The sequence below is a fragment of the Coptis chinensis genome, chromosome 8 (assembly GCF_015680905.1).
Source record: "Coptis chinensis isolate HL-2020 chromosome 8, ASM1568090v1, whole genome shotgun sequence".
NCBI lineage: Eukaryota > Viridiplantae > Streptophyta > Magnoliopsida > Ranunculales > Ranunculaceae > Coptis > Coptis chinensis.
In genome coordinates, this window is record NC_141463.1 from 67,870,842 (window position 1) to 67,942,930 (window position 72,089).

Genomic DNA, 72,089 nt, shown 5'->3' on the forward strand with positions numbered 1-72,089 from the left:
ACATGGTTTTGCTGTTGTTGAGGTTGATGCCCTTGTTGCTGTTGCTGAGGTTGATGCCCTTGCTGCTAAGGTTGATGCCCATGTTGACGCCCTTGCTGTTGACCATGGCTCTCTTGCTCCATTTCTTTGGCAGAGCCACCCAATATATATATAATAGTAGGGAAGACATTAAAGCAAAGCAAAACAAATATAAAAATTTATAAACAAGTCAACTGAAACATAATAAAGCCAACATTTTTATTAATATACAAAGACCCTAAACAAAGACAAAGACAGAAGCATAGACCATAAACAAAGACAAAGACAAACACATAAACACAAAGACAACAACAAACACAAAAGTTTGCTTATATATTCTTATTTTTCTTTTTGTTATCCTTTGTCTTATTCTTCAGAGAAATCTGCAAAGCCTTAAAGCTCTCAGCACACATTAGTGCTTGCACTACCTCTCTAGTTTGTGCTTGAGTTAAACTGTTACTTCCCTCCCCAGTTTATGCTTCAGTTGAATTGTCAAAACCTCCCAGTTAAGTTCACAATGGAATCATCACTTTCTTCCCCAGCATGAGTTGAAGAACCTCCAACACCCCTTTCTATAAGATACCTCCATTCTTGCAAATATTCTATACATTCAGCATAACTTGCATTACTATGTTGATCAAAACAGGCCATGACAACCTCCCTTTCTTTTTTAGAAAAATTATTATATCCCTTTCGCACTAAACTCCAGATATGTCTAGGATATATAATACCCCTCCCCATTTAATTTGACTGAAGAAATAAGTGTAAAAAAAATATGAATGCAGAGATATGTCTGTTGTGTGGGAGATTAGTGCAGAGATGTGTTGCTTTTATAGCAAAAACATGCAGATAAGAAATTAATAGGGGTGTTGTGCCATTTAAAGCATGACTGAATCACAGTCCAAATATTTAATAATTGAGTTGAAAACACATTTACAATACAAACAAAATTGTACTTGGAAAGTGCAACATTATTGAATGCAAACAACAGCCAATATATGTGCTTCAGTCAGTCAATGTGCTCTAGCTAGTCAAAACACATCATTATTGAATACAAACAAAATGGTTACCTATGTTATTTGGTGGTGCTGAGCTTGTTTCCCCTACTTCTTGCTTACAAGTCCTTGTGTTATGTCCTACCTGACCACATCTTCTGCACTTCCTTTTGCCACTTGATTTTTCTTCATCTCTTCCTCTTATTCTTTGTTTCTTTGGTCTTCTAGGATTTCTGCTATTAGGAGGAGGTAATACAACATTTGTAGGTTTAATCTGATCACAAAGAAGACATTGGAATCAAATTAAATGAGAAAGAAATTGGAATCAAATTTATATATATAAAGGAATTGACCTTGTCCCAATCTTCTTGGTTGGCTACTGGATAGATATAACATGCGTAGGTTGCCCTAAATGACTCCACAGTGTAGTAGTGACTGCAATATCTACAAATTATGTGGAAAAAAAATAAAAATCAATAAGTGACGGGAAAGTAAAATTTAGAAGTCACAATAAATTAAGTGCCAAAGTAACAACTCACTTGGCCCAACTCTCCCTACTAGGCCTTCTTGGCCTTATGACAGATATAGCATGGACACAAGGTATCCCTGTCATCTTCCACACAATGCATTCACAAGTTAAAAGATTTAAGTCCACAATAAACCTTTTACCATTCTTGGTATTGGTTGACAAGAATTGATCTGGGCCAACCCCTGAAACCTTATACTTATGGTACTTCTTTTCCAACCTTTTAATTACATCTTTTACAGCTGGTACCAAATCACCATCAGTTAGTTCCAAACCTAGTTATCTTCTATCATGCATAAGTGCCATAACAGTGAGAGTGTACTTATCCATAAATTGAAATAAAGGCTTGTCTCTTATCTTTAAGATCCAAGCATTAAAGGATTCACTAAAATTACTAGTGACAGCATCACACTTTGATGTTAGATCAAAGTATGCCCAGCTCATGTCCTCTTAGGTTGCTTCTCTAACCATATTTTGGCATTCTTCTCATCATGCTCTAGTGTTTCCATAAAGATTTCATGTGTACTTATCCTGTAAGCTTTAGCTGCCCCCAACATAGACTCTCCAAGTAATCACCCTTAAAAACACTTTTAAAGTTCTTGTACATATGTTTAAAGCAAAACCTGTAAAAAAAAATAGGGTATGACATGTTAAAAGATAATAAGTATAATTTACAAATGTAATTCAAAATAAACAAGTTAATTTTACCTGTGGTGAGCATATGGGAAGTTATTGCTTACTGCCTCAATGAGACCCTTCTGCCTGTCAGATATGAATGTCAACTACCCTGATGGATGCTTATTCAAGTGAGGCTTCAACAACTCCAACATCTTATGCCAAGTGTATTTATCCTCACCCCTACAAATGAAGATAGCAAGAGAGAAAATACCATTCATAGCATCAAGTCCAATAGCACTAAGACAACATCCTCCATACTTGCCTTTAAGAAAACAACCATCAAGTCCAATGATTGGCCTACACCCATTCACAAACCCATCCAATGATTGCTTGAATGCAACAAAGAAACCCACAAACTCATCTACTGAATCCTTATACCATTTGACAATGCCTCCTACATTCCTTTTCAAAATTTGATTCTTCAATTCTGACACCACCATGTAGCTCTCTTCATAATTACTATTGATTCTCTCTAGCAACAGAACTCTAGTTCTCCAAGCATTCCAGTAAGATATAAGTACATCATACTCATTATAGATCTCATTATGCAAGTCTACTGGTGCAAAAGTTGGATGAGCCCTAGCAAAGTCTTCTAGTTCATTTGCAACCCAAGGAGCTTTGGCTTGCACATTCTTGTTATTCTTATCACATTCATAGGTATGAGTGGAATTAAATAACCTTAATTAGCTTCAATGTATGCCCATCAACTTTTCTGCTGCAGTTCACAAACCACTTGCATTCAGGGTCCTTACAAACCAACTTATATCTTGTCTTATCATTCTTCTTCTGTTTGAAACTAAACTTCTGAGTAATTGCCATGTCTTTCATAAACTTCCTACACTCCAAAATAGTTCTCCAGGTCATACCTTTTGTAAGGCTGAAGTTTGTTGTACCTAATGTTGGATCTTCAATCCTCTCATTATCTTCAGCTTCATACAAGTTTCTAGTAGATTTCACAAACTCATCTATCTGAATATCTACATCCATTTCACCCTCTGACACCAGTTCAAGTTTTGAAATATCATCATCACTAGCTTCTTCCTCATCATAATCCCAGTCCTCATCTTCTTCATCAGATTCTTTCTCACTCACATAACATGTTTCTTGAGTCATATCGGGCCCAACACCATTACTCACATCAAAACATCTATCCTGCTCATCATCAGTGGCATCATCCATGACATTATTATGAAATATATTGCAGCCACCATCATTATCCACTATATCATGTTCAAATGTTATTTCTCTATCAACATCGATTACTTTATCAACATCAACATCATTTGCTCCTATATCATGTGTATCTTCACTTTGACTTTGAAACTCAATCTCTTCTTCAACATGAATTGTTTCATCATCAATATCAATAACATATGCTTCACCAGTTGATTCCAAATGTGGATCCATGGTTGGCTCCACAATATATTCATCTTCACTTTGACTTTCAAAGTCCTTCACATTACACCGTTTCTTCTTATAAAGCTTTCTCTTTCTCTTTGGCTTTTTAGGAATCTCTTTGGTTAAGTCTACATAATCATTTAGAGTTGACTCATTAATTGGCTTAGTCAAGTCAAAAATGTTAACTGGACTTGAGTCAGGTGAGTGCATTGGATTGGAGTCAGGTGAGGACATTGGATTGGACTGAAATGTGGGCATGTGATTGGACTGTGGTGTGAGCATTGGATTGGACTGAAATGTGGGCATTGGATTGGACTGTGGTGTGGGCATTGGATTGGACTGAGGAGTGGGAATTGGATTGGAGTCATGTGTGGGCATTATACCCATGATCCTAGAGTCTTTCTCCCAATTATCAGTGGTCCCCTGCACTATCTGGTGGTCATAAGAAACAAACAAATGGAATCTATAATCACTTTCTACCATAATGTTCTCCCACATCAACATAAGTTGTTGGTCAGTCCCGAGTACACACAAATGCCCTGCTAAGATACACTGGACAGATGACATCTTCTTCCTAGGCACAAACATTTGAACTTCCTTGATAAAATCTATCCAATTCAACTCATCACCTTCTAGAGTTAATATTCTCCTCAATCCAGCAGAGTAGTCAGCCAAACATATCAAACCAGGTGTAACATCCTTCCATAAACCACCCAAATGAACAACAAACTTCCTTTTGCCAAACCACATCACTGATAAAATAACATGAAATCGAAATCGAAATGTCAAACACAATAAATCATGTAAACATTACCATCAAATAATGTACCAAATCGTGTAAAAAATTATGAAATCGAAATGTCAAACACAAAATCCCTAATTTAAAATAAACAATTACTATGTAGATTATCTAAGTACATGGTCAACATCCAAAAACCCGATTTTTTATTCAATAACATGCAATAGCAATAAACAATCAAACATACCTAATTTTTTTACTGTTTAAAACCCTAATTTTTAATTATAATATTAATAAAGAATCAAAATATGCAAGCATGCAAAACAACGTTAAAAAAAGTTCATAAAAGCATGCATTCACTGATTAAATCATATCATACCTAAGCAAGCAAGCCAATCAAGCTCCTTTACGTTTGAGAGAGAGAGAGAGAGAGAGAGAGAGAGAGAGAGTTAGAGAAAAAGTGGATGGATTTTAGTTAGTTTCCCGCTTTTCTTCCTAACATATCTTCGAGATTCTGATGATATATGTGTCTCATCAGTTGCCGTCAGATTGTGGTGAAGTTGAGTCCTGAATAAGGTCAACTTGAGCAACATTTGACTCGCACACCCAAGGGTATGATGGGCATTATGAAAATACAGACGGTGAACTTGGTGGACTTTGGTTGACTGAGAATTTTTGATGGAGGCTGTAAAAAGGTTATTGGAGTTGGGATGGACTGGATTTTGTGTTGGGCATGGGCTTTAGTTGTGAAACGTGGTGGTGGCGTTCGGGAATCTCGGGTCACCTTTCAATCTCTGCACAAGAAGAGAAGAAAGAAAGAAGGCCCTGAGATTCTTCTCTTTCACTTTATAAATACTAGAAATATATAATAAAGAAGATGTTTTTTAGCTAACTTTATCAGAAAGCAAGAAAGATGGAGAGATTTTGACCAGTCTTCTCTTCCTTTTTTGAAGGCTGTGAATTCTATTTTTCCCTTTTCTTGTTTATTACAAGGAAATGTTGGTTTTGCTTCAACAACAACAAGGAGACATGGAGAAAGATTTTGATACTTTACAGGATGACAACAACTCACAACAAAAGCAACCTGTACAGAGGGCTAAGAGTTTTGCATTCAGAGCTCCACAAGAGAATTTCACCGTTCATGATTTTCAGCTGGGCAAGATCTATGGTGTTGGTTCTTATTCCAAGGTACCTACCCTTTTTTTTAGCATTATGATCTGTTGTGCCATTATGGTGTTGGATCTGGAATTAGATTAGAAAAGGGGTAAAGTTGAGATCTTTTGATGCTTGGAAAGATAGGGAGGTTTTTATGGATGGGTGTGTTGTCGTTTTTTGCATATGTGGATGATTTGAAAAGGAGTTCAATAGAAGCAATGTAGATTTTTCACATCACCTTTCTTGTAGGATCTAAAGGATTGCAATTGCGGAAATAAACAACAATGTATATTGTTGCGTAAAGAATCAATGAGAATTTTCAACGAAACGAATAGGTAGAATTGTATCTGCTTGCAAATGCTGCTAGCTAATTAGACCTGTCTAGGTGCTCGAATACTGTTAAAGAGGTGCATACTTGTTTTTTGTTAAGTACAGGAGAAAGGCGACAGAAGTGGCTTTTTATAGCTTCACCTTAAATGTAATTCGGTTTCCACATTACAAAATTTGTATTGAGAAATCCTTCGTTCTTGTGAGGTTTATACTGAATGGAGTGAATGCTATGACTCTAGAAATACTTGCAGAAAATTATTATAACAAGTTAAGAAGCAAAATCAAAAGAGTAGATAAATACATTGATTGCTATATGTCAGAATGAGTGAACCTATTAACATTTATTAATTTCAAGTCAAGTTTTTGTGTCAAATGCACCAAATGCATATCGTCCAAACACATAACCATATCTTTGTATTGTTGTCTGTTGAAACTAAAAATGTTGAACAATGTCTCCCACGTCATTTCTTTACAAATAAACAATGTTGATTTCTACCCTACATCAAAAGTCACCGGTATTATATTTTTCTATCTTAGTTCAAGCCAATCAGTAGCCTTTTCAAAAGAAAATATTTGTGAACAGTAACATGGTCTTCACTGGCTTATAAATTAGAGGCATGCCATTTTGACAAATCTTTCAGTTGCTTGATGGATTACTATCAGACTTTCCTTTCTGTGCAAATCTTTTGCTTTACGTATATATGATGGAAGTTGTTTATTGTTTCGGACTATCACCCCAAATTGTTTTACATTCCAGAGAGTTTGTCTTGTATTAATGTACATTACTCAGAGAAAAATGTAAGTTTGTCATATCAATGTGGTATATCTATTAAATACTTGATGAACATCTTTGAAATCATAATGAATTTTCGTGATAGATGCATGAAGCAAATGGTGATTACTAATTCACATATGTAGTTATACTATTAGTTGTTGTTACATTTCTAGGTTTTTAGAAGTTTGGAGCATAAATGACAGTTTTAATACACGAAGAAAAATATTTAGCTCATACTGTATTCTTATAACTTTTTTATGTTTACATTCTTTCTAGTATAGTGGTCAAGCAAAACGCTTCTTCATGCTCTTCTTCTTATGAGCCTTTCTTTGATCATCAGGTTGTGAGAGCAAAGAAGAAAGACACAGGAAATGTATATGCCTTGAAGATTATGGACAAAAAATTCATCACCAAAGAAAATAAGACATCATATGTGAAGTTGGAGCGTGTCGTACTTGATCAGTTGGATCATCCTGGCATTGTTCGGCTATTCTTCACGTTTCAGGACTCCTTCTCTCTGTGTAGGTATCATTGGCTTTTGCCTCATCAGTTATAAGTGGTCAAGTGGGTTATATATAAATATTCCATTATCCTTTATTTTTTATAGGGATCTTTAGTTTCAAATAGTGTTGTGCTTTCTGACTTTGTTCTACTTCCTTAAGTTGGCTTTTGTAGTTGTTGTTGTTCCTTTTTTTTTTTTGAAAAATATTTCCTTCCTCCCACTGTGTCTATAGCTAGTTAGACTTTGTCAGTTTGCCTTTTGTCTTTATGAACTGAAATATTGCTTTTATTATTCTGTGAAGACATGGCACTTGAATCTTGTGAAGGTGGAGAACTTTTTGACCAAATAACTAGGGTAAGTTGAACTCCATATTTGTTTCTATCATTGCCAGTGCCTGACAAGTACCTTAACCATCTTTTCTTATGTACTCAGAAAGGTCGCTTGTCAGAGGATGAAGCTCGGTTTTATGCAGCAGAAGTTGTTGATGCTCTTGAATACATACACGGTGTTGGACTGATTCACCGGGATATAAAGGTATATTGAATGACATACACTTTATGTAGCAGGCTTAAAAATTCCTGGATATTGGGTAAAGAAATCTTGTTGTAGATAGAAAGATGCTAATACTTTTTTCTAATTCCAGCCAGAGAATTTGTTACTCACCTCTGAAGGGCATATTAAAATTGCAGACTTTGGTAGTATCAAGCCTATGAAGGACAGTCAAATTACATTTCTTCCATCTTTAGCATCAGGTATATTATCACTTATCATAAATTGCTTGCGAACCTGTTTGCTTAGGCAGTGGAATCAATTACTTGTTTTGTTGCACTTTACAGATGAAAAAGCTTGCACCTTTGTTGGAACGGCTGCATATGTTCCGCCAGAAGTCCTTAATTCTTCTCCACCAACTTTTGGGTAAGCTGGAAAGAAGCATCCAACACTAATTATCACCATATGTTAATGTGAAAAGGAAGTGCAAAAATGATACCTAACTAGATTTTATTCAAAGTTAAATTTGTCAACACATTTTATTTGATAAAATATGGTTATGTATGGCATATCTCCTTTCCTCTCTTCATTGTTCATTTTCTCGTGTAGGGTAACTCGTTTCCTTGTTTTATTTGCTGAACAGAAATGACCTCTGGGCACTGGGGTGCACTTTATATCAGATGCTTTCAGGTTCTTCTCCTTTTAAAGATGCTAGTGAATGGCTTATTTTTCAAAGAATTATTGCCAGGGATCTCAGATTTCCTGACTACATTTCAGAAGAAGCTAGAGATCTTATAGACAAGCTATTGGTAAGCAGCAACCTGAGAGTCCTAAATCCTTTTGTGTGGCATAAACTTCACGTAAACTGCACTTTTGGGTTTTTATGACTTCTACTACCACTTTTTATTTGTCCCATTTTTGGTTATGCACCGCAAATGATGCTTGTCCAAATTGACCTTTCTAAAAGGTGTCATACAGTGAAAGAAATCTATATGATTGGACACACAAGATTTGATACTTGTAAGTGTCCCTTTTAGTATATTGCTCATGCACTATCCTAGTTTCTTTGTAACATCCTGATATTCTGGAAATGATATATGCATTGGACTGATAAAAAAAGCAAAAGCTGTTAGATGCACTTTTCTAACTTCTTAAGTTCATCCGTTTTATTTGATTTGTTGTGAGTAAGAAGGCCTACTGGTGGGATCAGTATCTCATATTCTAAAATGTGGAGAAAAACAGTACAAACTGTAAGGGTGGTAGTCGAAGAGCATGTGTAAGAAAACGTCTTGGTGAAAACATGTAACTGTTAGAACAGATACAATAGGACTATTAATATTGCAGAATCCAGATGCTGAAGTAAAGTCCTCACTGACTGCAAGAAACTGTAGAAGATCTGAGCATTACTGCTTTAGTTGCGTACAATTTGTGAGTAAAGAACACTGCCTTGGTTTGTTGTATGCTGGCAGACCTGCCTCTGAATGGGTCCTCAAATTATTATAACCAGAAACGAAATCCTTGAAATACCTCCTCACCTGCTACTGGTGGCTGTTGCTTTGTTATCCAGTACCTGAGCATGTTTAGAACCATAAACTTTGTTGCGGTTACTTTCTTAAATAAAGTCTCATATTTTGCATAAGCCAATTCATAGATGTCAAAGTACTGTACTTGCTAGCATTAAAAAGTTGAAAGCATTAAGTATGAGCATCCAACTCAAAACAATTGGTGATTAGTGGAGTGGCCCTTGGATTTATATACCTAGTGGGTTGGCTTTAGACTCCCAATGTGGGGTGAATAATGTCAACAAGCCCCCTCAGGTGTGGGATGACTTAAGCCTATCATGGGAACTTGGATTAATGAGTAATATGGAGGCACAAACGCGCCCTTTGGGCCAAAGAAATAGCCTGCTCTGATACCATATTAAATATGGTCCAACTCAAAATCAATACGGTGGAGTGGCCCAGGATTTGTATATTATTGCGTAAGCTTTAGACTCCCAGTGTGGGATTAATAATCTCAACAGAAAGCTTCACTCTTTTGACATCCTAACTAGGTATTGACTATTTGACTGCTTATGAAACTGAACACGTTAAAGATGTACCTGAGTTCACAATGCAACCCTTCCATGACCATCCTATCTTGCGTTCATCTGAGAAACTGCCCTTATTTGTTTGGTAACTTAATCTTTGTAGCCTTTATTGGTTATGCAACTACCTACAGGATACAAATCCCAGCAAAAGACCAGGTGCCGGACCTGAGGGTTATGCTGCACTCAAGAAGCATCCGTTCTTTAAGCGGATTGACTGGAAAAACTTGAGAATGATATCCCCTCCTAGACTTGCTTTGGATCCAAATGTATGATTTTACTTATTTTTATTGTTATCTGCACTTTCTTTTATAGGAATATAACTCTAATGTCAAAGTCCCAACCCTTGCAAGTTTAATAATTATTTACGAGGTTCCAAAAGTAATTTCTTTTTCTTTTTATTTAGTCTCAAACAAGTGAGGCTGATGATGGTCAAGATTCTGGGTGGAGCCTTTCACATATTGGAGGAGATAGTACAGTAAGAAACAATGATGCGGGAAGTGGTGCCACATCCTCCTCCGAAAATTATGCCCATGTAACGAGGCTGGCTTCAATCGACTCTTTTGACTCGAGATGGTATGGCCTAACAGCTTTTGTTTCGTGCTTGACTTTGGGTTTCCTCTCTTTTTAGAACTGAAAGATGCATTGCAACATAGCCATCTGTAGAAGCTGTCAATATAGTTTAAGTTTAATATTTTTTTGTGTTATTAGTAGTTGACCTCAGTTTCTAATTCCAGTGGAACACTTTTCTTTGTTGTAAAAGGCAACAGTTCCTGGATCCTGGTGAGGCAATTGTTATGATATCAACATTAAAGAAAATAAACAAATTATCAAGTAAGAAGGTGCAGCTTATCCTCACTGACAAGCCCAAGTTAATATGTGTGGATCCTTCTAAGCTGATGCTCAAGGGGAACATAATCTGGTCTGACAACGCTAATGACCTTAGCATTCAAGTCCTTAGTTCTTCACATTTTAAACTTGGCACGGTATGATTCTCCAATTGACATTCTTTCACTTGCATTTTGCTCCTCTCTTTTTTTTTTTTGATTGATTAAAGATCTCGGAATGTTCAGCCAAAGAAAGTGAGGTCCTTTGAGGATGCAAAACAAAGAGCATGGCAGTGGAAGAAGGCAATTGAAGGCCTCCAAAATCGCTGATTTGAACTGCAGATTTTGCTTGTAGAGTCTAAACACATTCTTTGTAAGTCATGAGATTGTGGAGAAGCATGGCGAGAGATTTATTTATATGAACAAAGAGAATATTGATGCGGCTCAGATAGCACACACCTTTCCCCACAGTACCCATTTTTAGCCCTTGGTGCTTTGACACCTTTCCCCAAGTACCGTTTCCCCTGACATAAGCCCCCAGTGCTTTGACAAAATGTCTCGTTTGATTAAAGCTTTGTAAGGAAAACACACATACAATGGTACTTCGGAACTCAGATTCTGCTGTAAGGTTCCCATTCATGAGATTGCTTTATATACTGTTGTAGAAAACACTTGCCATTTATGAGAATTGATCCTTCTTCAATATATGTTGAGCTGAAATATGCATCATGATTGACGGGTCTAGTGTTAGAGAACCAGATTGATTGAATCATCATGATCATTCTATCTTTAACCATCAGTTTTTCTTTCAAGAGCTCCATATGTTTCTCGTCAATGCGAAAAGTCGGGCAGTTGTCCTTCTATGTTATCCGAACTTTTCAACTCTGCAGTGGTAGCAGAACTCCCACTTGTTCGTAGATTCTGCGAAGAACATGATGACTGCTGTAAACAGGAAGTATATACCTCCTATACTACTATAGGAACCCAATTGATGTGTGTAAGCATATTGTTGTTTTATCAATTAGGATAAATGTTTTTTAGCCTCAAGCAAAAGATTACGGAGTGAGATGGCAGTGGCATAATAAAAAGCTCAGGTTGTTTTGTAACAAGGCCGACAGAGTGACAGACTTATCAAAAGATTGTATACCCAAATATTGTTATGCATCTTGTCCTTCGCATCAAGCAGAGGTGGGATTGCAAAGTCCAACTAGTTTTGAATCTTACGATTTTCTACGCTTCCAAGGATGCGAAATATAAATTCTAGGGTACTATTGGATGGTAAACGTATGCCATGTCGCCCACTTGAGTTCTACTGTTATATGTATCTGCCCATAAGGTGCAGAATAAAAGGTGGAACATTCTAATCTCTATACTATATGATAGCCGGGTTTGTAGGAATCACACTTCTCAACCGAATAGTGTATTTCTAATCTCTCAATTTTAAGATTTTAGAACCACCTCCCTACGTTTATTTAAATTACATCTCTCCTATTTATTAATTACAATTGGCTTTCTGATCTCTATTAAAATTGAACCACCTCCTTCTTCAATAATTTTAGGATAGTCTTCTTAATTTAAAAGCTAAAATTTATGTATATGAATTGTATATCTTCCCCATTTTTAGAAAATTGTTTCTCTTTTCTTAGTGAGAGATTTACAAAAAATTGTTTCTCTTTAGTTTTTTTAACAATTTTCATTTTAGTTCTTTACAACTTGCCGAACTGAGATCTAATCAAGTGGATAGTGAGAGAAGTATATATTTTCTGAATAAATTAACAATAATATCGGAAATTTCGGAATTTTCGGATCGGATCGGATTTTAGAATTATATCCAAATCTGATCCAATTTTTTTTCGGAAATCGGAAAATCGGCCCATGAAAACTACACCCAGAACCAGACCAATTTCGGGTCGGATTTCGGAAAAATCGGAAATTCGGCAAAAAGAGACACCCCTATTCAGACGGGAAGACTCGGCACTGTTCGACTTGCACACTTAGGGCCGGGGTATGGACCAACTACAGATAATAAACTCCTGAAACTCCCATGCTCCAGCACTCCAACTTGTCTATCCCACACACAGCTAACTCCTAGCTTAATATGAATTCAAATACCTACTTACAGTGGCGTTAGATGCGTTATTCCCTTTTCTTCTGATTACATTTATTCTAAATCGTTAGACAGCGCGAGTACCAGAACTTTCTGCTCAACTACGATGAAATAGCACTGATAAATTACACGTTGACTTGTATCTATGTGAACCCGATTGTCTTCTCAGCGTTTAACTCCACAGTATAAAAGAAGAATATCAAACACAAAATGAGAAAAGCTTACAAACATCAGAGAACATACAATTAAAGTGAAAACTAAAAAATGAACAACAAAAACCTGGAAAAGTGTGTACTGCCAAAAACCATAGTATGACACCCTCAAAAACATCAAACACCTGCACAACTATGACTCAGATTATACACCAAAATCAGGAGCTTTAGGGGTCATTGATGACATGTACAACACTAGTTTATCTAGCTACTTCAAGATATCTTTTCTCCTCCTCTCTTTCAAATCACTTGGAATGATGAACACAGCATCAACACAAAGCCCTCCTTTGGAATGTGTACAATCTATCTGTTTCATGGAAAATCTAACTTCTGGCATGGGTTCTGATTCTCTTACAATGAATTCACCTACTTTGTAATCAATCCAGCACCCACGTTTCTGGTTTCCATACACGTCATCACTATCAGGCTCATCCAAACAGAAACAACATGATGCTTGTTGACCATCTGAAGTAGAAAACTCAAATCTTACAGGTTTTATCTCCCAACCATGTGTATGTTCGAAGCTACAGACACGCCGCCCCAGCCTTCTGGAAAATCTTCCAAGGTGAAGCCTAAAAGACAGTGTGTATGTACCAGCTGGGAAAGGGAATTTGACTGCTCCATCCACTTCAAACCACCATATTTGCTGCAGATATGCAACAACTTGGAATCTGCAAAAAATATGTGCATAACACGCAGCATTAAAACCATATTCACAAATGACAGGTTCACAACCATATATCACCATATTGAAGAACAGATATATCACGACAATAGCTTTACTAGCTTTACATACTTTGAGAATTAGAAGCTACAAATCCTGTTAAGGCTTAAGAGATGCATAGTTAAAACTAATTACCACCAATTGCATTTCCTTCTCACAACTTTCAAGCTTTACACATTCCTACTTGCAAACCCAATATATAGAGAATAAAAACAAGCAGAAGTAGGAAGTTGGGGCTCTCGATCATTCGGCCATACAAGAAAATATTTAAGTACATCTTTAGCACAGTCTAAATAGTAGTGAAAGCTTCATTCAATCAGAAAATGCGCGAAGTAGGAAGTTTGGGCTCTCGATCATTCAGCTTTTTGTCTGTAATCATAATTAGTAAGGGCCCCGTGAAATAATTTCAGTTTAGGTGAGCAATCAATTTGACAAATATGTCTCACTGGTCTCCTCAACACTGAGCACACTAGGTCAACGATGTTGGAGGACGTTAACATGTTTGAGTTCAAGGGAATGGAAAAAAAAGTGTATACTCTTAGTTATTGACATTGTTTGTACCCTATGATGCACGGATACGGGTACAGGTACCGATACAGCTTTTCTGAAATATTAGAATACAGGTACGGCTAATTATTAGGAATATTTTAAAATATGTTGTATTCTAAAAATTCTCTTAGTAATTCTTTGAGTAAAGTAAGTCAGGAACATGTGAAAAACTATTATAACACATGCCACATTCAATATAACTTGAAGCCTCAAGAAACAGTTTACATTTTCAATGGAGCAGAACTATCGGATCAGGTCTATTACAGGGATTCCAGCTGGAATCTATTTAGAGAGGTTCAATCTCTTTCGAGAAAGAGGAGAGATTTGGAAATTTTGGTCATTCAAGTGAAAGAATTTTGCTAAATCTCCTCTGCCAGCCTCTCTTTCAAAATTTATTGGGATTTTTTTTATTTTTGGGGTAACAAACAAGTATCCTAGAAGTATCCGGTACCCATATCAGTATCGTACCCGACCGATACGGGTGCAATGACATTTTAGGAGTATCCGTGCATCATAGTTTGTACCTTTTACTATGGGTCCACAATCCAAGCACTTCCTCTTCTGAGGGCCTACATATCTTGGGTCTTATCATCCAAACAATAAACATTGTATAAATGAGGCAAGTACAATATGCCAAGGTAACGATTGAGCTGCACAAACATCAAGAAGGCCATCGCAAACTTTGTCCTCAATGAATTCAAAAGGCCACTAATTTAATATCAACAGACATGGAGGTAGCAGTGGTGCAGCGTACTACTAGAAACACTTGCTTCAATTATCACATTATAAATTTTGTATAATAATTGTTGCACAAAATGTCACATTCATCTGTGGATGGGTGGACTGAATGACCAAGAAAAGTGGCTTGGACTTGAGGCGAAAGACTTGAAAAGCAAAGGAACAGAGGAATTAGCGGGGGTGGAGTCAGGAAATCGATTGACCCAAAAGCTCCTTTAACTCTGTGAATCACTTCCTGTATATAGTGAAGGCTGAAAGTTCAATCACATGGAATGCATGTGAGACACGTAAGCAAAAGCACTTACACAAAGTGTGGGAAGAACGAAGAAACAGATTGGAAAAGAGTAAGACAGAACCCCAAATTGTATACTCATAAATTAGATCTTATACTTGAAAGCCTAATCAGCATAATCAAGCAGAGAAGCAATAAAAATCAACTCTTAACCGAGAAAACGTTGTGGTGGTGGCAGGGATCCTTTTCTGGTTTGAAGGTCATAAAGGCACCATCCAACTTGTCGGAGCACGCCCTTAGAATCACTCCCCCTACAACCCACAAGCATGGATAACCGACAAAGACCAGGACAGCTACATGGCAACATCTATCCCATATTCACTGCAAGTGCTATCCATGTGATAAACTGCGGGACCTATAATCTCCGCCATATGTAGGAGGTCATTCTAAGAGTTTAAGGACCCTTTGGCCAATTTTGCTTTACCCACTTCTTGACTCCTGTTTTCTGTCATTTGTCCTCTCAGGTTTCACCTCCTGTGTTCTCTCAACTCAAAGCCTTTTCTTTTTCTTTCTCCCTTTTGCTTGTCCAAAGCATTAATTAACCTATCTACCAATTTACAATCATATATGTTCAGATGTTAGTATCGTTCCACATGTCATAATTAAAGCCTTGCATAAGAGTATATAGTTCTTGGGGCCAGTCCACTCATCACCAATTGGTTTTGGCTTAAGATGATATCAGCGCAGGCTAGTGGTTTGGTCAAAGGGCCCATTTACTCCACTCACCCGAGTATGTTGGTCCAGTGTTTGGCTCAACTAACGCCACACATGAGGGGGTGTGTTGGGATGTTAGTATAGTCCCACATGGGATAATTAAAGCCTTGCGTAATGGCATATAGTTCCTGGGTCGTTCCACTCACCACCAATTGGTTTTGAGTAGGATGGTCCTAAAGTGTTAGAAAATTGTAACCTAACGTATGAAACAGCTCAAGCTTTGTGATGCCGAAACTTTTCATGCATAAAAGGGGTAACAGAGAATTAAGATGATAAACAAAGTTGGAAATAATGCAAAACTAAATAATAGCATACGAAAAAACGATCAGTACACATGATAATTGATAACTCATACACTAAATTCTAACCAACTAATTAACATTGTAGAAGATCTCGGTTTTCCAAATATTTGTTCAATTGCTCTAAAATTAAAGAAAACTACGCATCCAAGTTTTGTATGATAATAATAACTGTCTTAGTCAGAAATTGAGGATTGCTAACAAGATTTTATCAACTTATTCTAGATTTATAGAGAACGTAAATATATCATAAGATCCTATAGTGAAGGACTACAACCTAAAAAGGAATTCGTATTACTACAAAACCAAGGTGATTTTATCCAAATTTTGATAAAATCATTAAGATGTGGAAGGTGTACAGGATATAATGCATAAAAGGTTCTCATGTTGAGCAAGAGGGCATATTTCCTTCAAACGCTATACAAACATGCCTTGGAGTCCGAGGCCTTCAAGCAAAATTTCTGGGCTTTTTCAATAAGCCTCACTAGGAGAGACTTTGAGGCGTAAGGATGTGATTTTAATATTAAATGACTTCTTTCAGACGTCCTATTCTTGTGTTAGTCCTGCAAGGGTGGAATTTGAGCCGAGCAGCTCGGGCTCAGCTCGGTTCGAGCTCGCTAGTTTAACTATATGAGCCGAACTCGAGCTCAAATTAAAGCTCGTGTAACAAATGAGCTTGATGAAGCTCGGCTTGTTTAGCTCAAATAGCATCTTTGTAGTGTAAAATAACCGAGCTACTCAGACTCTGCTTGATTAACTATATGAGCTCAAGCTCGAGCTCAATTTAAGGCTCGTGTAATAAACGAACCGAGCTTGAGCATAGTAACGCTCGGCTCGCTTATAACTCGAATTCCACCCTTAAATTCACATGCAACTTTATATCCACTGTATGGTAATGTATTTTTCAACTTAAAATTTTCATTTACATTTGCTACTTACTCGATAAACTGAAGTTTCAGCTAATGTATTCTCACTAAACACTAATTAGTAAGTAGCAATATTTACAATATGGTTCCCGTCGCAAGAAGCTATATCTTTCCTCTATTGATTGAAATTAGGATACTCTTAGTAATGGAATGAAATGAATCACAGACCTAGATTCATCAGTAGGAATCCAATTCCAGTATCTCCTATCTTCAATCCCAGTTATCGCCATTGCTTTGGCAGAAATCGACATACAAACCCCTCCAGTAACCCTATCCAACCAAATATCCTGCAAAAAACAAATAAAATCAATAAACCCACCCCCCAACAACAAAAAAAAAAAAAAAAATAATAATAAATTACCTTGTTGCCTTGATCAAGATGTAGAGAGCGAGAGAGAAGTGCAAAGATGTCTTTCTTACAAAGGTGTTGTTGAGGTGTAGAAGTAGGTAGAAGTAAGTGGAGTAATAGATCTTGATAATTAGACGGCAACTTAGATTCCCAAACAGAATCAGAAGAAGCAGCACCACGGAAAGCACGATTTAAACGAGCCAAGTTACATATTTCAGGTGGTGTCAAATACATAAATACACATGCTACACAACTCTCTGGTATGTCACCTAGTCCCGGTCTTGTTCCCTCTGTTAAGTTAGATAACGATGCACCCATCTTTACTACTACTTCTTCTTCACAATACTATTCTATTATATGTTTCTTCTTGCTCCATTTCTTCTTCTTCTTCTCAACCAACCAACCAAATCAAAGAATCTTTCTTTTTTTGGGCGGGCCCAGTTTTTACTTTCTCATCCGAACCCAATCACAACTCTTCCCCTACTACTACTGCTACTATATACGTGTTTTGAGTTACAAAGTTGGGACTTGGAAGTAGAGAAAAGCTTCCAGCTGGCGTTGGGACTTGAGATTAATGGTCCCGCCATCCTTAGAATTGTCTGGGAGATTTTGGATCACTTGGACCACATCATCCCTGCCTCTCTACAACCCTAACGACTATCTATCCGACAAATCCGAATCCAAATCTATAGCGGTTCTGGGTCTTAACTTAGGTGTGTATATCCAAATCCAAATCAAAAATCGGTCTTCAAAAACCGAACCCATTATAGCCGAATAGTTTGAGTATCCAAACCGAAACGATTATTATGATTTTGATATATAAAATTTAATATTATACAAACCTAAATATTATAATATATTATTTATTTGTGTTTTTAAGTGTAAAAATATACTAAATATATAAGGGTAGCATAATCAAAACTATATGAGCAAATATCACACTAAAATATAGGGACCAAAAAAATATCGTGTTCAGTTCTTCATGTTTCAACTTTCAGCAGATATTGAGATCCTTCGTCTATGCTCTAGTCCTCAATTAACATCAATTAACATCCATCACTTATATGCAGTTACGCACTTTATGCCCCCACAGAACCAATGGTTTTAGACTTTTGGTATCTTTGGTCTATTTGAGTATTAATGAGACCGACTGACCAACGAATTAGCATCCAACCCGCTCAATCGTGGGAATCAATCGTTGATATTTAATCCTCTTAAAAGTATATTCTTATGCTTCAATTATTATTTTTTAATTGGCAATGGCAAGTCTGTTTTAAATGGCAATTATTTTTAAATGGCAAGTCTGTTTTTAAATGGGGGAGGGGGCTTTGAAGTAAGTCCCCAGCTCTCATTAGCTAAAGATTTTACCAACTTTGTTAGTTGGCACCTGTTTTATGTTTCAACTTACTTGTCTAGTGTCTACATTTCTTGATTAAAAGAAAAGGAGTCAAATTTGATTTTCCATATACCATCTCGAATCTATGATGTCCACATAACTTAAAGACCAAGACAAGTTAAAATCTGATTGGATTTTATTTGATTTATACATAACAGGAGCCTTAATCATTGTTTATGGCATCCCCGAAAGTCCAATTCTAACTTTCTAAGCCAATAGAAACTAGCAATTATCTCTCATGAAACATGAAACGCAATTCTTCATGGACTGTACCATATATTTCTCATATGCAACCACCAACTAATTTTTGTAACCAAAGAGATAAGATCTAAAATTCAGATCGATTGAACATCGTTTCCAAGTCCTGTTGTAGGTGGACTTTGATTCCAACAATTATATTTTAACTTGCCTAACAGAAAACACCCTTGTTAAAAATTTCGGTTAACAAGTTTTAGGAGAAATACTTGTATAGGACATCTACATGACATAGGAGATTAGTGGTAGCAATGGGACCGGATGCGGTATAGCTGGGAGAGACCGGCTGCACAAGATCAGATCCGCGGTATCTCAACCGTTCTGGAACTGCTGCGAGACGTGGAGAGATGGGGAGCGGAACCTTAACTGCAGGGTAACTGCTGCGATACGTGGAAAGGGGAGAGATCATGGGGGAAAGAGGGATATAAAAGGGGGGAAGAGAGAGGGAGAGAGGGAGGAAAAATCTGAGAGATTTGTGAGATTAGAGGTGGTGATATTTGTTCATACATTTTGGCGCCGTCTGTGGGGAAAGAAGAGAAAATGGCTACGGTAGTAAAGAGAGGAGTAGGAAGACCTAAGAAAGGACCAGTCAGAGAAACCATTGAGGAAGTAGAGAGTGCGGAGATGGAAGGGGTAGGAGAAGAAGAAGTATCAGATGTGGCGTACAGACGCCACCGCACTTCGGAGGAGGAGGAGATAGTTAGGTTAAGAGAGGATAATGATGAGTTGAGAAAGGAGAGGGAAATTACACGGGGTGGAACGGAGCATGGGGAGCCCAGGGGCAGTGAAGCGGAAGGGGAGAATATAGAGTGCCCACTACCGGACGTCGAACCAACGGTCGGCATTACTTTAGGAGTGGTTCAGGCTATGATTGAGAGAGATCGGGAAGTGAATCGCGTAGCAGAAAGAGTGAACCAGAGCGCAGCACAGAAGGAGGTGGCGAGCCTCAACAAAACTACCGGCAGATTCAATATGGAATTCGAAGTACCTAAGAGGTTTTCTCCCGAGGTTTTGAAGCGGTATGATGGGAAAGGAGACCCTACTGATAATTTGCATCATTTTCGGCAAATGTGATGTCGTTATGGCAAGAGAATAAGTATGATGGACTTCATTGTATGATGTTCCCGCAAAATTTTAGCGGGGAGCCTTGGTATTATTAGGTTGGTTTCATGAAGCATAAAAGGGTTCGAAAGAGTCGAACGCCTTTGTGGATCACTTCATTCACCAGAAAGAGAAGGGTGGTCGATATCGCAGCCCTGTTCAACATTAAGCAAAGGGCCGCGGAATCATTGAGGGAGTTTTTATGCAGATTTAAGGAGGCGACGCTGAGAGTGGAAAGTCTGGATGAACATACGGCGGTCATAGCCTTCCAGCATGGTTTGAGATCCGGAACCAGAGTTCATGAATCTGTGTCTAAGATTGAAATTACTACATTGCATGCCCTATACCCGAAGGTAGAGAAATACATACGGTATGAAGATATAATGCAGAGAACGGCAAAGGAACAGAAGAGGTCGGGAAAGGCAGTGCAGGAGGTTGAGAAAGATGATCGAAGGGGTCAAGGTAGAATAGAGGACAGAGAAAGAGGATCTTACAGAGGGGAGAAACGAGGGCCAGAGAGAACACTTGATCGGGGCAAAAGAGAGGTGCGAGAGAGAAGGCCATACCGCGAAATGGAACAGACTCTTCTTAACCGACCATTAGAGGAAATCTTGACTCTAATTAAGGAGCACCAAAGTTATGAGGGGCCACGGAGTATCCCAAGGGAGATAGAAGGGAAACCATTTTGCGAGTATCATCAAATCCGAAACCATGCCACGAACGAATGTTATGCCTTGAAATGGTTAGTAGAAAGGATGATTGAAAAAGGAATGCTCAGAGAGTTTGTCGCGGAGGTGCGTCAAGCCGATAGAGTCCCAGCTTCGGCCAGAATTTTGGGTACGATCAATGTCATCTTTAGTGGAGAGACTCTGGGGAGGAATGCACACAGGGACAAAGTAAGGAAGACAGCAAGCCTCCGACAGGTGAATGAGGTGGTGAGTGTACCGCGGTTGGTTAGCGGAGCCGCGACATCCGACGGGATCATTATGTTCACACCACAAGATTTGAAGCCGATAATTACGCCGCATGAGGACGCTTTGGTAATTACCATAGCAATGGGGAATTATCTAGTTTGGAGGGTGTTGATAGACTGCGGCAGTTCAGTTGATTTATTGTTTAAAGGAGCCATGGAGGAAATGAACATCGACAGCGGCCAGTTGAAGGTTCCTCAAACCAATTTGTATGGGTTTAACGGCAGTATGACAAAGCCCATATATAGGGGAAGTTACGCTGCCAGTGACTGCAGGCCCGTCGACGGTATTCACTAGATTCATGGTGGTGGACACTGCGTCGCAGTATAACGCAATTTTAGGAAGAAAATGGATTCACGAAATGAAACTCATTCCGTCGACATATTACCAAGTGATCCGCTTCCCCACCAATGGGGGAACATATGAAATCAGGGGGGATCAAGTGGCAGCGCAGAACATCCAGCAGATCACAGTAAAGAGTTTCGTCCGAGGTACAAATGGGAAAGGAAATTCACAGGAACAAAGATTCGCGTAGCAATTACAGGAAGCGGCGGTGACGAAAGGGTGCGAGCCGTCGTTGGGCCCGAAGACATTGGATGCGATTGAAGTAGTGAACTTGGGAGCGGAAGTTGAAGAGAAATTTACATCCATAGGGACTGATTTGCCCGAAGAATGGAAAAAGAAGCTAGTGCAGTTCTTGACAGAAAATTCAAGTGTGTTCGCGTGGGCAATTGAGGATATCGCGGGTTTAGACCCAGAGTTTGTATGTCACCATTTGCACATGAATGAAAGTGCCAAGCCGGTTAGGCAAAAAAATGAGAAGTTTATGTCCCAAATATGCTGAGGCTATTCGCGAGGAGGTTGCACGATTGAAGGGGGCGGGGATAATAAGGGAGGTCGAATACATAGAATGGTTGTCTAACGTAGTTGCAGTCACGAAAAAGAATGGTAAGGTCAGGATGTGTGTTGACTTCACGAATGTGAACAAGGAGTGCCCAAAGGATTGTTATCCGATGCCGCGGGTGGACGAGTTAGTGGACAGAACTGCAGGGTTCAAAGTGTTCTCTTCCATGGACGCGTCCATGGGGTATAATCAGGTCGCTATGCACGGCCCAGATCAGGAAAAGACCACGTTCGTGGTGGAGGGTGGCACATACTGTTACACCAGGATGCCCTTTGGTTTGAAAAATGCAGGGACGACATTCCAAAGATTAGGAGAAAAAATGTTTCAAGGAAAGATTAGGAAGGGGATGGAGATATATATTGATGATATGGTGGAAAAGAGCATGTCGGAGGAGGAACACTTGGAAGGTCTTCAGGAAACCTTTCATATACTGCAAGCACATAAACTGAAACTTAACCCCGAGAAATGTACTTTTGGGGTAACTTCTGGAAAGTTCTTAGGTTACATAGTTACACACCGCGGTATAGAGGCAAATCCTGAACAGATAAGATCGCTGATAGAAATGCCGTCCCCTCAGAATGTGAAGGAGGTGCAAAGTTTAGCAGGGAGAGTAGCAGCACTTAACCGATTCATTTCAAAGTCATCGGATAAATGTCGACCACTATATCGATTATTAAGGAAATCACAGGACTTCAAGTGGACCGCGGAATGTGAAGAAGCCTTCCAAGAGTTGAAGAGTTATCTAGGGAAAGCGCCTTTATTGTCGCGACCGGAACAGGGGGAAAAACTATATTTGTATTTGGGAGTTTCGGAGTACGCGGTGAGTTCGGTCTTGGTGCGCGTGGTTGACAAAGTAGAAAAGTCAGTGTACTTTCAAAGCAAGACCATGTTAGAAGCAGAGACCCGGTACAGCCGAATTGAGAAATACGCTTTGGCTTTGGTATTTTCTGCCCTAAAGTTGAAACCTTATTTCGAGGCACACTCAATGGTAGTGGTAACCAATCTGCCTCTCAAGCAGGCCTTGAGGGCAGAAAAATCAGGAAGAATGCTTAAATGGGCGGTAATGCTGAGTTGTTATGAAATTCAGTACCAAATGAGAACCGCAGAAAAAGCACAAGCAATGGCGGAGGTATTGGCAGAGTTCCCAGTCGAGGACCCAACGTGGGGTGAGGAGATGGTAATTGACCACGAAGGAGAGACTAACCACGACCCATTGGACCCATGGGATGCCCGGAATGGATGGAGAGTTTTCGCGGATGGCTCGGCCACGGATACAGGGAACGGTATAGGCGTAGTCCTGGTAACCCCAGAGAACACTAGGCTGGAGTTGTCAATGAAACTGGGGTTCGCGGCTTCAAATAATGAATCAGAGTATGAAGCTGTGATAGCGGGTTTAGATTTGGCACAAGATCTCGGTGTGAGGGAATTATCTGTTTACTCTGATTCTAATCTGGTGGTGTGCCAAATAAACGGGGGTTTTGTGGCTCGCTGCCCGAGGATGGCAAGATATTTGGAGGTCCTACAAAGGAAAGCGAGCAAGTTCAGCAAGATCAAATTTACCCATTTAAATCGTGGAGAAAATAGGCATACCGATGCACTAGCTTATGTTGCGGCGGTATTACCAGGTTCGGAGGGGCGGTCTATTGAAATAAAGGTGTTGGACAAGCCGAGTACCGCGGAAGGAGAGTATGTTTGTCTTACCACCGAGATTGATCCTGATTGGATAGCTCCCATCAAGACTTTCCTTATGGGAATAGAGATTGAAAACACACAGGAGAGGCGTAGAATGGAACAGATGAGTCAGAGATACGCTCTATTAGAGGGGAACCTATATAGGAGAAGTTTCGGAGGACCAATGTTAAAGTGCATAGGGCCGCCGCATGTTCAGGAACTAGCTGGCCGAAGTGCACGACGGGGATTGTGGAAGTCATTCAGCGGGACGAACAACCACACACCGATTGCTCTCTCAGGGATACTTTTGGCCACACATGAAGAGGGATGCCACAGAATATGCCAAAAGATGCGCAAAATGCCAGAGGTTCGCACCGCTGATTCATGCGACCGGCGGAGCCGTTACATAGTGTGCTAAGCCCTTGGCCGTTCGCCATGTGGGCAATGGATATAGTGGGACCGCTGCCCACGGCAAGCGGTAAAAGGAGGTTTATGTTAGCAGCAACAGATTACTTTACCAAGTGGGTTGAGGGCATGGCGTTGCAACAGGTCAAGGAAGAAAATGTGATCAAATTCCTATGGGAGAATATCATTTGCAGGTTTGGATTGCCACATACAATCATAGCGGATAATGGGACACAGTTTACTGGGAAGAAAGTCCGAAAATTCCTTCAAGCATTCAAAGTGAAGCAAGGGTTCTCAGCCCCCTACAATCCAGAAGGGAATGGGCAGGCCGAGGCTTCAAACAAAGTCATCATGGATAACCTTAAGAAAAAACTAGAGGAGCGGAAGGGTTCGTGGGCTGAACACTTACCTCACGTGCTGTGGGCATACCGAACTACCCCAAGAACATCCACTAATGAATCACCATTCGCAATGGCGTACGGAGTAGAGGCCGTCATACCAGTAGAGATGATAGAGTCCACAACAAGAACGACAGCGGTGGAAAGCGGCCTGAATGAGAAAATATTAGCCGCGAATTTGAATATTGTGGAAGAAAAAAGAGAGATAGCCCGTATTCGGTTGGAGGAGTACCATCGGACTCTGCAAAGACAATATGATAAACGAGTGAAGCCACGGAATTTCAATGTGGGTGACTATGTACTGCGACGTGTTACTCCAGCTACCAAGAAAGAAAATGACGGAAAGTTGGGGCCAAACTGGGAGGGTCCATATGTCGTCAGTAAAAAGGGTACATCTGGAACTTATGGATTACAGACTACAGCAGGAGAAAGGATAGACAGACCGTGGAATGTCAGAATGCTGAAAGAGTTCCATGTTTAGAACCTTTCTTTAATCTTTTCGTGGTTGATGAACGTTATCTGTATTATTTATTTCTATGTCTATGATATAAACAAGCACTTCTTCCAAACAAGTTAGAAGTGATAGCAGAATAAAATAAAGGGTGAATATAACTGTCCCGTCACACTTCACAACTATACAACAAGAGAGAGGGGACGAGCCCTTCGCGGACTTCATGTCCGAATCCAACTGGGGGCAACCCTAACTAGCTTCACGGCTATACAAAAAGAGATTGCGGGGGGGACGAGCCCTTCGCGGACTTTATGTCCGAATCAGACTGGGGGCAACCCTAACTAGCTTCACAGCTATTCAAATGAAGAAAGCGGGGGGGGGACGAGCCCTTCGCAGACTTTATGTCCGAATCAGACTGGGGGCAACCCTAACTAGCTTCACAGCCGTTAGAAGGGAGACCATCGCCAACTGTACGTCCGAATACATAGTGGCGACCCTATCTATTGCTACGCTAACTGAGTTTGCAAATGCAAATGAAAAGAGATTAACTCAAGATACCATATAGCTCAATGGCTCCAATACATAACGACGTAGAATATGCCGATATAAGAAGTAAGACAGATAATAAAGTACAATGCGAAAAGAGTACAAGACAAATCGAATGACAAAAGGCATTGTTCCTCACAAGCACAAAAGACATTGCTTTTCACAAACACACAATGATTGTTCAAAGTATACTACAAGTCAGAAGGCATCAGCAAAGAAAGAAATCCAACAGTCACTGTTGAGGATTAGTAGTCGGTTCTTCAAGAGGAGTATTTTCATTTTCAGCAACAGCCATGCTGGCGTCTTCATTGGCTTCCACTGGTGAAGGGTCAGCGCTAGTCATAGGAGTCGCCTCATCAGAGGTAGGCATCTCGGCAGCTTCAGGGTGCACGGTTGGCGACACTCAATTGCGGCGTATCTGCAGCAGGGGTAGGCACCGGGAGAAGTCGGCCTGCAGCGCGGAGCTGATCAAGCTGTTGTTTTAATTCCCGTGCAATCTTCTTGGCAGCGAGGCCCCGGAATCGATCCGCGGCCTCTTTGACGGCCTTATCTACAGCAGCTTGAGTGGCAAGTCTCTCCGTCTCTTTGAGGTTTTTCATTTTGGAATTTACCCCCGCTACATAGTCGCGGTGCTTGTCCTCAGCCACCTGGAGCTCCTTATGGATCTTGACTGCCTTGATCCGCAACTCATCCCTTTCCTTCTCCAGATTGGCATACTTTACTTTCCAGCCATCAGGGCCATGTATCTCCTGCTTAGCCGTCTCCAAGTTCTCCACGGTGGGGTAAGGCCGCGCAGCACATAGCCGATATCTAGACTTAACTGCAGAGACATAATGGATTAAAGAATAGCACAAAAGATATGCCGCAACGAAACCAGGACATAAAAGATAATGAGCAATAGAGTCAATAAAACATACCTTTTCCCATCCAGTGTAAATGGAGGCCCTATGTGAAGCAACGGTACCAGCATCTCCGTAAGCTTGATCCCGAGGGAGATGAGAGCTGAAGAATAAGGAGGCGGCAACAGCTGGATTGTCCAAAGCTGAGTCTCGCGTAGTGACATCGCGGTCCCTAGCCTTGAACTTGGGCTGCCACACTTCTCGACAGGGCCAGATGTTAAAGGACCAGCTGAAGAAGAATCCTGTCTGGGGCGGCAAGAAGATATAGCTGACCGCGGAGGTTCATTGCGGCCACTGGTAGGTGTAGGAACAGTAGAAGAAATTTTAGCCCTTTTGGGGGGAGGGCTCTTGTTGGACAGCTCGACAGGAGCATCTCCATCAGAGTCGCTGTCCTAAAGCTTGTACTTGTTCATGTCCATTTTAGTAGCAGATGAGGGGGTGGGAGTATGGACAAAATCGTCCTCCCACTCGGGCAACACGGGAGTATGAAGGATTAAGCTTCTCGCATGAAGTAGTCTTAGTTTTAGCGGCAGCAAAGACGTTGGGCAACCGCTTCGGGGAATGAGATATTTTTGTGGTATAGTTGAAAGATTTGTAGGTCGGGCTTTCTTTTTTTTGGGGAGATGGTTTGGGCTTTCTTTCTTTGGGGGGCGGCAGACGATAGAGGGGACCTTGGTATTTGCCAATGTCTTTTAAAGAAGGGTCAAGTAAGAGAGGAGTGGCTTTTTCCGGATCAATGCCGAAGCACTTCGCGACCGGCACTCCCTAGTTTGGGAGGATTAGAAAATTTCCGAGTAAACACCGTTGTATATCTGGGATCGCGAATCGGGTCTCCAACCTACATCACCAAGAATAAAGACAAGTTAACGACAAGTGAGATATAAATACCGCGACTCAGAACGGCTTACTTACCACTGGTTGGGAAATGGAGATGCCTCAGAGAAACTTCCGGAGGGAGGTCCGCGGATAAAAAACTACCGGACACATACAACGGGTACTGGTGCCACACCTTGTCGAAAGTGGTGATGTGAAGAAAGAAAGACTTCTTTTGTGGACGGGTGCAGAAGGATTGATATCCCACACTCCCCAGTTTAGTGCTTTTTTTTTATATAGAAGTGGGCAAGGATGTCGCGGAGTTGAATTTTGGGGGAGTGAGTCTCGTTGTAGTGATTGGCGGCATACATAATACGCTAGAAGTTACCTATGCCTTGGCATGGAGGAATGTTGAAATGGTTACAGACCTCGACGTCAAGGAGAGTCAAGGGAAACGAAACCGGCCGCTTATCCGGCCCTACAAGCGGCGACAACCGGGCCGTGGCGGTACCAAGTGAGGAAAATGGGTGACACCAGACACATGTTCAAGAATAATGTCACTAGGTATGCCATAAGCGGCTTTAACGACATCTAGATTGGGTCTGTTGTAGTAAGACGGCGGTGGAGGCAGAAAAGGTTTCCTTCCAGAAGTAGATGGAACAGCGGTGGGATCGGTAGAATTAGAAACTGGGGACTCAGATCGGTCCGCGGAGTGCTGGCTAGATCTAGGGGTAGAGGATCCAGATTCACCGGATTTGGTGGCGGAGGATTGGGGGGAGGAGATAGCATCACATTCCGATGAAGACATAATGGAAACAGTATTAAGAAGGAAGTTTACAAAAAGACAGATGCGCAATCTTAGAAAAGAGGAAATTGATGGAAGCAAACCTTCCAAAAATAGTGAATACACAAATAATGATTGGAAAGGAAAACAGTTTAAAGGGGAAGACAAACCTGTAATGAGAGAGGGCCAAAGCTATGGAGGCGAGAACCAAGTTATCTTTGGAGAGATATCGAAGAAACTGATGAGGGGACGATGAGGGAAGAGTTGAAGAAAGGGAATTTGAAGAGATGGTGAGGATGTACTGTTTATGAGGGTTTTGAGGGTTTTGAGAGAAGAGAGAGATTTGAGCAGGATTTGAAGGGGCAGGGGCATAATGGTATTAACCAACAAGGGACCAAGGAGATGGGGACACGTATTAGTCACGATTTTTGAAGGAACAAGAAACGAGGCGCATGCGCCCTATTTCCAGGTGGCAGTACAGAGGAAGCACGTGGAGCACGTGCTGAGGGAATGAAGATAGGGGGACAGAGTGGGAGGGTCCAGAAAGAAAAATGTTCTAAGAAAGGGGTATGAAATGAGACAGGGTAGTTCTCGGCCCCATTGTCGTTCGCGGACCATTAATACGACCGAGAGAGGGCATCTGTATAGGACATCTACATGACATAGGAGATTAGTGGTAGCAATGGGACCGGATGCGGTATAGCTGGGAGAGACCGGCTGCACAAGATCAGATCCGCGGTATCTCAACCGTTCTGGAACTGCTGCGAGACGTAGAGAGATGGGGAGCGGAACCTTAACTGCAGGGTAACTGCTGCGATACGTGAAAAGGGGAGAGATCATGGAGAAAAGAGGAATATAAAAGGGGGGAAGAGAGAGGGAGAGAGGGAGGAAAAATCTGAGAGACTTGTGAGATTAGAGGTGGTGATATTTGTTCATACAATACTCATTATCATACATAATCTTGCATGGTTGAAAACGTCCAATTTGGCGGCAAGAACATCCAATTTCTGGTTTTCTATTGTTTTGGTACCACATCCACCTGTCAAAACGTTCTTCAAAGTATGTTAACCATAATAATTTATCATCAAAGAAAAGCGTTTGGGAGATCGGGAGACACAGAAATTTGACACACAAACAAAATCATGATTGTTGACGCACTTAATAATTTAGGATTTCATTTAATCTTGCATTATTCTTCATGTTTTCTATATTCCAACTTTGGATTAGCCTTTGCTTGGACCATAAGTACTGGTTTGGCTCTACATCCAAATCCAATTACTCCCAAAGCCAATGGTTCTAAATGTAGAAACAAATATTTTAATAATGAAGTAGAAGCCATGCATCTGCATCTCATCTACATTTCAGACCTTCCATTTTTCCGGAAATCATATATTGCTTACGAACCACAAGCATCTTTGTTAGAAGTGAAGCAAGCTAGAGTGGGGATTTCTTATCACATTGCCACATTGGCAACTAAAAGTGGTCGATAAACAAAATCAGAGATATATTGGCGTACAACTATGATTTCTAAAGTATCTGATCCAATTTCAAGTCAGTCCAAATGTTCAATAGAAAACATGTAAAATGCTCTACATTATGTGCCATTATGGAGACGAGGCCAGGAGCCTTGAAGATTTTGTCTTTCTAATGGCTGGGCACATAATATGCAGTTATGCAATGTGTTTGTTCCAGCAAAATAACCCAACTAACGTTGTTGTTTTTTTTTGGGACCCCCTTCCTTTTAAATGATTAACAAGCGTTTTCCGACCATCATAATTGAGTGCGATGCCCACAATTGGGAATCTCTCATCTATGTTTCACTACCCAATATCAAAAAGAAAACAAAATATCTCCGAGTGTTGCCCTACGCCCCTACCCCAATGGCCCAGTTTACCAGCTGGTTTGACAACAGGTAACACATTGTCATAGTTATTTTCCTGGAGGCCAGTTACCTCATCTATGATCTATCAAGAGCCAAAGAATGAAGTTAGACGAGAGAGTATAGTCACATTAAAGTTAGATTTCTTGGACAAAGCAAAGATTTTAGGAGCCTGGCTAATCCTATTTCAGGTTACTCTACTACAAAATTAATATGCCTCTGAACCGTTCTCTCTACCTACAATATCCTGAGCCTGATTGTACATTTAAACCTGGACACTGTTGCCTACCAACTAGAACAACAGCTGTTTTTCCCAAGGAAGCCTCGTTTCGCCATGTACGTGGTTTATTATCTGTTCACTAAACTGCACGTTTGTTGGTGTTGTACCATTCACTTATTTGTTTCATAGTCCTTGCATGCCTTGTCCTGTCTCCCCATTCTGTCCTAGGTCAGAAGGATGATATGGTGATGATTGTCACATTGGATAATTGTCATTGAAGAAGGATGATTCATCACTTGAACTAGATTTCTGCCAGCAATAATGATGCAATCACAGCCGTAAGTTTATCCTCTCGGACATACTAACAATGTCCGAATGAATTTTGTCGCCACCCAACTCTGCTCCAGTGGCACCCGCAGCAACACGCATTACGTCCTCAATCAAGTCAAAATTCCCCATGATATCGACATGAGCTCCACTATGAAGACCACGTCCTTCAAAATAACTCGCCGGTGGCTTGTGTCGATACTCACGTACATAGGTGGCCATGCCAGAAGGATTAAACCTGTTCTTCCCTCTCCACCCTTTGGCACACATGAACCCGGCGCTTAGAACTGGTACAGTTTCATCACCATCTACGAAGTACACACCACTCTTCAAGCACCCATTATCATTTCCATCCGCTGTGGTATCAATTCGGAAAGGGATGCTCCTGCATTTATCATTAGGTGACATCTGGTATACGTAAGATCTTTCTGTAGGAATACCCACTCCATATTGGCAGTAAATCTCCATCTCTGAGGCGTCAGGTAACCTGTAATCATATACAATTCCTTATGCAATGAGGTAGCTAGAGTAGAATTACTGACAATGAATTCCAGATACCTAATTGAGTGAACGCTTAGGATGGCATAAGTATCTACACATTTCACTATTGACCATTTTTTATAAATGGGCATAGCAGTATAAAGTACCTTTACTTTCACTATGCCATATGTGATGAGAGGATGATTTTACATACTTTGTCTCCAGAGGATTAGACCAGTACTTGTAATGGGAGTACTTAGGGTCATCCAGATCTTCCGCTATTCCATGAGAGAAGTGACCCTCTGCACGGTGCATCATCTTTGGTGCTACAAAGCGAAGTAGATCAAGAAAGGATTTAGCTGTGTAAGCCTTTTTCCCTGCAACTTCCCTGATGCTTTCCTTGCTCATCTCATCATATTCAGTCCACACTTCTCCACATGAGGAGCTATGTTTAATCTGTGCTGGACCCTGGGAAATATCAAGTTAGTGTCTCAATCAGATATTGAGATTTCGTGAAGAAAGAAATAAAAACTCATAAAATTGAAGTCACATAGACAAACCATAATGAGTGTCAAAATGAAATATTTTAAGATAAGTTGCATTGGATTAGTAAGTCATTTGAAAAGATTCTTGTATTACCTTGAAGATCAGGATATATGCTACAAGAAATTCTCAAAATTGGCTCATGAATCATGTGGCACAACCTTTATTTAGATACTACTACTTTGACATACCATCACTGTACTGGAAAACGCTGGGATTTTGGAATGGTGATACAATCAAAAAATACATAATACATAGGACAACACATTTTGAAGGGTAAAATTTTGGGAAACCTCATATCTAAATTTTCATCAGAGATCACATTGTTTTTTCATGAGAAATCGTGAATCTGGAGCTCTTACATGATGGAAGTAGTTTGAGACTTTTCTTTTTCTTTTTTGATTGCCACCATTTTTGAACCCTTAGCTTTTATATATTGTCAGTGAAAGTATGAACACAGCCTAGAATTTCTTTCTTAGGTTAAATGGCAAGTTGCAGGTTTAAGTGGTGAGAATTTGAACAAGTACAGAGAAAAGTGTCCACTTCACTCATAAGTCATAACTTCTGCATCTCACAGCTCCAAAGAGAAGCACATGGATTCTCCAAGCCTTCCCCTCCAATATATAAACATGCATTGTAATCTTTAGGAAGGTGGCTTCCTTTGGATTATGTCGAAATGCACCTCTTATCTGACGAGCTGCCAAATTGATTGCACTGTAGGCCAAGAGAGGCCATTCTGACTAGCGCATGCACTCACATGCTATAAGCAACCCCTCCTCTACCTCATTCATAGAATTTGTCTGCTCAGATAATTTGTCCAGTTTGTTATGTTTTCTCCGCCTTGTCTTACATGTGCATAAGTCAAAATTCACTTTCAAATAAAACAAAAGAATAATTTTTAGCTCACTAGCCTCACGCCTTGTCTCCATTCAGCCATTCATTCCAATCCTCATTCAATTTATTCCATCATAGATGCCATATTTAGATCTGAAATAAACATTGTCATGTTCATTGTGTGATTAATAGAGTCATGCCATCTGACTTGGCATCAGTAGCTTCTTCATTAACAAAAAGCAAGGCAGGTATTCTCCAGCCAGAACACGACTCCATGGAGTACTTGAGCCATCACAAAGCGCAGAACATTCTAACTATTTTCTCGAAAGTATACTGCCATTGGTTTATTAACAATAGGAGGGAGATGGCAATGCAAACTATTGGAAAACAGTCTTTGCATAAGTACAAAACAGGTTCAACCTGGCTGTTTAAGAAATGTATAGGTGCATTAGCATAGGAGGTTGGAGTTAACCCTCTCCTAAGTCCTAAGCTATGATGCACAGATACTCCTAAAATGCCATTGCACCCGTATCGGTCGGGTACGATACTGATACAGGTACTGGATACTTCTAGGATACTTCTAGGGTACTGGAATCCCTGAAATAGACCTGATCCGATAGTTCTACTCCATTGAAATGTAATTGTTCTTGAGGCTTCAAACTGTATTGACCCATAGGCCGTACCCGTATCCTAATATTTCAAAAAAGTTGTATCGTACCCCGTACCGGTGTCGCCGTATCGGTACCCATACCCGTATCCGTGCATCATAGGTCCTAAGGTCTAATGACAATGTGCATCGTATAGAAATTTCATCCAAGTAAAATTTCCTTAATGTTGATTTACTAGAATTTCATTACAAGTAAGATGACGTGGATTTTTAAGTCAATTGAATCACCTGAAGAAATAGATAAATTCAAAAATAGTGTATAGTATAGTTACCTTTTGATTGAATGGTTGTAGCTCTGAGGATGGCAACTCCGCTGTTTCCTTCCCAAATGAAATCATCCTTCCATACCGGATGGGCTCCTCTAACCTGAAACCTAGTTTTCCGTCACTTGCATTTGATGACTGGGTTGAATTGCGAGAGGAAGCCTGAAAATACTTATTTTTAGTTTTATCACAAATGCATCCTTCTTCAGGAGACCAATCTAAGTTGCCCCAGACTGTCTCTCCTCCTTTTGGCATCAGTGATATGATAGAGTCCCACGTACGTGATACTCTCATCATGTGCTCTAGAGTTTGAAGCCCAAAAATATCAGAATCCAAAACTCCAGGAGCCATGGCCCTGCACATTGCAATTATGATAAAATAGTCAGGCTATTGACTTGCTTTAATTTGAAAGCTGTTTGTATAAAGATTTGTAAAGTGCATCAAATTAGTGATGCCATATGCGACCCATTAACTGTATTGAGACTATAACATTAGTGCACTTGAAAAGTGAAAATTACTTGCACTTAATGAAAGCGAATTCCACCTGAACTTTAAGCCATGTCATGCTTGATTAATATAGAACAAAGATGATATGACTGACCTTGCAAAAGCAACATCTTTGCCCTCAGCAGAAAATAGGCTACTAACTGTTTTCGGGACACCAAGGAACGCTGGACCAATATTCATGACTGACTTGATGTGCTTGGCGCACCACTGAGGTCCACCACCACCTCCCATAGGAGGGGGAGCTTCTACCCATTTCAGGAAATGCAAGAAGTAGATCACCCCCATCGAATGAGGCACCACTACCACCTTCTTGTAGCCGTTATTTACAAACATAAGCTCAATTTTGCTCTTCAATCTGCTAAGTGACTGATCGCGAACCTGCTCATTACCAACAAAATTTCAAGCTAAATTGAAGCTTTTAAGTCACATTTCATCCCTAGCTAGCATTGATACTTGACAGGAATTACACAAAATTAGCCCAAAAGATTATTTCAGCTAATGCATTCCTACAGAGTACCTACATTATCTAATTTATTAGCTTAGACAGACCTAAAAGACCTGAACATTACGCTCAAACCTTTACAGCCTAAACATCTTAACTAGATGAAATGGGGATTTTACCTCAGTGTTTTGAAATGAGAGTCTCCAATCATAAGCAGCCATATGCAAATTCTTCCCCTCATAACCAATTTGAGCTAAATTCTCAATCAAAACAGCCCAAACAAAGTAACCAGGAGCAAAATAGTCGGCAGCAACCAACCCAGGTACCGCTCGAACTCGAATCCCCGGTGGGTCTAGTCCAGTTTTGCTGTCCAAAGACATATGCTCCAACCAACACAAAGGCCTAAATTCAAGACGAATTAAGGATTGTTATGATATTGATAGACCAAACAATTGAAACAATTTACGAGCTAGATCTCAAATTTGCAAATGCAATCCCTAACCTTTTGAAGAGTTCTGCGAAGCTACCGCCCCAAAGCCGCTTTCTGAACAACCCTTCTGCACAAGGCCTACCTTCCCAAAGCTCCAATCCACCAGTAACAATGCCAGGCACTAAAACAACTGGATGTAAAGCAGTCAGCCCCTCTTTTCTAAGCTTAGTCCCTGGTGATTCAGGCACTTGAAAACCAGGTAGAGTAATAGGTACAGAATGATAAAGAACCAAAAGTATCCACCATGTAGTACACATGTAACCAATCATCCAACAACACCAATCTACACATCTCCATTCTTTACCTTCTTTTCTCCTTCTCCTCTTCTTATCTGTTTTAACTACTTCATTAGAAGTAACACCAACACCCTCATCTTCTAAACTAGTTTTTGAATCTTTGAAGGAGTCAAAACCCAAAGAAGGGCAACTAACAGGCTCAACATAGCACAACTTACGAAACCTTAAGAGTGAAGCCATACTTGGCCACTTCACTACTCAAAATTAAATGAGCAGAGAAGCTAAAACCAAACAAAGGGTATGGACGAAAAGATAGAATGAGTAGTGAACTTATAATGTGATCAAGTACGAGCGTTACTGAAGAGCACAAGTGTTGAAGAAGCAAATGATACAATTTGTGTATAATGCACCACATAGTGCAAACAAAGGTGAGGTGGTTCTGGAGGCATCTGGTTTTCTAATATGGAAAACGGATCTTTTGAGGAGGAACCTGTTTGCGATGAAACCAAGGGGTAGTGAGGTGAGGAATAACATCACCATGACACTTGTCTATGCTCTTCCATGCATTGCTCGAGAGCTTTATGTAGAAAAAAGGTGGGCTATATAAAGGATTCTGTTTGTACAGATTTTTATATATATATGGCATGGGTATAAATAATGATCTAGTATCTTTGTTTACCGACTTTACCCAACCTTTATTACCTATAAAATTTTGAGCGGACTCCTTTATCAGTTCACCCTGTCGACACTACTCATCCACTTTCCGTGAGCCCGACCTTGCCCATGGACTGACAGACTTTGAAGTTTAGTCCCGGCCCTCGTTATGCCCTCAACATTTATTACATAGATTTTAATGAATTTTCTTACAATATATTTCATTTTAGCAATAATACACTAAACATCACTTAAAGAAACACTTATCTTTTAAGTTTGCCAACCTTATTATCTCATTATAAATTTTATTAAATGAATTTAGTTGATCTTAATTGACTAATACAAACTTAACAAATTTTTTGTAGTTTGAAATTTTAATTGTGGTGCGTACAATTGTATCCTTTTTAACTAGTATTTCTAAATTCATTTGTAAATCAAATATATAAAATAGTACCCGACCCTCAAGTTTAACCCTCAAACCCGGCCCTTAAAGCCCTCTCAAGAGGGTTGAGGGGTTGGTATGGGTTTTGAGATTTAAGCATTGGCCGGCCCATTTGACACCTTCTTAAAGCCCCTCTCAAGAGGGTTGAGGGGTTGGTATGGGTTTTGAGATTTAAGCATTGGCCGGCCCATTTGACCCCCATCAAACAGAGTATGTATTGTGAGAATATGTTGAGAGATTTCAAAAATATTTTTATATCTCCATGAGTTTCACGACATATCTATTCTATGGCATGGAATCTCCTATAAATAATTTTTTAACTGGATATTATCGATGATTATACCTAGGGGATCAAACAATGAATCCCGCCTCATGCTTTCAGGGCCAGGTTGGTCTACCCTCATATAGACTGAGGACCGGGCTATCCGCCTCTTAATTTGGGCTTAAGCGCCAAACCTAAGAGCCGAATACTATGCCATAAATTTGAATATTTAATAAACAAAATAAACTTTAAAAAAAAAATTGTTATAAAATGATAAATTTGTACGCACATACTTCACAATTAAAACTTCAAACTACTAAAAGACTTATTAAAGTCACATTTGTCAATTAAGATTAACTAAATTCATTTCATAAAATGTTAGAATGCTATAATAAGGTTAGCAAACTTAAAAATAAATAATTGCTTTTTTTAAATGATATTTAGTGTATTAATACTAAAAAGAGATGTATTACAATAGAAATCAATAAATATATGTGATAAATGTTGAGGGCTTAATGAGAGCCTACGAGGGCAAGGTTTAGGATCGGGCCTAGGCTTCAAAGTCGAGGCCTCCCTTCACAGGCTTGAAGGTCGGGTCAACGAATGTGTGATGACCTTATTTTTAATTTTAAGGGTGTTTTTGCCCATGGGCCAGGTCAGGGCTGGCGGGCTGAAGGATTGGGCCATTTTGACACCCCTAATTATACCATACTAGAATTATGTTCGGGCCCAAAGTTTAACGAAACCCATAAAGAAAAGTCGTGTGCAATGTAGTTGAACACGATTAATTAAAGCGTTTAAGGGAGAAATAAAGGCAGAAAGAATATGATAAAGAGTACACTGTAGCAAATAAAATAGGGGTTGTTAGAACCGAAACAAAAACATAAGTGGACCCAACATGTTTGCGTGTCCAAAAAACCAAAAATACACGTGTAGCCAAAGTAGGAATTGTTAGAACTAAAACGGCGCATTTGGTTAGCTCGGCCACGCCATTTATAATTTATTATTTATTAAGTAGTAGAAATATGTCAGGGGTTCAAACCCGCCAAGGCACCAGCACCCGAATTACTGATCTCATTTTAAAAACAGACTTGCCAAAAAAACATATACATAATGAAATAAACAATGAGAGTTGAACTTCCAATGCAAAGTACTCTTCATTTTACATGCATCTAATTTTTAAATTTAACTCGTTAAATCTAAACGACTTAGAATCACTCGTCCTTTTATTTTTAATTTTTAATTTTTAATTATATGTTTAATTAGATAATGTCACTTTTTGTGATTTTCATATCAGTGGTAATATCATTGACATGCGGTCATGTACTTTCACTTCAAATCGAAGTATATTATGCATGACCAGAAACTAAATATATGCAAAGTGAATTGCATGGAAAAAAAAAATTCTAGTCACAACTTTCATCGAAGCAACCAAAGTTTTGGATCATGGCTTTCGCTCATCTCTTCAAAGCATTATAGTCTCTAGTGGCCACGGATTTAGTGATCTCCAATGAACAGGGCCGGCTCAAGCCTAGATGTGGCCTTAGGCGACCAATTCAAGCGAGGCCTTTTTTATTTTAAAAATTTATTGAAAAATTGAAAGTAGTGTGTGTGAGAGATGTTGAGAAGGAGAGACGTTGGTTAATATGTATTTAATATGTCTTTAATTAGTTAAGTTGATAGAGAGTGGAAAAGGCGCCATAGAAAGTGGAGATTCTTGCATATATTGTGGAATTTTATATTTTCTTTGATTCTTTCTAATTAAGATATCTAACTAAATGAGGACACTCCCACAAAAATTAAGACAACTACCCACTAGCAACCATTAGATTCATCCTATAACTCTGAGATGCAAATTGTGTAGTGGTCTATTGGATTAAACTTTCTTCAAACCAATTCACTCATGAGATTTAGTGCGTGGGGAGAAAACAAATAGACTCCTACTATCTTTTTTGTTTATTTTTTTCTTTATAAAAGATGGTAATATCAAATTTATGTAAGGAGAAATAAGAAAATTTGGAGGCCTTCTAAATTTGAGGCCTTAGGCGGCCGCCTAAGTCGCCTTATGGATGAGCCGGCACTGCCAATATATTTTTACGCTTTCATTACGCCAAGGTGGTCTCGGCATTATTTGCGAACAAATCTCATAGTTTTGAATTTGTAACCTCACGAGTCCAAACGAGGGAGCTTTAGTGCCCCTATGAGTGTTGTCTTTTCTAATGTCACTGTTGTTGAACTACAACTTTGTCTTTCTTATTTTGACCTCAGCATGCCAAAGACTTTCTTCTTGCCATTCATATATATAGAATGTCTTGGACAACACATGTCACCGGTTGAGTATCTTGTTATCCTTCATTATCGCCTCATAACCCTTTTGTATACAAATGCGGACTATTGTCTTATTTGTAAAAAAAATCTGTCTTGACGCCTTTGGGTATCATGCTACACAATGCAAGCACTTTAATTCCTAGGTTCAAATACATAAATGACCACGAGTGAAATGTTTTGTACGATGTGATTTGGCTGGTTGGTATACAGGTGAAGAAATAGGCTCCTATCAACTTCTTTACAGACCCTAGAGAAGGCAGATCGGCGCTTAGGGTGGCAGATGTCCTGATTTATAATTGTTTTGAAGGAAATCATGCATGCGTCAACGTTACAAGAGTATCTCTAATGGTAGGATTCGATAATGTATTATTTGTGGTTGGCCAAAACAACTAAAAATGCAACCCCTGCGAAAGTGTAGAAAGATGAAGGAGCATGTGTATGTAGCTAACCAATGCTACTTTATCACATTTGGTTCTCTGGTGTCGAAAGCCCGCAGTTGAGTTGCTTGGAAGGTTGCACAAAGTATTGAACAACAATGTGATGACAGTTGGTGCCAATAAATACATGTGTAGGAGGAATGAAAGATTATTTATTCCGCTATTCGATAAGGGCTCGTAGCACAATTTGTAGCTTGTTGACCTTTTATATCTATTTGGATATCAAATAAAAGATTTTTTTTCAAAAAAAAAAAAAAAAAACAACAACAACAACAACAACAACTTAATGACAAAACAAATACTTCGAAGCATAGTCCATGGATTGCGCATTCACATTTTTTTAGTCATTTCACATCAAAATATGAACATTTGAAGTGGATTGCATTTTCAATAATACCAGCCCATGTGGCTTGACAAAACACAAGCATGCTGCACAACTGGATCGTCAAAGACAGTAGACAAACGCCAATGTCTCCACTCAATAGATGGCAATGATCTAATATCAATCTAAGCACGAGCCATACACACATTATTTCTAATCTGCCCCCTGTTGCGAGTTAAGTGAAGCCCTGACCAACTTCCAAATTTATGGCGAGTATCAGCAATCATGTTTATGTTAAGACAAAGACAACGGAAGTACTTATAAAACCAAATTTTCAAAAGTCCTATGAATTCTGCAATCTGAGGACTTTTACTTCCAAATGTCTGTGAAGATTTATCTAACGCCACTATTAATGTGGCATATACTGAGCTACCAAGGTCATAATCTTTCATATTATGCAAATCAGAAACATAAACATAATATCCAAGTCGTACTGTAGAATGACCATTTGGAAACAAAACATGCTCAATAAAAAACATCAAAAAGCCCTAATATACACATCAGCACCCTCACTACTAGATAGAACAATCAAAGCTAACTCCGCTAGTGTATTAGGATCCAAGAGAGGTTCCATGTATGCAACCATAATATGAGATAGCTTATTAATACCAAAAGAATCATAAGCATCCGCATCCAAGCGAGAAAAAATCATAAGCATACTACCAATGTTCTCATAATTTGTATTAAAATGTATCGGTTGGCATATACCGATACTCAACCCATAAATCATGGTGAAGTCTAATGGACTCCGCACAAGAAAAATGAAATGTATGAGGCTTATTCCACCATCTTTCTACTAAGATATGACTACTGCCCAATCAGTCTTCTCATAATCTACATCAGCCAAAAGACCCAAAGGTGTTCACAAAATACTATCTATAATATGTACAAACTCATCCAAACTCTTAAGAACCTTCCACCATTCTCTAACACCAAGTAAAGCCGATCTAACTCGGTAGTCAATAACTTGCTGATATTATGAAAAAAATAATAATGCATATAAGATAAATAATTAATTGGTTCAACTCAACTAATTAATGCATAATATTCAAAATATTTAATCAAAACTAATTAATTACTTGAAAATTAGCCACTACACTCGACACGGGTTTTGTATCACGTGTAGAAGACACAACTTGCATATCAAGTGTTTCATCGAGATTAAATTGTCAATCGAAGTCGTTCAATTGATACTCAAGTACATATGAATGTCTATCAGTTAGCGCGGCGTCCTCAACTTCTTTTCCCCCACCGTCTTGTACTTTCTCGGGTTCTTCTACCTCTACATCATCGCCAATGTCGTTTGTGTACTGTCAATACTCATCGTCAACACCGTCGAAAGGTTGAAAATGATCCATATAAAATTTCAAAAGTTTAGGTAGGTTTTTGTTTTTTTTTACTAAAGAGAGGGTTTATGAATTGAGAGAAAAGTTAAAAATGAATGAACCGCACGGTTTTGGTCATGTTTATAAAGGCATAGCACGCGGTGTTTCAAACACCGCGCAGTTTCTGAAAAACCGCGTGGGCTTGGGCTTTTAAGATGGGCTTCAATGACACAGTTTTGAGAAAGCTGTGTGGGCTATACGATGCGGTTTATCCAAAACCGCGTCATTTGATGTCAACTATTTGATATCGCTCATGAAGTTTGTTAGTGTTTTTTTGGTTTGGTTCAAAATTTTAGTGTTTTCTTGGTTTCTCTCCTAAAGATGCTCCTAATTCCAACTTAACCAAAAAAAACTCATTAATTCCAAAACTAATGCAAAAATGTGCTTGGTGAACTTTTAGGCAATGATCCTTTTCTGATAAAACCAGTGATTGTCTATTTGTTTTAGCTCTTAATTATGTAATTATTAGGCAAGTAATTATGTAACTCATAACGAATTATTTTTAATAACCTTCAAAAGAGATTTACCTTTTCATTGGCGTTTGCCCAACCAATGCAAGTATACTAGCTATGAAGCTTATATTATTGTAGTTTGGATTTTGGATACACACGTATAGTGCCCAATTAAGATATGGGGGTGCCTAAGGCTAAGTCCAATGGTTTGGTGCGCTATCCCACCAAACCACAACAGTACAGTGGATAATGATAGCGGGTTAGCGTTTCCAAAACCAATGGTTTTTTTGACAGCAGCCAGTACCAATGGTGTATAGGAAGGAATTTTGTTTTTTTTGGACTCTCCACTCTCCAGCAGCCATTTCCAAAGGCGTGTGGGAAAAAAGATTTTTTTAAAAAAATCTACCTGCCACATAGTGTGGCGGGTGTGGGTTAGATTTATTCTACCCGCCAGTCATACTGGCGTGTAGACTTGATGCTATATCGTTAAAACTGACACTATAAATAGGTAAACTTATATCGATAGTGTTGGCGGGTTAGCAGTTTGACGCACCATTGGATTATAATTTCTGTGATATTTGGTGTTTTGCCGCACCATTAGACTTAGCATAAGTTGCTTGTAGAGCAAAGTTGGGTTTGGGCATGTTTAGTGGCATACGACTCAACTTTACAACATTCCTATTAACCTATGTCTTTCTTTCTCCATCATGTCACGAGGTGTGACTTATACTCCTTAAAATTAAAATCATGAATTAATCTCTTAAAAGTTATAACGGTTGGAGTTTATTGAAAATGATGATAGAATATTTCATCATCCCGTACACCAAAACGAACAAATAAAACTTTATGAATTGCTTTCGGTATGTCGGAGAACTTCATCAATTAGGACTTCTGGTTTTAGACATGGTTTTATTTCTTGTTAACCCATAAGTCTGTAACTAGCTTTCGAACCCGTCCTACGAACGGGTGTCGTTATATTAAATTATTCTAAAAAATATTAACAACTATATAGCTCTATGAGATATGAAAATTATATTAATCACTCATTCAAATTTATTGCACCACTCTCTATAAAAAGGAAGCACCAAACCTTGATAAAACTCATCAACTTCTTTTTGTTGTTAGGTTTAATAATAGAAGTTTGATTGAAGTTTTGTGAAAATGCCCAATGTGGCAAATATAATATTGAAGCTACTTGAATAGCAAGACATTCCTAATCATAATAAAATAATTATGATAAACACTACTTAAAATGCAAAACTATATTTGTCGTGACATTCTATTCCCCTTACATATAATACAAATATGTTTCAGGATTATTAGTTCAATGCATTTGCATCAAGTTTCTGATTTTCCATTAATTATTCTTTGAGGTTATTTCAATATAGTTTCATCCATTTTTCAATTTCCCGTTAGTTATTATTTGAGGTTAGTTCAATGGAATTGCATCAACTTTATGATTTCCCGTTAGTTAATCTTTGATTTTAATTTAATGCATTTGCATCCAATTTCTGATTTTTCGTTAATTATTCTTTAAGGTTAGTTCAATGCAGTTACATTCAATTTTCGATTTTCTGTTAATTGTTCTTTGAGGTTAGTTCAATACATTTACATCAAGTTTCTAATTTCTCGTTAATTATTTTTTTATGTTAGTTTAATGCAATTACATCAAATTTATAATTTTCCGTTAATTATTCATTTAGGTTAGTTCAGTACAGTTTCATCCATTTTTCGATGTTTCATTAATTAGTCTTTGAGATTAGTTTATTGTATTTGCATCCAGTTTCCGATTTTCCGTTAATAACTCTTTAAGGTTGGTTCAATACATCTGCATCTAGTTTCTGATTATTTATGCTTTGAGGTTAGTTCAATGCAATTACATCTGGTTTCTAATTTTCCGTTAACTATTCTTTGAGGTTATTTCCATGCATTTGCATTTAGTTTCAAATTTTTCACAAATTATTCTATGATGTTAGTTCAATGCAGTTGCATTTGGTTTTTTATTTTCTGTTAATTATTTTATGAGGTTAGTTCAATGCATTTGCATCTAGTTTTCCGATTTTCTGTTAATTATTATTTGAGGTTTGTTTGATGCATTTACATACCGTTTCCGATTTCTCGTTAAATATTTTTCAAGGATTTGCATCAAATTTCTAATTTTCTATTAGTTATTATCTGATGTTAGTTAGTTTAATGCAGTTGCATCCAGTTTCCAGTTTCTAGTTAATTACTTTTTGAGTTTAGTTTATTGCATTTGCATAAAATTTTTGATTTCCCGTTCATTACGTTTTGAGCTCAGTTATGTATTTGAATCCAGTTTTCGATTTCTTTTTAATTATCCAATGTAGTGTGTAATACCAACTTCTACCGATCTATCTGTAGTGTCCTTGCAAATATGACATAAAAACAAATTATGTTTGATTTATTATGTGAGATCATTGAAGATTATCCAGTTCCCGATTTCCCGCTAATTATTCTTTAAATTATGCATGACTCACTATATGTAGAATCTTCAAAGATTATCTACGAACGTTTTGTGAGATTGCCTAATAAGGCGAAGTTCATATTGAAGCTATTTGAATAGCAAGGAGTTCCCAACCATACGAAAAGAGATAAGATAAACATCATTTTAAATGTAAAACTATATTTATCAAAACATTCCCACAATATATAATCCAACTATATTTTGAGGTTAGTTCAATGCAGTTGCATTTTCCGATTCCCGTTGTTTATTTTTTGAGGTTAGTTCAATACAGTTGCACATAGTTTTTGATTTCTCGTTAATTATTCTTTGCGGTTAGTTCAATACATTTGCATTTAATTCAATTTCCAATTTTCTGTTAATTGTTCTTTGAGGTCAGTTCAATGTAGTTGAATCTAGTTTCTGATTTTTCATTTATTATTTGATAAGGTTGCATTTGCATCTAGGTTCCGATTTTCCGTTAATTATTATTTGAGGTTAGTTCAATGAACTTGCATCTAGTTTCCGATTTCCCGTTAATTATTTCTTGATGTTAGTTCAATATATTTGCATCCAGTTTATTTTTTGAGATTAGTTCAGTACAGTTGCATCCGCTTTTCGATTTCCCGTTAATTATTCTTTAAGATTAGTTCCACGCATTTGCATCATGTTTCCAATTTATAATTAATTTTTCTTTGAGGTTAGTTTAATGCAATTGCATTCAGTTTCTGATTTTCCGTTAATTTAATCTTTGAGGGTTAGTTCAATGCATTTGCATACAGTTTCCGATTTCCTGACAATTATTTTTTTATGTTAGTTTGATGTATTTGCATCCAAGTTTTGATTTCTCGTTAATTATTCTTTGAGGTTAGTTTAATACAATTGTATTCATATTCCGATTTTCTATTAATTACTTATTAAGATTAGTTTAATGCTTGCATTTGAATCAAGTTTCCGATTTCCCATTAAATATTATTTGAGGTTAGTACGATGCATTTGCATCCAATTTTTGGTTCCCTGTTAATTTTTCTTTGACGTTAGTTTCATGCAGTATTATATATATTTTAAAATATTTGTCATTATTAGTTTGCCGTTATTTTATTCATTTTCTATTATATATTTTGTAATGTTATTTTTTGTATAATTTAATTTTTCACATGTAATTTATTTTGGTTTGGTATATAATTTATTTAAGCCCAACATCCACTTTAACTGAATCTCGTTATTCCGCCGAATATGTGTGTGTGTGTGTATGTGTGTGTGTGTGTGTGTGTTTTATAAAATTTGAAATTACATTATAGTGTTTGAAAAAATTATAAATTCATAAATTTAATTTGAATATGTCGTAATTATTGTGGTCGGAATTGTGAATTTTGGAATCCTTAAGTATGAATAAATATCTAAATCCCACAGTGATGACACATTAAATCGAAAGGGTTTTATTAGGAGAATCGTTTTCGGTGGAAACTATTATTTTTAACAATTTAGTTTTTTGTCTCATATTTTTTCGTAATTAGGCAATTAACTATATTGTTTAGGAAAATTTGGAGACTCTCTGAAACTCTATATGTGATTGTTTTTTTTTCGTAATTAGCTATAGTGTTTAGAAAAAATTAGAGACTCTGTGAAACTCTAGATGAGATTGTTTTATTATTTATATCTTACTTTTTTCGTAATTAGTAATTAAGTTTAGAAAAAACTGGAGTCTCTGCGAGTGCTCCAAAAAATAGATTGGTGATGGTATAACTATAATATATATCTAAGGATAAAGATATAAACTGACTTGAATGAGTGAGGAGAAGAAAGAGTTTCAGTGGGAGAAAGAGGTTTTGTGGTTTTCTTTGGATATTTTTTCGCAGTGTTTTAATTTTGTGAGTCTCTTAACTCATTTTTTCTCTTATTTTTTCTTAATTAGTTTATGACGCGGTAATGTGCATTTCTAAACGCTTCCTCAATTGAAGAGGTAGAACTATGTAATAAGAATCATAATTATGGAAGTATATTGACTCATCCTGGTGAGGTTTAAGAGAACTTGGTAATAGGAATCGGCCATAAATAGTTTAATATATTTAGAGAAGGGAGTATAAGAGTTTTACTAGTAGAATGAAGATGTTGAGTTTAGCTTTACTGCTTTAGTTTGAGACTACTAACTTTATGTAATGAGATTTTGAGTGTTGTGAAAATATTGGAGACTTTATGAAGCCATGAAAAATAGAGCCAAGAGGGTATAGCTATAATATATATCTAAGGAATTGTCTTCTTTTATTTTCTCTCCAAAGTATGGCGAGTTGGAAAGCTAGTCGTCGAGTCGAGCTTCTTTGTGTTCATGCAATGTTCGAGCGGTCGAGCCCTAAGGGTCAGGCTCAGCTCCTAACGCAGTACATATGTATTTTAATTCCAAAACCCCCCATGTAGCATTTCAATTACGCATCGGTACGTCAAAGGACGTGAACAAAAATTCTCCCGAAACAAAGGTGGAACATCAAATTATTCAAGAATACCCAAAGAAAGAAAATTCACTTTTCTATTACCCATTACCTTCACGTGGATTCTACCCCACAAACACGAGATAAAAAAGTGTGTCACAGACTGAAAGGTTGTGTTGGGGGTCTGAAAATCCTTACTGGAGGAGGTAGTAATGTGCTCTTATCTGAAATCCAAAGTCCCAAGGTGTGGTAAACGTTTGTCTACCGGCAAAAAAATTGCTAAGATAATGGAAAGTGTACAGTAATAGAAACAAAGAAAAACAAGAATAGCAGCGGAACACTAGCAATCTCTATCAGAGAGACCTAATGGGTCCAAGAGAGTATCCAAAGATTGTCAAGTGGTGCACCCAATCATCAAAGAAATAGCACGCATTACAAGAAACACAAATACCCAAGTCCCTATTCCATTGGGTTCGCACATATATAGGTGGACCTGATAGGAAATTGTGTTTTTAGGGCACATGTTTCTAAGTGGGGTTGATATGTTTGAGTACATGGAGTATGGTATAGACTTAATATTCTCTGTTTTGTTCTTTCAGAATTCGGGCTGTAGACACATAGTGGGGGAGAATCAGCTAAGGTTAAGCTGAGAATTCTGTTATGAATTTAATGGGTCGGATTGGCTTTAAATTATATTTGTTTGTTACCTGAAGACAAAAACGTAGAACAGTTTTGGTATTGATTGTTAGTTGTTAAGTCCTTTTGATTGCTTTCGTCCAAAAGCACGTTCGCAGTTCTTTGCTTTTGGTATTGATTTGGATTGTCCATGAATCAGGTTGTGATCTAGGCCGCATTAATGGTTCGAAAAGTATGCCATATTACAAGTCAAAAGAGAAAAAACGTATGACCTGAAAAACAATATATCACTACGTCGTTCACTGGCTTGCGCATGGATCACGCGAAAATATATTTTAGGAAATTGGTTGTGTAATTGAATTAGTTGTTAATATTATTGAACTGAGAAAACTTGTGCAAGTGATGGTAGGTGTAAAGGTGTGATATGGTTTTTCCTTACAAATAGTCTTTAGGGGACTGGAAATAGATAATTGGATGAGACCGAATTTGACTTGAGAGCGAACTGCCTACGTATCTTACTCTGGGTTATAAGGGGGAGAGTAGAATCAGGTCTGACGTAGTTCATAGGAGAGGTATTTATAGAGATTGAGCGTGTATCCTTGCTCTCCACGTGTAAAGGGTGTCCTAAACGTGAGGTGGAGATTAGGATGGCATGTGAGAACTGTTCTCATAGGTCCGCTGTGAATGATGTGGAGTGGCGGTCAGACAAGTAGCTTGCGGCCGTGATCGATGGTCGACGGTCAAGATATGTACAAGTACTCTTTAGTCATGATTGCTTATGGATAGGGGGATGCGTGTCACTTCCTAGCGTAGTTCGCCCGACATTCGCGATCCGGGTCAGAGCGTTTCATCGGCTCATGGATGCGACTGTCTCCATAGGTCGATGTGTTATTTCCACCATGTTAAGCGTGTCTTTGGATAGAGAATATCACTCCCCTACACGGCCCTCCGGTGAGGGTTGTGATAACGACCTGGCGAGAGAGCAGAGCGTAGCGCGTGGACTATGTGAGAGGTGGAAATCTCCCACGATCTGTGAGGAACGGCTCGTGTTAACCATGTGAGCTAGTGGGTGCGCGGCGTTTTGGCGTGTCGATACATACGACGGGATCGGCGAAAGCAGCAGAAGAAGAACGCGGCTCTCCGTTTTCTCGGGATGTGAAAAGACAGGACAGTTGGTTGGAAATCGTGGGCAGCTAGGGCTAGGGTGTAATCATGATGCTTTGGAAACTGGAGGGGCGGTTGCTCAAAAATTTTACTTGCTCTATTGAGACTTCATTTGGCTGCTTCGTCTGGTAGACAGAACTTCATGACCGCATCATCCTTCAGGTTAGTTCTTTGCCATTTTTGAACCTCTTCTTCTTGTGTGGTGCTACGCCTCTGTGTTAGAGTTGTTAGGATACGCTGTTAGATACTAGTAGCTAGATTTGTTAGGTTTAGAAGAGAAAATGTCTGACTCCGATGACACTCGATCTAATGAAGTTCGTGAAGTGTCTCTTGGTTGGGATGACGAAGGTGATGATAGAGATGAGTCTGTGTGTGGGATGGATGAGAGTGATGATGAAGGCGAGGCGGCTGAGGGGGCTGGCAGTGAGGAAGATGTGGCTCGATCTGCGTCTGTAGCTGCTGAAGCTAGCACTTCAGGTCGCTGTGAGGGGTCGTCTTCTTCAAGCGGTCCGCCGCCTAGGGCTGTGGATAGACATGCTGTTAGGGCGTTCCCATATCTGCGAAAGAAATATGGGATAACCATGTTTATCCGGAGATCCATGAGCCCGATCGAACGCTTATGGTTTTAGCGAGAGGTATACCCCACATAATGGGGTGATCATCCGTGAGAGGGACGGTGAGGGCTTACATACGACGATACCGTTCTCCAAGCTGGTTTGCGAAGTTCCCCGAACGGCGGGTGGCAAAGCGCTTGGTTTGTGGGGAACACGTGGCGACTATTTAAGGTTTTTGATCTCTTGAATGCCAGTGGTGAGTACCGGATCGAGGTCGCTGATGTAATCGAGCACTACCTCGTAAAGCGATCTAGGTCGTTGAACTTTAGCCTGCAAACACGAGCTACGCTGTCGGGTGTTCTGGACGGTAAGAGTAACGAGTCGTGGGACAAACGACCACTGCTCCTTGTAGGACGCCATCGTGCTAGCGGGTTCGATTATGTGAACCATAAAGTATGCAACTTTACCGGTGGGTGGAAGCGTTTCCGATTAGGCTAACTTGATTCAGTAGAACTTTTCATGAATCTGTTGTCTTGTTGGTTATGCAGATATTCGCTGAAAAAAGGAGTCAAGTAGACGGTGATCGAAGTTCGCTTGCTTGTCGCGAGACAAAAACAAAGCTAGCCGCCGCCGAAGCGCATTTCTTTGAAGAGCGCGGAGGACCTGCCATCCGGGAAAAAAGAGTAGAACAGAAAGCCCGAGCGCGGGGTAACTTGAGTGGGAATCCGTCGAAGAAAGCTGTGATGGCTGAGCTGCAGATGGAAGTGGTGGAAGTCACTGAGTATGCTAAGCGATGTCAGCGGGTTGCTCGCAAAGCTCAAAGCGCGTATACTACGGCCTGTAGTGAGTATGCCAAGCTGGACGAGAAGTATTGTCAGCTGACTAAGGCAGATGGGGCTCAAGGGGACGGGTATATCGCTGGCGTTCATGAGCTGCGAGGCATGTTCCTTCGACTAGCGCTGCTCCTCAGGACAAACATGTGGTTGATGCTCCGTGATGTTGATTCTGCTTCTTGGTAAGATTTGTTCGTATTTGTAACGACCCTGCTTGTTCTTTGCCCCTATGAGGGTTAAACATTAGAGCTGTGTTTTCAGGTTTGCCCTGAGCAGTTCGCTTTAATTTGATACAGAGAACTGGTTTCCACGAAAGTGGCAGTTCATTAATTTTTGTTACTTTGTTCCCGGGTCCGATCTGGATTTCCTGGGTAGACCCAGCAGATCGGTGGGGTTGAACTGGTTGTCTGAAACCTGTTGTATATCTCCATGGTAATTATATGCTTAACGGTTTCCTTTTGCTTGATTGACTGTGACTATGGCTCGCGTATTTAGTTTATTGGGCTTGTCTCTGGGATGTGTTCTCATTAAGCGTTATACTTATTTACTCTTGTTCGGAAGAGCGATCTAGGAGATGTAGGTGTTCGGCTAGTGTAGACTTAGGGGTTCATGGCCTTGTGACTCCCCGAGGGCGTGCTGCTCATTGAGAGCGTTTTGCCAAGTTGATCTTAGGAGTGTAATCTCTCAACTTAGCAGGATTCGGGGAGGCGATAAGCCTGTAAGCTCCTGAGAGCGTCCTGCTCGCATAAGAGCATGTGTAGCCCCTGAGGGCGTGTTGTGCTCCTGAGAGCGTTCTCGCTGAGTTGATCTTAGGAGTATAGGTTCTCAACTTAGCGAGACTTGGAGAGGCGATGAGCCTGTAAGCTCCTGAGAGCGTCCTGCTCGCATGAGAGCATCTATAGCCCCTGAGGGCGTTGTGCTCCTGAGAGCGTTCTCGCTGAGTTGACCCTAGGAGTATAGGTTCTCAACTTAGCGAGACTCGGAGAGGCGATAAGCCTGTAAGCTCCCCGAGGCGCCCCTTTCGCGATGAGAGCGTCTATAGCCCCGAGGGCGCCAGGTTCTCGAGAACGTTCTCGCTGAGTTGACCCTAGGAGTATAGGTTCTCAACTTAGCGAGACTCGGAGAGGCGATAAGCCCCGTAAGCTCCCCGAGGCGCCCCGCCGCATGAGAGCGCCTACCCCCGAGGTATGCCAGGTTCGAGAGCGTTCTCGCTGAGTTGACCCTAAGAGTATAGGTTTTCACCTTAGCGAGACTCGGAGAGGCGATAAGCCTGTAAGCTCCTGAGAGCGTTCTGCTCGCATGAGAGCGTCTACAGCCCCTGAGGGCGTTATGCTCCTGAGAGCGTTCTCGCTGAGTTGACCCTAGGAGTATAGGTTTTCACCTTGGCGAGACTCGGAGAGGCGATAAGCCTGTAAGCTCCTGAGAGCGTTCTACTCGCATGAGAGCGTGTATCTGATGCTTGTGGTGGAATTGGCTTAGCTTGGAGACTTAAGTAAACAAAAACCGCAGTTTATGATGACAATCTTCAGTAGCTTACACTTGAACTTGTAGTACATGTGGATATGAATTACAATAGATAATGCCGCTAATGGTAAAATTGTTTTAGTAAGTATGTGTTCCAAGGTCGTGGCAGCAACTTCCCTTCCTGGGTTTTAATCCAATACGCTCCATTGCCAACGACGCGTTCTACGATGTAGGGGCCTTCCCACGTAGGCGCTAGCTTTGAGTCATCTTGAGTTTTCTTCAAAACTAGATCCCCGGGTTGAAAAGATCGGGGGTGTACTCGTTTGTTGTAGGATCGCTTTAGGACTTGTTGGTAGGATGCTACTCTGATAGCTGCTAGATCGCGCCGTTCCTCGAGGAGGTCGACCTCTCGAGCTAACACTGAGTCATTAAGGCCTAACTCGACAAGCTCAGATCGGGTTGTCGTGATTGTCAGCTCGGTGGGGATGACGGCTTCTGTGCCATAGCATAAGGAAAATGGCGATTCGCCGGTGCTGGAGCGAGCTGTGGTGCGGTGAGCCCATAGTATGTTTTCGAGCTGGTTTGGCCATTGACTCTTGTTCTTTTCAATCTTTTTCTTCAAGTTCTCTAGAATAGCTTTGTTGCTGGCCTCTGCCTGACCATTGCTTTGAGCGTACTGGGGAGTGGAAAATGCGTGAACTATCTTCCACTTGGCTAGGAACTCTCTGACCGTTTTGCCTTTGAACTGGGAGCCGTTGTCCATCACTAGTATGTGTGGTAAGTCGAATCTGGTGATGATATGAGTCCAAATGAAATTCCTGACATGTGACTCTTTGACGTGTGCCAACGGAATTGCTTCGACCCACTTAGTGAAATAATCTGTGGCAGCAAGGACGAAGCGGAAGCCGTGTCTTCTTCGAGGGATGAATGGTCCCATAATGTCCATGCCCCACATGTGGAACGCCAAGGGCTCGCGATGTTGATCAATTCGCTGGCTGGTCAGATAATGTTGTGACCAAATGTTTGACATTTGACACACTTGAGGACGTACGATTTGGCATCAATCTGCATACGGGGCCAGAAGTATCCTTGGGAGATCGCTTTGTGGGCCAGTGAGCGACCTTCGGCATGATTACCACATTCTCCTTCATGGATCTCGGCGAAGATTAACTGACCTTGCTTTGGACTGATGCACCTCAGATGAGGTCCTCCTGCGGACTTGCGGAATAACCTGTTATTCAACAAACAATAGCTACGTGCCTGGTGTGGGATCTTTCTGGCTTTGGTTCGCTCATCTGGAAGTGTGCCGTGCTGGATGTATTGTATAATAGGCTGCATCCATGTTTGACACATCTGATCTTCAGAGAGTGGGCATAGGTCATTTGATTGCCAAGACGCGGGTCCGCTTGGTAAGCCGGGTCGATCGACCACTTCGATGGTCGGGGTTGTCTAGGGCTTAATTCGATTGTCCGAGTAGCTAAGTATGCTAAGCTATCTGGCGTGACGGTTCTCGCCACATAAAAAAATGGTGTATCGTAGCTCTGCTAAATGAAGGAAGCAAATCATTAACAACTTGAAGGTACTTGGAAAGGTTACCTTCGCTGGTAGTGTACTCTTTTGTGACCTGGCGAACAACCTGTTGCGAGTCACTAAAGATTTGGATCTCCTTTGCACCGAGTTGGATTGCCGCACGCATTCCCATTATTAGTGCTTCGTACTCTGCTTCGTTGTTGGAAGTTGCGAAGTCTATGCGGACTGCTTTCTCTATCATAGCTCCCTCAGGGGATACTAGAACGACTCCGATACCGCTACCTCCTGGGTTGCTGGAACCATCGACGTAGAGGGACCAAACTGTTTTTATGTTTGCGTTTGAGGGTGCGACCTCTGTTTCGGACTCCCAATTGGGGTCGTCGACTGGGAAATCTGCTAGGAAATCTGCAATGACCTGACCTTTCTGCGATGTGCGGGGGACGAATTCCATGTGGTGCTCGCCCAATTCTTCGGCCCATATTGCCATCCTGGTGGTCTTGTTTTCCTTGTGAAGGATCCTCTTCAATGGGAGATCGCTAAGTACTTTGATTGGATGGGCTTGGAAGTAAGGTCTGAATTTTCTTGCCGAGTATAATAAAGCAAGGACTGCTCTCTCTATGTAGGAGTAATTCCTCTCTGCTGGAGTGAGTGTCTTACTTGTGAAGTAGATCGGCTTTTCTGAATTGTGTTCCTCTTTGAATAGGACCAAACTGATGGCGAAGTCCGATATTGCCAAATAAAGCCCCAGAGTTTCTCCGTCTGTCAGCTTAGCTAAGACGGGGGGTGTTGTCAAGTATTCCTTAAGGGTGGAGAATGCTTGGTGGCATTGATCGTTCCATGAAAACTGCTCGCCCTTCTTTAGTATCTGTAAGAACGGTCGGCATTTGTTTGATGCTCTCGATATGAATCGGTTGAGTGCGGCGACCATACCGACAACTTTTTTGTATCCGTTTCTTTTTTCATGGTCGGGCATGTTGAGGAACGCCCGAATTTGATATGGATTTGCCCTTCGATACCTCATTTGCGAGACCGATAACCGAGAATTTTTTCCGGAGGACGCCAAAAAGGCACTTCTCGGGTTCACTTCATTCGGGTTCGTAATCACGAGAACGCTTGCTCGAGGTGAGTGAGGTGGTCGCCTGCTTTCTTGCTTTTGACGACCATATCGTCGATGTAGACCTCCATGGTATCTCCTAACATGTCTTGGAACATGTCAGTTACAAGTCGTTGATATGTCGCCCCTGCATTTTTCAGTCCGAATGGGAGAACATTGTAACAATAAATTCCTTGCTCAGTGATGAATGAGGTCTTTTCCTGATCTTCTTCAGCAAGTGGTATTTGGTTGTACCCACTATATGCATCCATGAATGAGAGCAGCTCGTGCCCACAAGTCTGGTCGACTAGTTGGTCGATTCGGGTAGTGGGAAGTCGTCCTTCGAGTTTCTTGGTTCGCGTTGGTGAAGTCGACGACGACAAGCCGGATCGCGTACCATTCTTTTCAGAACTACCACCACTATGTTTTTGCGACCCACTCTGGGTAATCGACCTTCCGGATGAAACCTACTTGTTTGAGTTTATCTACCTCATCGTTGACTGCTTTTTGAAAGCGTAATGACAATCTTCTAGGTCGTTGTCGAACTGGTTTGGCACCAGGGTTGACGTTTAACCGGTGACATGCAATGCTAGGGTCGATACCAGGTACGTCGATATACGACCAAGCGAACACATCTTTATTCATGGACAGAAAATTTACAAGATGAGCCTTAAGTGTGGGGTCGAGGTTGGCTCCCACATAGACGAGCTTAGGGTCGTCTTCGGTTCCCAGATTCACTTGCTGCTTTTCTGGAGTTGGTGCTTGGTTCTGAGTGCTTGCTGGAGGATTGCACTTTGGCGATGCTGGGCTGGTCTGATAGCTGGTTGGAGTGGCCGTAGGAACTGGAATGTCTTCTGTGGTTACGACAACAGGGTCGTCGAGTGGCCGTTGCCGCGGACAATGTAAACCGGGTAGTTCACCGCGACTACGGGCGGGTTGTATGGGAGCTGGTGGTGCGAACTCGAGACTTTGTTTGCATGTGACGTTCGCCACTGGGGCGACCTCATGGGTTTGCACTGCTAGTACGTCTGCTGCTTTGGTAGTGGTCGGGATCGGGGCTGGTGAGCGGAAGTTCTTGTTGGAGCCCCCAGCGTTCTGTTTTGGTGCGCTGGCTCTCACTTCAGCCACTAAGTCATTGGCCATTGTATAGCTGGTGGGCTCGTTGCTGACGGCGATGGGGGGTTCAGCGGTCTTGTTTTCTGCGATGATCTGGTTACAATAATTGGCCTCGAGCTGGTTGCTTCGAAGTTCCATCATTCCCCTTGGGCCAGGAAAACGGATGACTTGGTGCAACGTGGACGGTACGGCCTGCATCTGATATATCCACCGTCGTCCTAGAATGACGTTGTAGGACGACTTGGTATCTAGAACGCTGAAACGCGTGTTGAAGCTGACCTTGTCTTCCCTGGAACCCACTGAGACGGGGAGTATGATGTCTCCTATTGGATCGGCCCTGGAGCCATTGAATCCGAAGAGGGGTGCGATGGGGTCTATGAAGATCGACTTTGGCAAGTTCATCTCTTGGATCGTGTGGTAGAACAAAATATCGCAAGAGCTGCCGGGATCGATCAAAACTCGCTTGACGGTCCAGTCACTAATTTTGACGTGGACCACGAGTGCATCGTTATGCGGGAGGCAAACCTTGTTGAGGTCGGCCTCTGAGAAGGTGATGTCTCCTGTTCTACGCCCTAAACTGCGTGGCGCGGGTGCGGCTTGTGAAGAAAAGTTGTACACTTCATGGAGGGCACCGACGCGCCTTCTTTTTTCCCCCGAACTCGAGACGGAATCATCCTGGAGTGTGATCATGTGGATGGTTTTGTCGTGCTCGCGACCTCTTGATGGCTGATGGCGATCTTGACGGACGCGTTCTCTGGAACGTCCTCTGCTATGAGGGCGACTTTGAGACCGCAGATCGCTCCGTCGGGGTGGGGACCTGCTTCGTATTCTGCGGGCCATGAGTTTGTGGCGCAGGTCGCCGTCAGGTATATTGGTGTATTGCTTGATGTGCCCAGCTTCGACTAGGTCTTGCAAGTAATGCTTAAGCCCCCAGCACACGTCGGTCTCATGACAATTGGCGCGATGGAATGCGCATAAAATATCGGTCGGGCGATCCGCCGCCTTTATCTCCGGTTGGTAAAGGCGTATTTCGCTTGATCTTCTCTAGTATGTAACTAGGAGATCTGGTGAGCACGGCGAATTCTCGATCATTTCTTGGTTTGGGTTTGGAGGGTTGCCCTTGTTGTCGGGGTCGTTTCCTAGAGGATGATGCTACCTCGTAAACCTCTCCTTCTTATGTTTCTTCTTCTTCTTGGTTCTGCTTTTGCAGGCCCTCTTGCAATTTGATGTATTTATCAACTCGAAGGCATACTTTCCCGCTTCGGGCCGGTCTTTCAGAGCGATCCGTTAGGTCGGTATTGCGGGTGCGGCAGGCGGTTGTGAAAGCCACTGCGGCAAATGATTCTTTGAGGCCGCTCTCCATGTCCGGGGAGTTTCGTTTTGAACCCGGCTTAGGAAGGAGTCGTAAGTTTCCTCCTTGCCAAGAGCGTTTGGAAGAGTGAATTGAGATCACCCTTCTTACATTTGTTATGCGTCGTCGGGGCGCGTAACGTCGGTGAGCTGTTCGAAGCTTTTTATGGAGTCTGCCTCGAGAGAGAAGAACCAATCGAGTGGGCCATCTTTCACACTCGCCGGAAACAGTCTGCAACGGAGATGGTCGAACTCTGGTGCACTGTAGAGTGCAAGACTTTGAGCATATCGTGCTATATGCTGGCCTGGGCAGGTGCGGCCGTCGTACATCGGGAACCGTGGTTGGACAAAGTCTGGAGGAGAGACTTTGTGAAGTACTTCAGCAGCAAATGGAGATGCGCGGTAGATTTTCAACATCTTTTGCACTATCTGGGTGGAATCTTTCTTGACCGCATTTTTATCGAGCCTTTGGTTCAGCTCGGTGATCTGTTGACTGACGTTGATGACGTCGTCCTCTGCGGTGACTCCTAGTGGGTTATGTGTGTCCACTTGTGCGCGGAGTGTGATGTTTTCTTGCCAGAGCTCAGCTATTTGCTCGTTCACTGTCCCTAGTTGCCCTGCTAGATGGTGGAGTTGAGCTTCGAGGCTTGCCATGCTTCGTGGGCTTGAGAATTTTGGTTATAAGTTTGTTTGGAAATGGTCTGGTTACTCAAGTAATCGAGACCACAGACGACGCCAATGTAAAGGTGTGATATGGTTTTCCCTTACAAATAGTCTTTAGGGGACTAGAAATAGATAATTGGATGAGACCGAGTTCGACTTGAGAACGAACTGCCTACGTATTTTACTCTGGGTTATAAGGGGGAGAGTAGAATCAGGTCTGGCGTAGTTCATAGGAGAGGTATTTATAGAGATTGAGCGTGTATCCTTGCTCTCCACGTGTAAAGGGTGTTCTAAACGTAAGGTGGAGATTAGGATGGCATGTGAGAACTGTTCTCATAGGCCTGCTGTAATGATGTGGAGTGGCAGTCTGTACAAGTAGCTTGCGGCCGTGATCAGTGGCTGACGGTCAAGATATGTACAAGTACTCTTTAGTCATGATTGCTTATGGATAGGGGATCTGTGTCACTTCCTAGCGTAGTTCGCCTGACATTGCGATCTGGCTGTAGCGTTCTACTGGCTCATGGATGCGACCTATCTCCATAGGTCGATGTGTTATTTCCACCATTTTAAGCGCGTACCGGATAGAGAATATCACTCCCCTACAATAGATTTATACGTAAAACGAATTAAATGGAACATAATTAAACTTAATTGTACACTCCAATTACGTGCACAACACTTTGAAGGAGGTTTCAATTTTATTTTATTTTTCGCTAAGTGAGCAAGTTGTATCGATAATGTTAATATATGTACAAAGTACAATTGTATATCGGGTTAGTAATAAGGGGGACAGACTTAAGGAGGTATTTTCAAGTTTCCAATGCAGTGTGGGTTTCTAGACGTCTAGCCTTCTGGGCAGTAGTTTTTATTTTTATTTTTGGCTAACGTGGTATTCACCGCTTTTCAAGTACAAGGCATTTCTCAAGGTAAATCAAGGAGTAGGCTATCGCTCCCTCCTTTTAATTAGTTGTTTTCAGTAGAATTGCAAGTATGGAGACTCGAACCTGCGTCTCCTCCGGTTTTCTTCAAGCTTCTGGCCGCTTCAAGTACTCTTGAATGTGGAATTATGTATTTATGTCCCCGCCTGGGGTGTGAGCTAAAAATTGCTCGCTGCATGTGTCCTATAAATATTGAGTTACAAACTTTTTTTTTTTGGTAAATTGAGTTACAAACTTACAATCACATGAAAATGAAAGTATAAAACACACCATATGATTTTCTATTGCCAGAGAACAATAAATGAGTTGTATGAGACTCAGTGGCAGCATGTTGAGGAAAGGAGTTGTGTGAGACTCGGGCTGCATAGAATAATTGGCTAATAAATGAAGGAAGAGCCAATATATAAAACCATGCATGTTGATGTTTTGAGGAAAGAAGAGTTAGAATAAAAGACAAAAGTTATGTTTAGCAGGTTTGTCCTATTTGCCATGAAAGCAGTCAAACACTGAATTCTGTGTTCTGCATTAGGAACTTCCAAGCTTGCCACGAATTTTTGGTCATTTGAGAAGTAAATATATATTGTAATAAGCGTGGAAGTTTGCAAGCTCTGCCCAGATTTATATCTAAACCACTTTAAAAACTCTCATTTACAGTCCCACAATAACAAAAATAATTATTTTTCATGTATCTCTAATATCTGGGTCATTTTTTGTCTTACATGATTTAGTTTTTGTTTTGATTATTTTACTCATATTCTTTTAGTAGATTGGCAATATTACCTTTCTATGTTTTAAACAAAACACACAATATGCATGCATCAATCTAATATGTTTAACCCCTGCGCTTATGCATGTATTGATCCATGATCCATCTCTACAACTTAAAGTCAAAAACTAACACCAAGATAACTTAGAGCCTAGATATTTGACCTCATGCCATGATAAATTTGTAGTATGTGTAAAGGCCATGTTGTTCAAATAAAACTAAGGGAAGGGCGGAAGGCCATGCAAGAATATATACATTTTAGTGAATACTATGGTCTCTCGAGCTCCAAGGTTTTGACGTAGCAGTGTTATCAGATCTAGCCTGGACATTGACCTGGTAAAGAGACTGGGTCATTGGGTCACTGGTTCAACCAATGGGTTAGGCTATTATATTATATATATAATTTGTATATTTATTTCACAAATTTATTAAGTGTCTGAGTGGTCTTGGAGGGTCAACTCACTTCCAAGATTTGTAAAAGTCACTAGACTATAAGAATTCGCAGCCCCAAATTTTTTATAGAAGTTCCACTACCGTACCCGTAGTTTAATTACTGGATTGCATACACTCTTGCACCCGCAGACATTGAATCATGTTCCGTCCATGCTTACACAAGAGACTAGGAATGGAAGACCTAAGTGGCTAACTTACCAAAGTTGTGTCTGAACATCCGATGGAAAGAAAAACATATGGCTTGGGCCTTGTTGTACTTTAGACTCAACTGGCGGGCTATAATGTATATAGGCTTAGGTGCTTAGGCCTAATCATAAAATAAGAGGCTCGTTTAGGCCCATAGTGTTTCAAGGCTTTGGTTAACGCTTGAGAAATTTCAAGCCAGTCTGAACCATGAAACCCAGGCACCCAGCATACCCTACGTGAAAGCTGAAACTTGGAACGAATTTCTACTTGAGCTCACAACTCACAGCTCACAACTCATATAGAAGGTGTCTATCGTGTGGCCTTTTAGTTTGTGGAATTTAATAGCGTGGGCCGAAAAGGTTGTGCTCCATGTCTTCGAACTTAACCACTGTGAGAAATTACGTGACGTCGTGACCCAATTACCCTTCCACACAAAGTGAACAGACCCAATGACCAAAATGAAAATTACTAATTCAGAATCTTTCAAGTTTCAAGTTTCGAATACGATATGCTTGGCAGCTTGGTTCACCTCTAACCAGAAATTTGACACAATATATAAAACATGATATGAAACACATTGATCTAAAAGAGAATGTTCAGCTCAATAAATTGAAGAACAAACGAATTGTTTCATCATTTTTATGAATATGTCAAGGTCTTTCACCCGAGTTTTGAGACTGTTAAACAAGGATAATGTCACAGTTTGATAAGGGGCTATTTGTTTTTGCTTCTTATAAGACTTTGAGGACTTATAACCTCTTATAAGATGTGGCCCAGTGATTTTGGATATTTTTTGGGTTTGTTTTTTGCTTCTTATAAGAGGCATTCTACTAGAAATGTCTTATAAGAGACTCCAATTATATAAGTACCAAAATTGGATCTACTTCAATTCTATAAGTCTTATAACTTAAAAAATGACTCAGACACCGCATCCATATACCCCTAGTTTCATTTCTCTTTTCTTCCCTTTTCATTATCTTATTCTCCAAATAACTCCATTGCTCTAACCATCACCGGCCACCACCACCACCACTGCCGCCACTACTACCACCATCACCACCACCACCACCACTACCACTACCACTACCACTACGAATCACTTCCACCACCACTGTCACCGTACTATTAAGACTATCACTACCACCACCACCGTGCTATTAAGACCACCACCACCATCACTACCACCGTGCTATTAAGACCAATATCATCACTTCTACTACCACCACCACCACTACCACCGTACTATTAAGACTATCACCACTTCCACTACCACCACTACCACCGTGCTATTAAGACTAATATCATCACCTCCACTACCACTACTACCGTGCTCGCTATTAAGACATCCACTACTTCCACTACCACCACCACCACCACCACCATACTATTAAGACCAATATCATCACCTCCACTACCACCACCACCGTGATATTAAGACCACTACCACCACCGCCGCCAATTAAGGTATTTTCCTAAAATCGATATTCTAATTATCAAAATTAATTTGAAACCGAAAATCAAATTATATGCTTGTTTCAAATTAATATATTCAAGTTAAATGTGATGTAAAACAGGGTTATATTTGTTAAATAACCATCTATAAGATGCGTGTATTTGTTTTTTCTATTTTTACAAGTGCTTATAAGAGGAACTTAAAGTGAAAAACAAACAAGAAATGGGGCTCAGCCCCTTGGTTTGAATCTGGATGAGTGTAAACCCCTTCCTATCGGCCCATATCACATAACCTTCCTATTTTTCGGCCCATATTACATAAACTCCCTGCTTTCTAATATCAGCGAAATTCCAGTCCGATTTCTATTTCCTATTTTATTTTATTACCCGTTTTATCCTTTTTCCATATTCATCGTAATTTCGACCAAGAAGAATCTATCAATGAAGAAATTGATAGATTCTTTCAACCCATCGATCAACACAAAGAAACTTACTCTAATAATGATGGGATCCCTCTTCATAACGTGAACAACAAGATTCTTTTAAAAGTTCTCGAGTATTGCAAGATGCATGTTGAATGTCATGATATTGATGGGATTCACAATTTATTTACCTCGATCAAGTTACTTTGTCTGAGATCATGTTGGTATGCGTGATTCATCTCTATTTTTTCCCTTCTCTGTTTTGCTTTCTAGGGTTTATGTGAATCTTATTGTTTATCTTAATATATATATATATTTGAAATTACGGGGTTTTCTTAGAATATTGTTATTGATTGTGCCAATGATCCCTATAATCAATACCACGACCACAGTGTGCTTACCAGTGTGATAGGCCATTTTTTGCGACACGAATAAAACGATGATTAAATAGTAAATCTCACGCGCGGATATTATTTTGCATGTAGTACTTTGCACTCGGTCGGATTTTCGCCCTGTAGTGATCCGCCTCTCATTTTTATCTAGTTGTAATTCATCTTCGGATTTTTTTTTCTAGAGCTAATTTGAACCATGATACCATATTACATTATTACCATAATTGATGCCTGAGAGTCATGTATAGAAACATCATCTTTGGGCACTGAGTGTCTTTAATGTCTTCTTCATATTATGCAACTCTGACTTTTCACTGGAAATTAAATTAGATCAGGTGTTTATGGCTCAATGTTGGTAAATTTTGTATAGACTAATCTGAATCTTGCATAAATACCAGGATAGGCTCTGTGATTCTCTGTATGTGCATTATGTGCAATAATGTGCGTGATTGAGGGGCTCTTGTTTCTTGTCCAATGTTCTCTTTCGATTTACTCGATGGTAGCTCGAGTTGATTGTTTTGCTCTTTTTTTCTACAGCAAGACAAACTATCTAAACATTAAAAACTTGGTTGATCTAGTAGTCCAGACTTTCTCTGACATGATGAAAGGAAAGACACCAGCTGAGATCTACTCGACATTCAACATTAATGATGTTTTTCCTCCCGTTCAAGTGAAGGAAAATAGGAGCACCTGGACGGTATTATTCAAATGATGGATGTTCTCTCTTGGAATTTGGGAGAGTGCTTGATAGAGTTTGATGGTTGGAAAGATTTTAAAACCATATTACATAGCTAGTTTTACGGTTAGTAGTTAGTGAATATATAGTTGGTTTCTGGTAGGAAGATTTTGAATGGTGGGATTCTTACCTCCTTTTTATCATGTATTCATGTGTGGTTGACCTCATTTAACTCCAACGGTAGTTCCTCTGCTATGTATATAGATACTTTTGTTTGGTTCCTTTGGACATATTTATAAATGAATATATTTTCTATGTTTGTTCCATTTATATGCTATTTGAGGCGGTTACACTGTGGATTTGTTCTTGGGCTGCATAATAATACTTAGAACAGGTGAGTTAGAACTTAAATGTCACTCTCAATTGGGGAATTGCGCGATTCTGGTTTAAATAGGAACCCGAAATTCTACTTTTTGTAGAACACATTTCAAGCTCCTCTTTCTTGTCGTCCGGTTGGCCTTGGTGGCGTATTTGCTCCATTGATTGTTCATTTTGATGTTATATAGACACATTTTGTAAAACTATATTTCAAATCCTTTGAATTTTTATAGACATTTTTTGACATTTGAGTTCTAACCAGGTGACGCGAGTTATGAAAATATGAATTTACATATGCAAATATGAAGTTACATATGTACATACAAATTTACATATGCAAATATGAAATTTCATAGACATTTTTTCTGACAACTGACAGAAGTTACATATGTACATACAAATTTACATATGCAAATATGAAATTTTATAGACGTTTTTTCTGACAACTGACAGGTGACACAGGTTATGTAAATATGAATTTTCATATGTAAATATAAATATAAATTTTCTTATGAAAAAAAAATTTCATATGAAAATTTAAATTTAAATAGGTTAAGAAGACGTGTAATTTTATATTGTCATATGTAAATACAAATTTACATAGGATGACATCAGCCCGGTTTGTCCTTAAGCCGAAATTATAAGTAAAGATTGATGACGTTAGCCCGGTTTTTACAGGGGTATTTTGGTCTGTTTAGGTATTTTAAAAAAATAGGGGGTTTTTATGGGTTAGTACGTAATGAGGGGGTTTTTATGCTGGTTATGTATCAACCAGGGAGATTAAACCCAAAATTTGGAAAAACAAACCACTTTATAAGACCATCTTATAAGACCCTCTTATAACACATGGTCTTATAAGACCCTTTTATAACTTAACCCAAAAAAACAAATAGCCCCTAAGAATATGGGTTGTATGGAGAAAGCCTACATCCATACCAACCTACACCATCTGACCTTGAAACTGATCCAAACGCTGCTATCACTATATATTGTCATAGAACTTGATCAACTTTGACAAAACTTCCACTTTTTGCCTTGCGTTAAAATATAATAACATTAGCCTCATGTCCTCATGGAATGTATTTGATAGGGTTTAGTTGATGTGTCACGTACTGAGCGCATTATGCATTATGTTAATTGTTAGTAACTAACACCATAAAAACAGTTGCTGGCTTGCAGGGATGTGAAATCGCCAACCAAACTAGAAGATCTATGGTATCAAAAATTAAAAAAAGTTGCAAGTGCACGGACAATTTAAACCATTAGGAATTCCCTAGTGAACGAGCTTTAAGCCTCATGAGAGTTTTCCAGTGAAGGTACTCACAAACTTCTTCTATTTAGTACAAAGGGTCTTGTTTTCTTATTTATTCTCAGAATTTCATACATCTCATTAGCAGTGAATAAGGACAAGCTCCTTTGAACTTAGAATAACATATATACAGTAATTTAATCGATCATCTAAAGATAAATGTGCAAAACATGAGCAATGAAATGCAAAAGCAGAGTTGTGTCCGAGGTTTTTGGAGAGCTTCCTTAAGGTGGGTTCTCACAGGGTGTGTTGCAATCACAACTCTCTGATAGATTCACTCAAGGTTTGTTCTCTCAAGTGAAGCGGGCACTTATATTCCTTGAAGCGGGCACTTATATTCCTTGCATACTCAAATGATGTTCAAAGAAACCTGGGTCGATTGATCACGCTTGTCACTTACTATCACATCATCCTATTCCTAATCGAACTAGAGGTATTTTATTAGGAGTTACGGGGCTAGGGTGATGGTTTAGAGAGAAAAAGGAAGGGAAAAAAAAATATGATAAGTCGAGAAACTGGGTCTTCGAGATACTTGTAACTAGAGAAGAATCTCATTTTGTTCTTTTGCTTCCAAATCATGATACATTCTTTTAGCCCTTTGGCTTTGTTACTCCACATGATTTTGAATTTTGGGAGTTCTAACATTGCTTTTGTTTCTTTTTGTTTCTGATATTATCTCCTTTTGATTTTTAAACTTTTGAGAGATTCAATTTTTTTGACTTATTTGATGTTTTTGGAGTTTTGTTTTTTAATGGGGGTTTTTTTTTTCCTGAAGCAAATAACTGTTTTGTTTTTGTACAAGGTCTTCTCTTTTTTTTTGTCTGATATCCTTCCAGTTCTCAACTTGTCAGCTAGGTAAGCTTTTTATTGTGTGTTGTAACGGGTTAGGAATTTTTGGTGAAAAATAAAAAGACTTTTAGAAAGGGTGAAGGCTCAAGAGGGGTAATTAGAGGAAAAATATCTTTTTAGGGTTTTAACGTTTATTTGGCTATATCGATCCAAAAAGGGTCTAAATTCTCTCTTAGGATATGACTTGGTGATTAAGCAAGTGGACGTGTGGTATTTCTTTCCGGACATTCTTTGTGGCATCACTCAATAATCATTCAGATGAGGGTTTTGGCTAGATTCTCATAGGATATGGAACTTAATTGTTCTAATCTTGGCTTTGGAAACTCACTGCTATATACAAACAAATGTTGATGCATGCCATTCATGAAAAGATGCAGAAACTATTGTACGTATATTAGTCTAAGTACAAAGAACAAGACCTTACTCTATTGCTATAATGAGACTTCTAAATTTTTTATACATCATAGAAAAAAGAAACAAGACTTTTTAATACTAAGCGGAAAAATATTTTTGGTCTTTTTCAAAAAAAAATTTAGAAAGAAAGAAATATACTATTATATCTACTATATAGAAAATGTTTAATTTTTGCAAAATGTTACTATATCACCCCTAAATAGAACTATGATTTGTCCTCAAAGTATGAAGAGATAAGGAAAGATATTACCATAGAAACATGAGCAAAAACGGTGATACACCTATATTATGTTCTTCATGATAAAAATACACCACCCACAAATAAGTTTGGGGTGTGGGTTGTTTGATATAGAACGAGAAATACATGGTTTATTATACTAGGGATATTTATTCTACTATGAAATCTTGTTGGGTTTTTGTATTTTTGAAAACATGCATGAAAGAAAAATGGAAAATTTTGGCATGATGTATTTGTTTTACCTTCTACTCATATACCAAATTCCACAAAAAAAAAAAAAAAAACAACAACAACAACATAAAACAAGCAAATAATAGTAAGCATATAATTAAACTTATACTACGTCATACACATGAAAAAAGAAATAGAAAAAGAAATAAATCTAACTATACGGACACTAGGAATCCTAGTCAGAATCTGTGCATGACTCGTCTCAACGTCTAAAAGATCTTTCTCCTTACTGACGTCGGGACCTAGCATGTCTATCATTACGCGGGAGCGCGTCTCTGATGCTATGCAGTTTTCTAGTGACACTGTGCTGAAAATGTCGCTGCTCCTCCCTGAGGGTATGCTATTCCGCTCTGATATTCTGCTGTTCTGCTATGATGTTCCCTTGGGTTTCCCTGAGCTGGTGGAGATACGAATACCGAATCCTTTGGCCTCCATGGAGGAAGTGAATTCCATCCATGGGCTGAGTGAAATGTCGAGTAGCATCTTCAGCGAAGTAATCCACCTTCTTGGTTAGGCGTGCTTGCTCAACGGCTCTGGCAATAGGTGGAAGCCATAACTTCTGGACACAATGAGCATAGATAGGACCTGTGGTAGCATCATTGACCTCCACTAGGGAGACTGTGGCTTGGAACCCCCTAGTGCTGCATGATCTTGGTGACCAGCACTGGCAGAGGGGCGGTTGACTTCTTCAGTTTACAGAGTTGTTCGAAGATAAAGAAGATGATGCAGAAGCTATTCTTCTGCTCTTGAAGAATCCATAAAATATGAAGCATTACCTTACCTATATCCAAAGGCTTGGCCGAGCCTAGTAGGTTGTAGGCTGTCCATTGAGATACTGCTAGCTGGTTCCTTTGTAGCGAGCTCTGAAACGCACAGTGAGACTTGGTTTTTAACCCCCTCGAGAAGTGTCTCTACCATCATCACATTAATGGTATTTCCGTCTGGGGACTATTCTGTCTGAACATAAGCCTTCAGAGGAATCCCCAGAACTCCACTCACCACCTCCTTGGTGAGCTCTAGCGAGTGGCCATCCTTGACAACCGTGATGCGGTCATCCTCCCCCTCTAAGCATGCAGTTATAAAATGAAAGAGTAAGAAAAGGAGAATAAGCCGCACCTTCCAACAAAACCAAGGGTTCCCATCCTCTTCTTCTAATCTCAGCTCTGAAGTGCACTTCAAACAGATCGGAATAGAAGAGATCTTGAAAATTTTGCTCTAGCATGATTTTAAGAACTCGAGCCATTTGGAATAGGAATTGATGAAATTGGGGTTTCTTGTTGGAATAGGGGTTGAAAATGGAGCAGGCTGTAAAAAATTGGGTGGAGGTGTGTTGAAGTTGACAGGCGGTTGCGAGTTGGATGGGGGCGGGTGCGAGTCGAATTGGGCAGCTAGGGTTAGGGATTTTGTGAGGAGGAAGAAGGAAAGGTGGGTGGTCGTGTGGGCTAAATAAGAGACCCGTGCCTCTTTAAAGAACTTGAAATTTTGGCCCAAGCCCAAATGAAATCAGGAAATTCTGATCTTATCCTGAGTGCCTTGCTAACTTCAAGAGCCGATCCGCGCTTTGTTACTCGTTCAATTTTGACCTGTGAGGTACCAAAACGATAAGCATCGAAAATGCAACGTAACAGTATATGGTACACTCACATCTAACAATGTACAGAAATTGTAGGGAAATATGTACAGATAACAGAAGGAAAATTTTAATTAATTTTTTTGGGTTTTGAATAAGTTTGACAGAAATTTTAAAAAAGGTAGGTCTTAAGTCAGATCCCCAAAACTTGGAAGTTTTTGAAAACTTGAGTCAATCCCAACCAGATGGGTGGATTACTCTCTTAGACCGAGCATAATGCACTAGAGGGTAACACATGTAAACTTTATAAATAGAATTGTTATGAGGTTGAAGACCGGGGCAAGTTGGTGTTTGATAGTTCAAGCACTAGCCTTCTCTCTTAGCTCGTCTCTTACGTGCGTATAAACTCTTATCTAAACCCGGAATGATTTTTGGTATATGTGTCAATATCTTAAGTTGCAGTTCTCTAGGAAGTGCTTGCACACGATCATTGAAACGGATCCATCTAGTCTTGTTAGGTGGAGGGTTTTTGTTTGCTACATAATACATTTTTGAAAAGTTTTTCAGAAACGAGAGAGATTTAGAAAGGAAAAAGATTTAAATGAGAGGGGAAATATTTTTAAGAAAGGAAAATTTTTAAATTTTGAATTTTTTTTTGAGTCTTTTAACGTCAGATTCTCAAGACAAAATAGACAGGTGGAGGCAAAAGATATAGTTAAACAGAGAATAGTATCACTTTGGGTTACTCTATTTGTTTAATTCTCGTTTGGAGACGCCTCATTTTATTTTAGTTGGTTTTCTCATTCAAAATATATCTCTATTCCTATAGAGATTTTGCCAAGAAGATAAAATTATACGTTAATCTGGTATCATTTTGGTTACTCCGGCATATAATATTCATTTTTATATCCCCTGGTTTTGAAAATTATGGAGAGATGTATTAAGAAACTCGTACTCAAAAGCTGTGATTCTAGATGTTACTACTTGAAAACAAATCATGATAGATAATCTTAGGCAACTTTAAATTGGTCGGCTCGTGGGCTTAACCCAATCTAGGCAGACAGAGCTTGACCCGCTGAAGTTAGGGGATTTCTTGCATAAAGACATAGAATGTTCTGACTCGGGCGAATAGCTCGGTGATATAGGTGACCCTTAGTAAGCAAAGATGATCTCAAAACACCCCTAGATTGCGTTGTTCTAGGGGTTGGTATGTGTAAAATCCATTGCCCGTTTTGAAAAATCACTTAACTATTGATGTATAGAGAATCTATCATTAACAGCGCAAAGAAAACAAATATTTTTGAAAAAAAGTGTAAAATAAAGAAAAGAAAAATTTGTATACTCGCTCCACAGGTGCACACTTACTCCAACGACGAGTAAAAAGTGTTTTACAAAGAATATATGAGATATACTGTGGACTAAGGCTCCAACAGATACAAACCACACCCTCCAAGTGGAGAGGTCCTGTTACCTTATTGATGTATCCCCTTAACGGAAAAGATGGAATGGAATGGGAAAGGAATACATCGGAAAAGAGGAGTTAATCCTCATAGATGGGATGATTAAGAAAGAGTTTTTAGCGCTCCATATTCGTTCACGTCACTTGTTGCTTCAAAGGCTATGTTTGTCGGTTTAGGATTAAGAATAGCTTGACCTGGGAACACACCTTTCTGGGTTTTATCTTGGGCTAACAAGGTCATAGATTATTGCATGGATATTAAGATTTGGGTTTACTGTTGCATGACAGATAACATTATTTCGGTGAGCTTATTTGTTTGGACACTAGTTGATGGTGTAACAGGAAATATGTCTCTTTGGTTGTTGATATGTGGGTTTTGATAGTTCTGGTTAAACTGGGATGGAACCAATGATATATTCTTATTGTTATAGGTACTTTGTCCTTGTCCTTGTCGGAATGTACTTGTTGGTTTCTTGAAACTTGGCGGTGTTTGGTTTTGTGGAATGTTGGTCCATGCGAAGTTTGTATGTTGTCTCAACGGTGCATTTAGTACATTGAAAGCACATACTTCTTCTGACTGAAGTGATGATAGGTTTGTGATCAAGGGACATGTGGCATCTATATGATTTAAGCTTAGATAGAAATTACATGGTGAGGTATTTACGTTCATGACAGGATGAGGGGTTTGGTCTTTTTGTTTGGTTGTGAAGGCATCTATCTTTCTTGTGAGGGTTTCGATTAAGGTTTTGATTTCTGGATATGATTTCACCTAAAAAATACCACTAGCCTTAGATGTACCGGATTGGGCTGTTCTGGAATTGTTTATGTCGCTGCAATGGGTACTCTTTTCAGTTTGGTTTTCAAGAAAGGTTAAGGCTTCAGTTGTACCTCTATCCAAAAAATTACCATTACTCATGATGTCGAGGGTTGCTTTGTGTTCTGGGAGAAGGCCTTTGAAGAAACATTGGACAAGCGTGGGTTTTTCTAGTTTATGGTGAGGACATGAATAGAATAGGTTAGAGAATCTATCCTATGCTTCAGAAAATGTCTCACTCGGACTTTGTCTGAAGTACTGTATCTTGCTTCTTATCTTTTCTGTTTTCTTCGGCGGAAAATACTTCTTCATGAAGGAGAACACAACCTTTTCCCATGTATCGAAAGAGTCGGCCTTCTGTGAAAGAAGGCAAGCATGACTCTTACCAGCTAGAGTGAAAGGAAACACTCGTAACTTCACCTGATCGTCGGTGATGCCCAGATGATGAAAAGTATTACATACTTCATGTATCCGACGTAGATGCTTATACGGTAACTCATGCATGTTCTAACCCGTGGAAAATGGGTAGAGGATTGAACATGTTTGGTGGAATCATAAAATCGCTCGTAAGCGGTGTGAGTCGTATACAAGATGGAGGCCCATCTTCTAACGGTGTGTAGAAGTTAGAGAGAGGTTAATCAGCTTGCACTACTTTGTCATCCATCTTATGAGATGGAGGACTAGAAACAGGAGATTGTCTAAGGCGACGAGCTCTCTTATATGAGTAATTTTTATTCTTGCTAATACTAGAAGTGTCTGAACGCAGTATCATACACTTTTAGCAAGACCCCAAAACTATCCTAACATGCGTAAACGGTGCAATGTATGCTCAAGAATTTGAAATTCGTTTTTGCAAGTCTGGAGTTTTGAAAACTTTGCTTTTGGTCTATATTTTACTATGCCCTATTCAAAGGAACAACTGGGTGCGAGACTAGGATGGCTCTACTACACGTCTCAGAAGAGTAGGCAATCACTTCACCAAGTGGTGTGCTACCAAGAATCTCACTCACGATGAATCTGGGGGAGGGGAGCGAGGAAGGTAGTTGGTCTACCAGAATCTGGTAACTGATTACTCTAAATCCTCGTGGCTATATTTTTGTCCTTCTCTAGAGGAGCGTTGACTACTTTGGGCTCTAGTTAATTGATTTTAATTGATTTTTTTGGTTTAGGGCTTTCAAGAATCAAGCAACGTCCAATTTACCTACATTGGGTAAGGACTTCCCAATGGTTGTTATGTGGCTCGGGTTCAGCCTTATGCGCGAATATAAATTGCAGTGCGGAAAGTAAATTTAAAACAATCACGTAAGCATGCTTGAACACACAAGGTATCCTCTTACTTGGATTTTGAGGAAGGTTATAATTTACCTCTCAAGCCGTGCTTACACGTTGCTTGAGGAGAAAGCGACGTCGGTTGGCGCGTGATCTGAGAATCAAGCCCAACCTTTCGAGCTTTGCCTTGTTTTAAGTTACAATAAAGGTCCACTTAAAAAGCCCACAAGTTGGGTTTTTGACAATTTATATAACTTTGCCTTCAAGGGCCCAAACTTAAAACTAAACTAATATTATGTTAATCTAATTAACTAGTTTTAGATTAATAACCTAGATTAACTAGAGTCAAATGGACTTAGAGTGTTGATTACCAAGTTGATTCATAGTGTGTGAGCTAAGATCCACAACTTGCCTCACACACTTGAACTTCCCAAGGCAATTAAAACTCTAATTCTTTAATAAGTATATAACTTAAACTAAGTTTAACTCATGTTCATCATAAGGAATCAATCAAAAACCAATTTTTCCTAATTTTTTTTTTCATATTTCTTTTTATCTCTAACTATTACAAACAAGTTCCACTGACTTCTCCTACTTTATTACAAAATCTGGGCTCGGAGTACAGGTTCACACTTCAAAACAACCGATATTGGAAAAATCAAGTACTGGTATGCTAACGTGGCTGGGCGGTCGCCCGTCCGGTTATGGCAACTTTTGTTGGTTTTTGTCTGTGTTTTCAGCTCCTCTCCAGGTTGTTGGTTTCGCACCCTGATTTGCAAGAAAGTGGATCAGTACTGAAAAACAATAAAATAAAATGACGAAAAATTGAGAAAAAATAGAAATGGAGATATGAAAATGATGCTCTCTTCTTAGATTCTCAACTAATCACTCTCACTCCTTCAATCTCTAGCAACGGCGCCATTTGAAGCTTTAGGTAGTGGTAGTAACTTCAAAAGAGTTTGTTTTTAGAAGTGAGGTTCATCTTAAATTGTTTAAAGTTTGAGTGAGGGAGATGTGAAGAAGAAATGTAGACTCTTGTATGGATTAGAATGGTTCTAAGCTAATGAAAACTTGAAAGCTTTGATTGTTATGATTGAAATGACTTGAAAACATGGAAGGAAAGATTGATTAAAACTTAAAATAAAAACAACAAGATGAAAGGAAGATTGAAATAAAAACAAGTAAATAACAAGTTTGATTGAAATAAGAACAAGTAAATAACAAGTTAATTTAAAGGAAATAAAACAACAAGAAAGTAAAAACATGAATTGAAAAACTAGACAAGAAATTAAACAAACCAAATAGTTTGGATCCTAAGACAATGGATGGTTTTTCTCTTCCTTACTTTTTGATTATATACCCCTACTTTTGTCTTTTACAAATTTGCCCTTCTCCATTACAAATTAGACCTCTCACACTTCACTTTTGCTTTTGCTTTTTGGTTTCTTCATGACCAAGGTAGGTGATAAGCACCCAAAAGTGTAGTTTAAACCCTTTAATAGTATTATGTTTAGGCCAATTATATTTATAACAAATAAGAATTAGTAATGTTTACTTGTTTTTGTGTATTCTAGGTCTTGAAGCTATTTATGTGCTTAAAGACGTCATTTTGCATGGAAAACGAGTCAAGATGATTGCTGAGGAAGTTCTACATTTAAAGCCCAAGAATTATGAAGAAAAGCCTTTTTCAAGCCCAGTCAAAGTTGGGAAGTCAAAGTCAATTCGGATAGA

General features: G+C 39.7%; 4 protein-coding genes across 5 annotated transcripts; 2 read left to right on the forward strand and 2 right to left on the reverse strand.

Annotated features, from left to right (window-relative positions):
- Window positions 1-5,078: 5,078 nt before the first annotated feature.
- On the forward strand, window positions 5,079-11,221 carry LOC147482594 (3-phosphoinositide-dependent protein kinase 1-like). The gene is made up of 11 exons (XM_086577141.1): window positions 5,079-5,542; window positions 6,955-7,135; window positions 7,418-7,470; window positions 7,549-7,650; window positions 7,760-7,868; window positions 7,953-8,031; window positions 8,249-8,414; window positions 9,826-9,960; window positions 10,098-10,267; window positions 10,455-10,677; window positions 10,765-11,221. Exons 1-11 carry the CDS (start codon window positions 5,351-5,353, stop codon window positions 10,846-10,848), a joined length of 1,494 nt encoding a protein of 497 aa, XP_086433267.1. The 5' UTR covers window positions 5,079-5,350; the 3' UTR covers window positions 10,849-11,221.
- Window positions 11,222-12,811: 1,590 nt separating this feature from the next.
- PP2-A15 (phloem protein 2-A15) lies at window positions 12,812-18,299 on the reverse strand. Its single transcript, XM_086576594.1, has 3 exons — window positions 17,441-18,299; window positions 17,248-17,366; window positions 12,812-13,508 (listed from the first exon to the last, which is right to left on the reverse strand). Exons 1-3 carry the CDS (start codon window positions 17,744-17,746, stop codon window positions 13,046-13,048), a joined length of 888 nt encoding a protein of 295 aa, XP_086432720.1. The 5' UTR covers window positions 17,747-18,299; the 3' UTR covers window positions 12,812-13,045.
- A 1,949-nt stretch (window positions 18,300-20,248) lies between these two features.
- LOC147482596 (uncharacterized) lies at window positions 20,249-21,448 on the forward strand. The gene has a single exon (XM_086579352.1). The coding sequence runs from the start codon at window positions 20,249-20,251 to the stop codon at window positions 21,446-21,448; it is 1,200 nt and encodes a 399-aa protein (XP_086435478.1).
- An 8,558-nt stretch (window positions 21,449-30,006) lies between these two features.
- Window positions 30,007-35,463, reverse strand: LOC147482597 (Lecithin:cholesterol acyltransferase family protein). Of its 2 annotated transcripts, none has more exons than XM_086580196.1 (6): window positions 34,687-35,463; window positions 34,364-34,586; window positions 33,837-34,120; window positions 33,245-33,590; window positions 31,143-31,396; window positions 30,007-30,935 (listed from the first exon to the last, which is right to left on the reverse strand). In XM_086580196.1, exons 1-6 carry the CDS (start codon window positions 35,148-35,150, stop codon window positions 30,452-30,454), a joined length of 2,055 nt encoding a protein of 684 aa, XP_086436322.1. In that variant the 5' UTR covers window positions 35,151-35,463; the 3' UTR covers window positions 30,007-30,451. The 2 variants fall into 2 exon arrangements, with proteins under 2 accessions (XP_086436322.1, XP_086436323.1); XM_086580197.1 differs by having other exon boundaries at window positions 31,096-31,396; window positions 34,687-35,292.
- Between the last annotated feature and the right edge of the window lie 36,626 nt (window positions 35,464-72,089).

What these genes read in the sequence shown, in the direction of transcription:
- LOC147482594 (XM_086577141.1), top strand. Translation starts at nt 5,351, where the DNA reads ATGTTGGTTTTGCTTCAACAACAACAAGGAGACATGGAGAAAGATTTT. An exon ending in TCTTCCATCTTTAGCATCAG is followed by an intron (nt 7,869 to 7,952) that starts GTATATTATCAC and finishes TGCACTTTACAG; the next exon opens with ATGAAAAAGCTTGCACCTTT. An exon ending in GACTTGCTTTGGATCCAAAT is followed by an intron (nt 9,961 to 10,097) that starts GTATGATTTTAC and finishes CTTTTTATTTAG; the next exon opens with TCTCAAACAAGTGAGGCTGA.
- LOC147482596 (XM_086579352.1), top strand. Translation starts at nt 20,249, where the DNA reads ATGAAGCATAAAAGGGTTCGAAAGAGTCGAACGCCTTTGTGGATCACT.
- PP2-A15 (XM_086576594.1), bottom strand. Translation starts at nt 17,746, where the DNA reads ATGGGTGCATCGTTATCTAACTTAACAGAGGGAACAAGACCGGGACTA. An exon ending in ATCTTGATCAAGGCAACAAG is followed by an intron (nt 17,367 to 17,440) that starts GTAATTTATTAT and finishes TGTTTTTTGCAG; the next exon opens with GATATTTGGTTGGATAGGGT. An exon ending in ATTCCTACTGATGAATCTAG is followed by an intron (nt 13,509 to 17,247) that starts GTCTGTGATTCA and finishes TATTTTTTGCAG; the next exon opens with ATTCCAAGTTGTTGCATATC.
- LOC147482597 (XM_086580196.1), bottom strand. Translation starts at nt 35,150, where the DNA reads ATGGCTTCACTCTTAAGGTTTCGTAAGTTGTGCTATGTTGAGCCTGTT. An exon ending in TCTCATTTCAAAACACTGAG is followed by an intron (nt 34,121 to 34,363) that starts GTAAAATCCCCA and finishes GGTAATGAGCAG; the next exon opens with GTTCGCGATCAGTCACTTAG. An exon ending in TCTAATCCTCTGGAGACAAA is followed by an intron (nt 30,936 to 31,142) that starts GTATGTAAAATC and finishes ATATGATTACAG; the next exon opens with GTTACCTGACGCCTCAGAGA.